The following is a 70245-nucleotide window of genomic DNA, read 5'->3' on the forward strand; positions in this document are numbered from 1 at the left end:
GCCACCCTGGGTGAAGGGCTTTCACTGCCTTTCTGACCTCATCAGGGCCAGGCGCTTACCTCTCCCTAGCCACTCCAGACCCAGGAGTCTCTGCAGTTTCTTCAGTGGCCAGGCTCTTCCACAAGGCCTTTGCTTATTTATGTGTTGGTGCAGCCTGAACCATGTCCTCCAGGTGTCCCCACAGCCCTGCACAGGAGCCTTGCTTGAGCTCCCTGTTTTAAAACACACACTTCCAGTGCACCCTCTCTGCCAGCTCTTGCTTTTCTGCATCATCATGGGGCAGACCATGTCTAAAGTACTCCACGGTGTTTATGTCTGACTAGCTGGACGGTGCCTTACCCAAGGTGTGGCTGACACACAGTGGCCAGTCTCTGGCGAATGCAGCAGGTCTCTCTACCCCTGGGGTTCTCTCCCGGAGTCTCCCCAGAAGCCCACAGGATTGTCTTCTGAGAAAAGCCATGACAGGACACTTAGCAGAAGGTGCGGTTCCCAAAGAGAACAGCAGGAGGGAACGGCTCACGGGACTTTCAGGCAGCTAAGCTGCTTGGTATTGGACAGAACTGTCTTCTTGTGAAGTGAATCACCAAAACACCCAGCTCTGACCTACAGCACCCCCTCCCAGCTGGGACCTCCGGCACCCCCTCACCCAGCTCTGACCTTTGGTAGCCCCTCACCCAGCTCTGACCTACAGCACCCCCTCCCAGCTGGGACCTCCGGCACCCCCTCACCCAGCTCTGACCTTTGGTAGCCCCTCACCCAGCTCTGACCTACGCACCCCCTCCCAGCTCTGACCTACAGCACCCTCACCCCTAGGGACGGAATAGGGGTCACCTTAACATAACTAGGATGCGGACACATTATGCGTGTGTCTTCCCAGTTCAAGGAAAAAAATACATTTTTTAAAACAGATATTTGAGGCATTTATTTGCTTTTCCTCCTTCTCTCCTATTTATTTGTTTGTTTGTTTGTTTATTTTTTAGGTTTTTTGAGATGGGGTCTGTCTATTTTGTAGCCCTGGCTGTCCTTGAACTCACTATGTAGACCAGGCTGTGCTACCACACCCAGATTTTTTTTTTTTTTTAGGGTCTCACTAGGTAGCTCTGACTGGCCTGGAACTTGATGTATATTATAGGTCTGGTCAGAAAAGGGTTGGCATTCTGGCAAATGGGCTTAGCACTATAATAGGATTATGAGAATAAATAAATAGATATAATGCCGGGCAGTGGTGGCACAGGCCTTTAATCCCAGCACTCAGGAGGCAGAGGCAGGCGGATCTCTGTGAGTTCGAGGCCAGCCTGGTCTACAAAGAGCGCTCACATCAGTAGACTCTCCGGTTACAAGCCCCAGGCTCTGTGAGGAGCACCCCCAGAGGACTTAGAATGTGGTGTAGCTTAGCAAGAACGGGAAAGGGGCCATGGCTAGAATGAAGGCCTGGGGGGGGGGGGGCGGGCAACATGTCCAGGAATTTCCCCCATTTTTAAACGTGTGAGAATGAAGCTTCTGAAAGTTACGACCATTTGCCCAAAAAATTGCTTATTTTACTAGTCTTTTGCTGTTGTTTTGAGATTTGGTCTTGATATGTATCGTTAGCTAGCCTAAAGTTTAGCCCAGGCTAGCTTTGAACTCACAGACACCCTGCCTCTTGAGCCACCAACACTCAATAGAGTCACTTTACATTTTCAGGGACCTGGGCTGCCCCTTACACAAAGCGCGGGATGTTGTGTGGTGTACTCCTCTTGTATACCGTGTGAGATGTAACAGTCTCTGTGTGTCTCTCTGTCTCTGTCTCCCCCCCAGCCCCCAAACACAATGTTGTTGATGGAAGGGGGTCAAAGCCAAAATCTTGGCAGGACACCCAGCACGAGTGTGGCTCTGCTGGTCAGGTGAGGCACGTGGACACTATCCACCCTCCGACCTACTAACTCATCTCTCGTGCCCGAAGCCAGGCAGCCAGGTTCGAGCGAGCTCCTCTTATATCCTGGCAGAGACCCATGCACACTGGGTTGGGACTCAGAATAGGCCACCTACCCTACTGCCCAGAAATCAGAAGGCCAAAATGAACACCCTAGGAAGGCCCCTCTTGTCTGGTTCCCACCCACCACCAGCTCGTGGTTAGCTTTCCTCCCCTAGGCGCAGACCACAAACCTGCAACCGCTAGGGGTTTTTTGTTGTTGTTTGTTTTATTTGTTTTTCTTTGCTGGGCACAATCATCTTGACTTCGCAGTTTTAAAACTGGCAGGCAGGTGAAGGGGGATGCGCTATGCCTCTGTACCTGGTCTGGTATGAACATATCAACCATGTAGCTTAGTCCTTTGCTAGGTGCCTCCTTAATGAAGAAGCAATAGTAGCTGGTCCATGAAACCTCAGTATGGTCTGCCCAGATCCCCGAATGAGCGAGGAGAGCCGTCTAGCATGGCAGATACATTCTTGGGACTTCTTTCATTGGTTTTGGCTCACGACCTCCTCTTCCCCCTCCCCACCCCCCATGAGAATTCACCTTCCGAGTCACCCCGCCCCGAGTCACCCCGCCCCCTCCCTCCTAGTGGACGGGACGAGGCAGCGAGGCTGCGGTAGAGAAGCTCTAGGGCGCCCGTTGCCCGGGTATTGCGGAGGGAGTGAGAGCCGTCCAGGTGCCGCGTCGCCCGGAAGAAAGTCCCCCATCGCCGGTGACCCGCGCTGGGACAGGGAAGCCACTCACTCGTGCTTCTCTCCCAAACTCCCCGAGAGCGGCCGGAGGACTCCCGGGGCTGTGCCTCGCCAGCCCCCCGTCCCCACCCACCCGGCGTCCGCTCCCTTGGGTGGGCTTAGGAGCTGCCACGTGATTTCCAAGAAGCGCGGGGGCCCCCAGCGGAAAACAGCAACTTGGGTGGGATCCTGGACCCCGAGGTGCGGCGAGGGGGCGGGGAGAGGAGGAAACGGGGGCGGGGTAGGAGCAGGGGGCGGAGACGGGACAGGACGGGACGCGCGGGGTGGGGAGGCGGGCGCGGCGGAGCCCGGAGAGCGGGAAGCGGCGGGGCGGGGCGGCAGGTGCGGGGATGCGGGCGAAGCGCGGGTAGCAGAGCCCCGCGTTCAGGGCGCCCCGTGTGGTGAGCGCGCGGCATGTCGCAAGGGCCCCCGGCGGGCAGCGTCCTGCAGAGGAGTGTGGCAGCTCCTGGGAACCAGCCGCAGGTAGTGGACACGGGGGCCGGGTACGGGGAGGGGAGTGGAGGGTGAGGGTATCCCTTGACGTGCGTCCCCGCCGTGCGCCCCAGGAGCCTGGGAAGACTGAAGTCCCTCTCGACTCGCCGGCGCCAGACGCGTGGGTCCGCGCTGCCAGGGGCCACTGCGTTCCCGCTGCCCGCGCTGGAGGGAGGGGGCCAGAGCTCCGATACTGGGAATTCAGCCCAAAGGGGCGGTTCGTCCCTGTATCCAACCCACCCGCTAAGGTTCGCATGGGGAACGAGGGACCGTGGGACCAGTCAGCCTGCGGGTGTGAGGTTGTGCCTCTAGTGGGCAGACTCCACCCCCAGCACGGGTGGAAACTCCTCGATCTCATTCGGTCAGCCCCCTCCGTTGTCCCCAGCTCTCACAGCTACACCACAAGAAGTTGAGACAGCTATTGGGACATTTCTTAGCCAGCTAGTTGCGTTAGCAACAGTTGGTCTTATGTTTCCTAGTCCCCCGCCTCCCAATTCTATGCTTCACACTTAGTGTCCCAGGGTGACCCTGAAGTCTGAGCCACCTAGGTGGAGTCGCCTTGTACCATTTGCTTCGCCTCTCCGAGCCTCAGTTTCCCTATCTATAAGTTGAACCCTATAGCATCAACTCCTGAGGGTGTTTGCACAGATTAGGTGAGCCAAGGAGGATTTGTGTCTCCATTCAAGATTTCTGCTGAGTGGGCAGGTGTGGTCACCTGGGAGAGGTGATATGTCCCGTTTGCAATGACAGATCCTGAGGACAGAAGGCAGGCTGTCCCCTGCCCCGAGACCTGTTGGCTTTGGAGAATAACGAGGTATTATTTCCTGTCAAGCACGAGTGAGGTCAGTGTATCTCAGGCCAGCCTCACCCGCCACTGTTGTCCCCGGGGCCTAGCAGGGTTCTGAGTATGTGGCAGATTCCTAGTTAATACATTGGAAGAATGGGTGAGTTGGGTTTATGGTAGGATCTGCGAGGGCTCAGAGCTGAAGCTCTGTTGTTTATGCAGCCTGTCCCCCTTGATGGATTGCTGGATGCAGAGATGCAGGCCTATGATCCCAGAGCTAGAGAGGCATAGGGAAGATGGGGTGTTAAGGGCCAATCTGGGCTATATGAAATTCTGTTAAAAAAAAGAAAAAGAAAAAAAGAGACTACTTCTAGAAGACAAAATTCAAGACCCTTCCGTGTTCTGAACAGTATCTCCATGCGGCCACTCCCCTTGTGTGTATGCTTTCTTCTTACCGGTGCCGGGGATTACACCCTGGGCTTCACACAGGTTGGACGTGAGCCCTATCACCGAGTTCCCTTCCCCTCTAGACACCTTTTGGACCCAGTCTTGAAGGATATTTTTTCTCTCCCCTGATGGTTCCAAGGCAGTTCTGGAAGGCAAACCCTTTCCACTGAATAAGCTCTCACTGTGGTAGGTGCATTTTCCTGCCTGCACCATTTCATACCACCTCATGAAGAATTTTTGGATCTTTGGTAAAAACTTTCAAGATACATCACAAATTTGCATTTGGAATAACCCTGACCTCTGAAAGAAAATGTCAGCTATTGTTCAAGGCAGCATATCGTCCTTGGTGGTCCAGATACTCTGAGCCCTGGTAGGGTTGAGTGGTCGCAGTTAGTAATAAATGCATGGTTCTGCTCTGCACAGTTTCAAAAGGACTTGCCGGTGTATGGCAGTATAAAAGCTGTGCAGAATGTTCCAGAGAGCAGGCACCCCGGTCTTTCCCACTCTCAGATGAGCAGTGCCTCTACAGCTCTTCCAGGCAAACGCCCTGTGGGGTAGAGGTTTGTGAACGTTGGTTTGGAGACCAGCAGACCTGAGTTCCACTTCCCACTCACCGCCATGCTGGCCATGATACCTGGAGAACTTCCCTAACCTGAGTTTCTTATTCCTCATCTCTTCGTTTGTTTTTTTTTTTTTTTTTTTTTTTTTGGTCCTGGGTATAGAACACAGGGCCTCACAGTACGAATCCTGCACGAACGTGGTGGTACCTTTTTTAAAATGACAGTCTCATTGTACTTGTCTTGGGATGGGGGCTGAGCCTGACATACAGCAAAGCCCCAGAACTGCCAGCACTGAGTGGGTGGCCCCTTGACGAGGGGCCGCAGGGGTACTGTCCTCAGCAGCAGGTGAAAAGGCAGAGCCCAGGGAGCAAAGCCGAGCGGACTGAGCATGTCTCTTTGCTACGTGTCCTCCCCAGAGCCCTGAGGACGATGACAGGAAGGTTCGAAGGAGAGAGAAAAACCGGGTTGCTGCTCAGAGAAGCCGGAAGAAGCAGACCCAGAAAGCTGACAAGCTCCATGAGGTGAGGCTGTGATCAGGGCAGGTCCACAGGGACAGCCATCCTATGCCCTGGGGAGGGTGCCAGGGATGGCATCACAGTGTCCATCACGGGTTCTGCACATCTGATTGTGCTAGTTCTTTCCAGCCCACTGTCTTGCTTCTTTATTCCCGGGCCTCCTCCCTTCAATCCCAGGCTCTGGGTGTTTCCCACACTCCTTTTTCTCTAACTATAGAACCAAACAGAAGCCGAGTATGGTGGCACGTGCCTATACTTGGTACTGAGGGAGGAGGTAGAGGCAGGAGGATACCCAGTTTGAACTACAGAAACACTGTGACAATAACAATAGTTAAGTGCTGGGGAAGCAGTTCCATGGAGCGCTGGCCTAGTCTGCACAAGGATGCCCTGGGTCTGAGTCTCCACATCACATAAGTCAGACATGGTGGTGCATGCCTGGAATCTCAGCACTCAGGTGTAGAGGCAGAGAGCCACAAGTTCAAGGTCAGCCTTGGCTTTATAGTGATTTTGACAAAAGAAAAAGAAGAGAAAGAAAGAAAGAAAAAGAAAGGAAGGAAGAAAGGAAAAATTATTGGGGGCAGTGATGATACAGGCTTTACAGGCCTTTAATCCCAGTACTTTGGAGGCGGAGGCAAGTAGATTTCTATGAGTCTGAGGCCACTTGGCTCTACATAGTGAGTTCTAGCCATCAGAACTTTATAATGAAACCCTGTCTTGAAAAAGAAAAAAAAATAAAAGAAGCAGGTGAGGTGACACTTGCTTGGATCAGGAGTTCAAGGCCATTTTTTTTTTTTTTGGCTACATAGCAAATTTGAAGCCAACCTAGGCTACATGGGACCCTTTCCCAATCAAAAATAAAAATTGAAAAGCTAAACAAAATGGCTCTTGGTGCTTTTAATTTTCAGATTCTTGCTTCATCCTGTGTGTATGGTTTGAATGAAAATGGCCCCTATAAGCTCGCACATTAGAGTGCCCAGTGGTTGGAACTATTTGGGAAGGATTAGGAGGTTAGGGGGTGTGGCCTCGTTGGAGGAGCTGTGTCACTGGCTCTTTCCCATCTAGCTCTCCCCTGCTGCCTGTTACCTGTGGATCAGATATAAACTCTCAGCTACTGCTCCACGTGCCTGCCTGTCTGGTGCCAAGCTTTTCTACCTCTGGTTTTTGATTTTATTTGTTTGGTAAAGTTTTTTTTTTTTTGAGGCAGTCTCACTATGTAGCCCAGCCTTTAGAGACTCAGTCCTGCTGCAGCCTGCTGACTGTTATGACGGCAGCTTGTGCCACCACTCTTCCTCCTCCCCGCCTTTCTTCTCCTCCTCCTCCTCCTCCTTCCTCCCCCCCCCTTTGGTTTTTCAAGACAGAATTTCTCTGAATAGCCCTGGCTCTCCTGAAACTTGCTCTGTTGACCAGGCTGGCCTTGAATTCACAGAGATCCACCTGCCTCTGCCTCCGAGTGCTGGGATTAAAGGCGTGCGCCACCACCGCCCAACTCTCTTTCTTAAATGTTAGTGTTGACTAAGGTTGTTACTCCACTGCTTTCTCACCTTGCAGGGGATGTTTCTCTACGAACTGGTCCCACCATCACTCAGCCAGGGCTTCACTTTTACTTAGGCGTCCCCTGGGCTCTGCTGCAAGCTCCTCACATGCGCTTCCGAGGCAGAATGTGGTCTCTTCACCCTGAGACTTTCTCTTCTCACTACCTCCACACGGTAGCTAGTGGAACTTAACCACCTTCCTTATCTCTCACATCAGGAGCCTCTATCTGAGTCTGTTTTCTCTATTACTGAATACCACAGATTAGGTCATCGATAAAGAGAGACTATTGGCCCAGCGTTCTGGAGGCTCAAAGTCTCAAAGCACAGTGCCACATCTACTTGGTGTCTGCACGGCACCTAGTGAGGGCTTTGTGCTATGTGGTCATATGGTGGAGGCAGGAAAGCCAGACAGCAAACACTTCGTTTGTAGCTCAACTGTCCACTAGTGACTTAATCTATTCGTCAGAGCAGAACATTCGTGACTGATCTCCCCAAGGTTCTCCCTCCTAGCACTGCTGTTTGGGGACCAAGTTTTCAGGGCAGCCAGAGCACTGCCATTTATCCTCATGATTCTGCTTTCCTTGACCCGCGTGTGTGAACCTACACAATCCCATGCCAGGACTGGCGAGGGGTGGGTGGTGTTCCTACCCTTTGCTGTGCGCCATTGGCGTGAGGGTTAAGATGTGGTCTAGCTCTCTCCTGCGGGGCGTCGCTGCCCTGCTCTCAAAGCTGGCCAAGGCTTTGACGGCTCAGGAATTCAGTCCTTAGAGAGGAGAGAATATCTGAAAACTCCCTCACCACAACCAAACATGCTTAGAATGTACGCATCCCAGGGAGCTGAGACTCACTGACAGAAACCATAGCCTGGCATAACTTCAAAGTGTCAGAGTCTTTGCCGGATGCAGGAAGACTGGGGCCTAGAAGCCAGGATCTCCCGATGGGCTTCCCCATCTTCATGGGATCTTAAACCTTCCACAGAAGCATGGCAATACCCTTCGCCTCCTTCTTCCCCCTTGTTTCTAAGGTCGTGATTCTTAGGTTCTCAGGTCCTAAGGCTTTGTGTTGCCAAGTCAGGTGTATTGCCATCTCTAAGTTCAGAGTGTTCGTGTGTGCAGACATGACCAAGTGTCTTAGACAAGGTTTTTCATGCAACAAAGCACAGTTAATCCAAAACACTAAGTACTTCCTTGGGCGCAGCCCTGCTGTGCAGTCACAGGGAGAAGAGACCTCGTGTGTGTCTTTGGGAAGCATGGGCTTCGTTTCCTGTGATGAATTTCAGCAAATTCATGACCCTCTAGTGTTGACAGTGAGCTGTCCAAACTGCGTTCCACCATGCTACCGTGGAGATGTAGACAGAGCTGCATTCCTGCTGCAGGCTCCGGAGGAGATCCATGTCCCTGCTTTTGTCAACTCCTAGGGAGTTCCTAGTTTGTTCCTTGGTTTGTGCTCTTCCATCTTCAAAGCACTGTGGCATCTGCTCCTCTCCCTCCTGACTTAGGACTTCCCCACTTCCACTGGACCCACTTGGATGATCTCCCTCCCATTTCATGCTCCGGACTCTCATCCGCAAAGTCCCTTTGGTTAAATAAGGTTCCTGTTCACAAGTCTCAGATAGTAGGATGGAAGCATCTTTAGGGGCCAGTGTCTTTCCTGCCACAGAAGGTAACAGATGACCTATAGCCTTATGAGTGCCAAGAAAGGGCATGAAAAGGGCACATTCGTTCTCTCCCAGTGTCTCGTAGCTGACTGTGATAACCAAGCAGACCAGGAATTTAGGAGAACTGCCTTTCCACACGCCCCTTGGAAAGCCAGGGGTAGCCTGCCCTTGCACAGGGCCCTGAGATGTCCTTCTGCCCAACATCTGTGTGTCCTGGCAGCTGTGCCCTTCCAGAAGAGGGCCAATTGGTCTGAAGCCAGTCTCCTCAGGAGAGAATTAGTCACTCCCTGCCTCCCGGGGACTGACACACAGCTGAGAAAACCACCTGTGCGCCTCACCTCTGCAGGGCCAACGTTGTTGAGAAACATTGTCAAGTCGGTCAGAGCAATGGCTGTGTTGGCTGCATGTGTCCATGAACCAAAGCCATCAGCTGTGGTCCCAAAGACACCCCGTGGGGAGTCCCTTCATGGTCACCTCCCAGCCTCCTTCCATAGGATGCCATAGCTACGGGGAATCTGTGTTTTATGTTGAGTAGGGCACTGATTGACTAACTGCATCCTGGAGGTGAGGCGCGGATGGGAAGTGGGGTAAATGGTATTGTCGCTGAGACCCAGTGACTGGAATGCAGGACACTTGCCACACGGCTGTAGATTATGGTGGAAAGCCCAGGGAACCTGTGGGGCTCCCAGGTCACACCTAGGTTGAGGAAAGGACACCATGTATGGAAACTTCACACCTGGTGAAGGCCAGCTGGTAGCTGAGACTACCCGATTCTGTGTGGGGAGTGAGCCATGAATTAGGCACTTCCTTATCTTCTCCTCTCCCAGTCCTGAAGCACAGAGCCCTGCAGGGCACAGTAGCTGTGAGCTTCTCTTCTATGAATGCCACGACAGGGGGTGTTGGGGTGTTTGGAGCAAGACTGTTCACAACGGCCACTTCTCTCTTCTGTGCTCCTCACTCAACCCAGTTGTCCTGAGCCCAATACCTGGGCCTCCCACTTTTTTGAGTTTCTTGGCTCCTTCCCTCGCTTTCTGGAGACACCTAGGAATTTCCCCCAAGGCCATGGTTGCTGATGGTTGTGACCCTCGGTGTTTGGCGTTCATACCTCTTCTGGGGCCTGGATCTGCACCTCTCTCTGGACAGTTAGGCTGAGTCAGCATTCCCTGCTGGAAACCAAGATGAAGCCACAGAGAGGCTGTGCCACACTGAACGTTGACTTAGAAGTGGGCCGGATTTGACCGGGCACCCAAAGACGTCAGACTGAGAAAGAATTTTGAGTCAGACGAGGGTGGGAACAGTGCCAGCCTCGGGAGCCTTAAATGTCAACCTGACAGATGGCTTGGGCAATGTGATGTGGTGAGTGTTGCCATGGGGTTGCCAACTGTTGCGTGTTTGGAGAGAATTCTGGTGACAGCGCACACAGGTTTAGAAACTGAATCTGCACAGCTCTTGCTGATAGCCCTGCTTTTCAGGCGGAAACGCTCTTCAGGACTTAGGACAGACCAACTGTAGAGTCCTGTGAACTCAGTTCTGGTAACTACTGTGGGGAACTCTGGGTCCACACTGCCAAAAGAAGGCAAAGTTGGTGATTTGAGTTGGGGTTGACCTTGACACTGGGGATGGGATCTCCGGGCCCGCTCAGAGCTTAGCTGTCTCACTTGTGAAATGGGTTCTCTATGTGGCCATGTCCTCCTGGTGCCTCTGCTTACTACTGTCCGTCATGTCATCCCCATTTGTGTCCCCTGCCTTAAATGACCCTGACCCTAGAGATCCCAGACTTCCCAACCTCAACCTCAGCACTATTGGCATTGAGCCTCCTTGCTCTATGTGTTGGGTAGGGGTTGGGCTGGGCCCCGAAGGATGTTGAACAGGATCCCTGGCTCTGTCCACTGGATACAAGATCACTTACAACTCGTCAGCAATACATCCGCAGATGGCTGGCTGAAGACCACAGCTTTATTATATGTTATTGTGTGCATTTGAGTGCGTATGTGCCAGTGCATGTGTGTGTAGGTCAGAGGGCACCTGGAGGTCAGAGAGCACCTGCAGGAGCCAGTTCTCTCCTGCCTTGCACCTGTTACCCACCAGGTTTTTCTGAGACAGGGTCTTGTGTAACCCAGACTGGCATCAGACTCAGTATGTAGCCGAGGTTGACCTTGAACTTCTGATCCTCCTGCCTCTACCTCTCGAGTGTTAGGATTACAGGAACTGTGCTATCAAGTCCACACATATATATGTTGTGTGTTTGATGCTGGGGACCGAACCCAGGGCTTCGTGCACGATAGGAGAGCGTTCTACCAACTGAGCCGCATCCCAGCTCAAGCAACCTGAGTTTTGAGGCATGCCTGGCATCTGTAGTCAGTCCACCACCCTTGTTTTTGAGGGCTCTGCTTTGAGAGTGTGACTTAGATAATTGGGGGAGGGGCTGTGGGTAGCACAGTGTCCTGCACGGTGCCCTCTGATGCTCCCTTAGCCAAGGAGCCTCAAACTCCCCGGGCAGTAAACTGACTTTGAACTATTTGAACTAGAAAGCTTGTCACAGAGGGTATCTGGTTCTGAACCGGTGACTTCTTGATCTGCAGTCAAACGCTCCACACTGAGCTGTAGTCCCACGCTCCTCCCTGAGAGATGGTTACGTTCTTTGCTTCTTTCTCCCACTTGAGGGTTCTCTGACCTCCTCCGCCCCTCCCAGGGCCTCTTATTTATTAGTCCCGCCAGGATGTTTTTAGTCCCGCCTGGATGTTTTTAGCACTTCTCTTTTTATTTTTGCCTCCTATTCCACCAGATCAGTAAAAGTCCCTCAGCTGACTTAAGAATAAAACTTAAATCCCAGGAAAGAAAGTCCCTGCGGGTAACAGGAAGGGACCAGCGGCAAGGCATGGGGTTGAGGAGGATGGGGGTGGAACACAGATATGAACAAGGTACCTGGCGCACATCGTGATGAAATCCATCGTTTTTCACAATGCACATATGTGGAAAGAGACTAGAGAGGAGGTACTGAGCTACTGAGACCACACACACACACACACACACACCCAGAGGTGGCAGTTCCCTGTGCCTGAGTCCCTCTGGCAACTTTTGGAACAGTGGTCTGGGGAAGTGGTGACACCTTAGAGTGGAGTCAGGCTTAGGCTCCCTTCTGAGTCTAGAGACACAGCTCAGAAGCTCCGGGCAATCTTGCTGCAGACTCAGGAACTATAGAAAGGTGGTTTAGAGTATGGAACCCAGTGTTAACAGAGAAACCATCGAAATGGCTCACTGGAACTAACTATTCGGTTCTGCTGTCTGCCTCATGCAGAGGTGCAGGGCACAGGATGTAGATGCCAGGAATCCAGCTGGTTAGAGGTCACAGGAACTAGAGGTGGCCACAAGGAGGGTCATCACATTGGTGAAGCCATACTGGACCAGGACAGCCTACAGGAAGGAGGATGCAGAGGTTGCTGCCCTGGAGAGATTTCCTGGAGAGGCCTTAATATAAGTGAGATCCGTCAGTGTACTTCTGAACGGAATTCAGAATGGGAAATGAATGTGAGGCCTATATGTGCTGTGATCAGGGAAGCCCTCCTGGAGGTGGTGAGCTCGTGCGAGGCTCAGAGAGAAAACGAAAGCAGTGTGGTTGAGGGGAGCCGTACAGGCAAACCAAGGATGCTCGTGTGTCTTAGGGGCTCTAACTTCTTAACTGATGTTTACTAAAGATGATTAGTAATTGAGAAGATATGGTGGGGTCCTCAGCACAGTAGGTGTCCCGAATGCTTGCGTCACAGTTTAACCAAACAAACTGAGCTAAGCAGGAATGAGAATGATGGCTGAGCAATATCTAAAGACATCTCAGCCCAGAGAGGGCCACTGATGGTGATGGATAGAGCGCCATGGGCTGAGTCCCACAGACTTTATCAATGGCCTGGATTAAGAGACGAGCGCTACCCAAATTCCTGGATGGTACAGGTTGTGACCACATGTGTCCATGAGATGACACCATGGAGACTCAAGATGAACGGAGTGGGACTCAGTGGTCGGGGAAGCCCTGTCCTCAGTCTATCAGTCACTCACGAGGCGACAGCAGCTCCTGCACGTGGAGCTCGGCTTTCTGCAGACTCAGGGACGTATCCGGGGGCTGAGGTCCAGCATGAGGAAGGCGATCAGCCCCCTGCATGCTCCCTTGCGTGTTCACTGCGTCCTGAGTCTGGTAACTTGGAGCGTATGCCGGGGATGGTGGTCAGGAGGGCAGAGGGGCTGGGAGTCCCACACAAGGAACTCAGAGAAGTTGAGAGAACAATTTAGGTTCAGAGAACACCTAAAGGGGAGGGACGAGTCTGTCGCTTATCATTTCAAGAACTGAGGTTGCGAGGTTGGATTCATTCTGTGTGGCCCCGTTAGGCAGCTCAATGGGCGGATGTGGAGGAGTTTTCAGTCACTACAAAGAGGACAGAGTATCGCAGAAATGACAGGGACTGTCCCTTGAAGGGGAGGTGCCCAGCCCAAGATGGATGTGTGAACTAGCCCGGCACGGTTTGGGGGAGATGTTAAGGAGCTCTTTGATCCCCTCCAGTTCTGAACCTCTACACCCTGATGCAGTAGGAAACAGCAGGAAAGTGTTGTAAGGGACAGCATGCGTCCATGCACTTCGTACAGCCAAAGACATGCGTCCATGCATTTATTAGTGCAGCCAATGGCATGCTGTTCCAGGTACTGTTATGGGTAGTAAGGTGGCCAAGAACCCACCAGACACCTTCAAAAAGCAGGTAGTGTTGGGGATGAGGACTGATGGAAATGGGTAGAAGGGACCACTTTGGGGTGATGGAGATGGTCTGTATATTAACACAGGGGTATAGATACTTCTGTCACTGCTCCTTGAATTGCAGGTACTTAATATAGTAAATTATATTCCAGTAGTGTTGATTCAAAAGTGAAAGCCGTACTACTGGGACCATTTTATTCTTGTGGAGAGACAGAGATCTGAAGCCAGTAAACATGAGGGTGACTTAACATCACGGTACACATCTGAAACCCTAGTAACCTGAGAGGTGGGCAGGAAGATGACAGGCTTGAAGGAGCCTGAGACACACAGCAAGCACCAGGCTAGCCCGGGATACAGAGTGAGACCCTGTCTCAGAATAAAAGGGAAGAGTCTTCTGTAGCCCATGCTGGCCTTGAATTCTCGACCCTCCCGCCTCTCCCTCCCAAGTGCTGGGACCGCTGTCTTGCACCTCCACACCCGTCTCTATCTGCCCACAGGAGTATGAGTGCTTGGAGCAGGAGAACGCCGTCCTGCGCAGGGAGATTTCGAAGCTGAAGGAGGAGCTGCGACACCTGAACGAGGCGCTGAAGGAGCATGAGAAGATGTGCCCGCTGCTGTGCCCTATGAACTTTGTGCAGGTTCGGCCAGACCCTGTGGCCAGCTGTCTGCCACGATGACACCCCAGCTCGCTCCTCTTTTGTCCAGCTCAGAACCTGGGTTTGCACACCCAAGAGTTTCCCTCCGCACACGCGTCCAGGGGGTACCTGTGCCTGTGCCCCTCCTAGGAAGGAGCTCTGGGGCCAGCCTGGGCTCAGCATGCATGTGGAGGGAGCCTGTCTTTAAGCTCTAGAGCGGTGGACCCAGAAGGCGGCCCACAGGAATCACTCCTCACCCACTTTGGCAGCTAGCCGGTCCTGTTCTTAGGCAGGCTCTTTCGTCTAGGATTTGGATAATAAAGATAGTTACCGTGTTTCCTTTGTCCAACTCCTTGGGCTGGAGAGCACATAGAATTCCTTCTCTGGGAACGTCACACTGTGCAGGCAGGTCCCTCTGCTGTTCGTTCCCCTGACAGCCACATACATGACAGATGGGAAAGTACCTTGGCTATGGCAGAGCATAAGACTGGGATTTCCTTTGCCACCGAGGCTTCCAATAAGTCTTTGACCCAGTTTGGTCCCAGTGGGCGAGCTGGCTGTGACTCACGCTTGTCTCACTTATTATCCGGCCTTCTTTCTGGTCCACCTTATCTTACTTCAGCTGTAGAATTCTATTTTTGTTTTCACTTATTTTTTTGAAGCAAGATCTTACTCTATCCCAGGCTGGCTTGGAATTCATAGAAATCCCTCTGCTGTAGGTTTTTAAGCTCCGGAATTACACCACACTGGTGGTATGTTTTTTTTCTTTTCTTCTTTTCAAAAAATAATTATTTTTATTCTCTGTATGTGCCTGAGTGGATGTCTGCTCACATCCAGAAACTAACACTGCAGTGTTAATAGCAGGAGTCCCCAGAGGTCAGAAGAAGCTGTTGGATCCCCTGGAACTGGAGTTATAGGCAGTTGTGAGCCACCATGTGAGTTCTGGGGACCAAATTTGGGTCCTCTGCAAGAGTAGCCAGTGCTTTTTACTTCTGAGCCATCTCTCCAGCCCTGAGAATTTTCTGTTCCTGGTTGGGGCTCCCAACTGCTCAGCTTGGGCATTCTGTAAGTCAGAACAGGGTCAGTAGACAGACTGCCCACCCCCGAAGTGCTTACGAAAGAGTCTTTCTGCAGAAATGCCCGAACAAGCCAAGGAAAGCCGTGAGAAAAAGGCCCTGGGAAAGCCGTCTCTGCATCCTCACCTTTTCCTTGGACCTTAAATGTTGTCTTTTTGTTTGTTTGTTTTTTGAGACAGCATTTCTCTGTGTAGCCTTGGCTCTCCTGTGTAGACCAGGCTGACCTCGAACTCACAGAGATCCACCTGCTTCTGCCTCCCAGTGCTGAGATTAAAGTCCTGCACCACCACTGCCCGGCTAGGTGGAGCCGTCTTATAAAGGGAACAGGAAGTGGGGCCAGAAAGGAAAGGACTTTGGTGTAGATGCTAAAGAAGAAAAACGAAAGAAGAAAAAAGGGAAGAGAGGCAATGCGGGCAAGGTCACGCAACCAGGGAAGGACTTGCCGTGCGAGCCCGAGGACCTGTGTTCCACCCTCAGCATCTGTGTAAGTGGGAAAGCCAGCTGCCTGAGGAGCACACCTGTGACCTCAGCTGAGGAGAGACAGCTGGGTCCCTGGACCTCAGAGCACACCTGTGACCTCAGCTGAGGAGAGACAGCTGGGTCCCTGGACCTCAGTGGCTCAATCCGTGAGTCCGGGGTTTGGTGGAAAACACTGTCTGAGGGGCAGGGAAGAAAGGGAAAGAAGAAACAATGGGGGCGAGGGCGTGACCTTTGCCCTCTACATGCATGAAAGCACATGTGCTGGTACACATGAAAACGCACACATGTACCACCAATATGCACACTAAAAAATAAAAAATACAGGGAGAGAAAGAAAAAAAAAGAGGAAAGAGACTAGATTGTGACCTTCCTAGGCAAAGGACTTGAGATTGGCCACTCCTGAGATCCTCCCTGTCCTGGACGGCAGCCCCCAGTGGCCAATGACAGGCAAAGGCTAAAATTGCGTGATTCCTTTATGAGCCTAAGAAGACTAGTGTTAGAAGACGAGGTTTATGTCTGCTGGGAGAACCACGAAATTGTGGACTTTTGTTTGTTTGTTTGTTTTCATTGAGCTATATATATTTTTCTGCTCCCTTCCCTTCTTTTCCCCTTCCCATCTAACCTCTCCCATGGTCCCCATGCTCCCAATTTACTCAGGAGATCTTGTCTTTATCTACTTCCCATGTAGATTAGATCCATGTAAGTCTCTCTTAGGGTTCTCTTTGTTATCTAGATTCTCTGGGATTGTGAATTGTAGGCTGGTTTTCTTTGCTTTATGTCTAAAAGACACTTATGAGTGAGTACATATTATATTTATCTTTCTGGGTCTGGGTTACCTCACTTAGAATGTTTTTTACTAGATCCATCCATTTGCCTGCAAATTCAAGATGTCATTATTTTTTGTGCTGTGTAGTACTCCATTGTGTAAATGTGCCACATTTTTCTTATCCATTCTTTGGTTGAGGGGCATTTAGGTTGTTTTTAGGTTCTGGTTATTACAAATAATGCTGCTATGAACATAGTTGAGCACATGTCCTTGTGGTATGATTGAGCATCCTTTGGATATAGACCCAAAAGTGGTATTTTTGGGTCTTGAGGTAGGTTGTTTCCTGATTTTCTGAGAAATTGCCACACTGATATCCAAAGGGGTTGCATCAGTTTGCACTCCCCCCAGCAATGGAGGAGTGTTCCCTTTTCCCCACATCCTCTCCAGCATAAGTTGTCATCAGTGTTTTTGATCTTGGCCATTCTTACAGGTGTAAGATGGAATCTCAGAGTTGTTTTGATTTGCATTTCTCTGATGGCTAAGAATGCTGAGCATTTCCTTAAGTGTCTTTCAGCCATTTGAGATTTGTCTGTTGAGAGTTCTGTGTTTAGGTCTGTGCCCTATTTTTTAAATTGGATTATTTGTTCTTTTGATGACCACTTTCTTGAGTTCTTTGTATATTTTGGAGATTAGCTCTCTGTCCAATGTGGGTGGTGAAATCTTTTCCCACAGAATGGTGTGTTTGAAAGTACAAGAGATGTCTACCCTTCACTTTACAAATGAGGGTCTCAGGCCCAAGAAGAGGAAAGAGTGCTCCCTGTTGGGTGCCTAGAGTTAGGCCAAGGTCCCTGCCCAGCAGCTGGTCAGGGCAGGCTCCTATTATAGGAGTCTGAGTATGACATGTTCTTCTGACGGCAGAATGCTGACAGGAGCTGTGGTTGAGGATAGCCCATCTGTGAGGGATTGAGGATAGCCCATCTGTGATGGGCAGTCTACACATTCTGCTGCTTGTTTCCTAAGGCTCCCAGATCCACCCACCGAGTTCTAATGTGTAAACTGCTCTGTCTACTACGGTATTCAAATTATCCTCTGAACTCTTGAGACTTCCTCCCCAGCTGCAGAGTATTCATTGAGGTTGAGCGTGAGTTTGAGGAGGCCCAGATGGCCTCTGCCTGTTCCCTAAGCAGTGCTGTGGTAGGCAGGGAACCCAGACAAGGATAGCCCAGGGTGCGGGGGGGATTGAATCCTCTCTGAGAAAGCAGGAGAGGACAGACATCCTGAAAACCAAACCCTTGCCAAGCTACCTACACTCTGAAGAAGTGAAAGTCCTGTTTGGTGTCAGAAGCGATCCTGTGTCTAGGGGAGATGAGGGCCAGCACTAGTGTTAGAAGATGGGACTTGCCCTACTGTCTTCACCGCTGTTGTAACAGGGGCCTCAGGAGGGTCTCCTAGGCTTGGGGGAAGGGCAGTTACTAAGCAAGGTCCCCAAAGCATAGAAAGTGTCAGAGAGGGAGGAAACTGGTCCCTTACACCCACACAGCCACACAGCTTCCTGTCCAAAATCCTGCTACATTTTGCACCAGCTTAGCTGTGAGCAGCCCGGGGTTGCTGAATTAGGACCCAGTTTTGACCTGGAGCCTTGTTAAGAAAATGACTCTATTGGATGGGAAAGTGAAAGATTTGAAACCCCCTTCGCTTTCCCAATGGCGGGGGGGGGGGGTGTCTTTCTCCACATCCCAGGGTGTTGTTTACTGACAGGAGACTATAGGCTTTGTCCCAGATAGAGCTCAGAGACAAGGGGAGCCCCAATACCCACTAATGTGCCTGCTTTCCCCTACACTCAGGAGGTCCTGGTGGGGTCAGCTGTGCCTCACTAGAAGGCATTTAAGGTGGGGGGGGGGGAGAGGGGAAAGGGCAGAGGGAGGGAGATGGTGGCAATTCAAGAGTTTTGGACCTGGGAGGCCCCCTTAGGGCAAAGCTTTCTTGGAAACCCTCAGAACCGCAGCACAACTTGAAGAGTGTGCAGTCAAGTCTCAGGACTGCCCAACCGGAAACCTCACCATGACACTGTCAGTTTGACAGGGTCTAGCATCATCTGGGGGACAAACCTCTGTCCTTGCCAGGGAGGGGCTTTCTAGATTGAGTTAACTGAGGTGGGAGCAGGATTGAGTTAAATGTGGCAGCAAGATCCCATGGGCCAAGATCCTGGCTGAAGAGAAAGGAGAAAGAAGGCTGAGCACCAGCGTTCATCTAGGCTTCCTGACGCAGATGTGACCAGCTACCCACCTTCTGCTGTGTCCCCTCCCCGACATGATGGGCCGGAGCCTTTCTAACTTACAGTTATTTGTTTGTGGAAGGAGGGGCACATACATGCTACTCTGCACAAGTGGAGGTCTCCCCTTCTCCTATGTGGGTGCCAGGGATTGAAGTCAGGTCATCAGACTTGGTCGTAGACACCTTTGCCCATTAAACCATCTGCCAGGTCCCTTGTCCCTTCTTAACCAGAGCCAAAAGCAACCCTTCTTTCTTGAGCTGCTTCTTGCCAGGTATTTGGTCACAGCTATTAGAAAATAGATTAAAATTGCCCCCTCACCCCCGGTCTGTTGGGCCAAGGGAGATGAGTGTGGCTTCCTGCCTCCCTGTTGTCCTCACCACTCTCATTAGAGTTGACCCTTCCCAGAAGTCTGTCTGTAGCCAGCGAGTGGGACTTCCCTGACGGGCTCTTATCCCCAGTCCCGGCTGCCCTCAGCACATACCTGTCCCTTGAGATCGCTCACCTGCACTTTTGGGTGTTCTAGCATGACATTTTCGAGTCCAGCATTCTTAAGAAGACCAGAAATGTCACCACAGATCAGACCGAGGACTACTGGCTCAGAATTCTGACCACAGCCCTGCGGGAAAGCGTGAGGGAGAGTCCAGTGTTTGCATCCTGAAAGGCCAAAGATGTCCTCGGGATGTCCCTGACTCCCTTAACAACCAGCTGCTAGTCTGCCTGTTAGGCAAGACTTCTGGACCAGGTCTGTGCCCAGTGCTCTGCTCTGTGCCCAGCTCTCCGGGTTCTTAGGCAGTGAGGTCTTCTGAGAATCTCCAGATCTCATGGAGCTTACTCCAAATCCTTCCTCTAGACCAGCAGCAGGGCCCAAAAGCCCCTTCCAGAATGTCCCGAACTCACAAACACATGGCAGGCTCAGTTTCCCAGGTGGCCCCTCTTGAAGTTGAGAGAGAAAGCAGTTTGAGATGTGTCAGTGGTAACTTAAAGGACAGATGCAGAACTGGGTGTAGAGGTACACACTTGTAACCCCAGCAGAACCTGGAAACAACCTAAGTGTCTCTCTACTGAAGAATGGATAAGGAAAATGTGGTACATTTGCACAATGGAGGCACAGCAGAAAAAAATGACATCTTGAGATTTACAGGCAAATGGATGGATGGATCTAGAAACATCATTGAGTGAGGTAACCCAGACCCAGAAAGACAATTATCACATGTACTCACTCATAACTCTCTTTTAGACATACAGCAAAGAAAACCAGCCTACAATTCAGAATCCCAGAGAACCTAGACAACAATGAGGACCCTAAGACGGACATACATGGATCTAATGTACATGGGAAGTAGAAAAAGACAATTTTTCCTGAGTAAATTGGGAGCAGGGGGACCATGAGAGAGGGTTGAAGGGGAGGGTTGAAGGGAGGGGAGCAGAGAAAAATGTATAGCTCAATAAAATCAATTAAAAAAGAACGAAAAAAAAAAAAAGAACCTGGCTACAAAGTGAGAACTATCTGAAAATAAAAAGAATGGGAGGTAAGCTCATTTAGCAGATTGCTTGTGTAACACGCACATAGCAATGGGGCCAATCCCCCGTATCACAAACCAGGTGTGGTAGTATTTGTAATCCTCACACTAGGAGGGAAAGGTAGGATGATCAGACATTTAAAGTTAATTCAAAGTTATCCTCAGCTACGTAGATTGAGGCCAGCCTGGGGTACAGGAGGCTCAGTCTCAGACAAAAACATACAATATCTAAAACAAACGAGAAAGTAAGTAAGTGTGCCCTAGAGCAGTGGTTCTCAACCTTCTTATGCTGTGACCTTCAAATACAGTGCCTTGTGCGTGGTGACCCTCGATCCCTCGATTGTAAAGTTAGTCTGTTGCAGCCGGGGCTTTTGACTTTAAGAAACGCTGTGTGATACCAAGGATGAGCGCAGCAGCAGGGAGACAGTGGAAGCTGAGATGCGGCCGTCAGACACAGCACACATCTCTTCTGTGCTGTGCAAGTGCTGTAAATAGTCGTGGTGATTTTATTCCGTTTTTATTTGTTTTACAGCGATGACTGTTTGAGCCCTTATTATTTTCTTAGAGCCTCTTGGTGGTAGGCTTTTTTTTCTTTTGGGCCACCAACCAGCTCCCAAATTATGACACAGAGAGTTATTATTAGTTATAAATGCTCAACCTTAGCTTAGGCTTGTTTCTTGCCAGTCCTGATAACTTAACCTGTTTCTTTCTCTTCAGCTACATTTTGTCCCAGAGCTTTTTGCTTTTATTTCTGGATATCTTACTTTCACTGCTTCCCTTGTCTGACAGGTGGCTGCCTGGCTTGCTGGCCCTGGGCATGTCCCTCTCTTCCTCATTCTCTACTCCTTTTCTCTCTGTTCTGTGGAATCTAGATTTCTCCAAATTATTCTCTCTGCCTGCCAGCCTCACTTACCCTTTTTCTGTTCTCTCTCTAGCTATTGGCCATTCAGCTTTTTATTAGACCAATCAAGTGCCTTAAGTAGGCAAGGTGAGACAGCAAACATCTTTTCATTTGTTTATGCTGCAGACTGTTTAACTGTGGAAAGGTGTGTGACAACTGTAACACATCCTTACATCATTAAACAAATGCAGTGTAAACAAATGTCACACACCTTTACACAGTCTGCAGCATAAACAAATGTCACACACCTTTACACAGTCTGCAGCATAAACAAATGTCACACACCTTTACACAGTCTGCAGCATAAACAAATGTCACACACCTTTACACAGTCTGCAGCATAAACAAATGTCACACACCTTTACACAGTTAAAGTCTGTAGCATAAACAAATGTAATACATCTTTACACAGTTAAAGTAATTTTCACAACACTTCTTGATATATCACCTGTGTATGGAAGAAAATTGATGCACAAATCAGGGGTCCTGGCCAGGGACAAACATTAGCATGTGAAGGGCTGACCTGTGCCCTAGAATCTAGGGAGGACATCTGAGGAAAACAGAAGCAGCATTGCCTAGAGGACACCCCTCAGGCAACCGCACTCTCTCAGTGTCTGTGACCTAGGTGAGAACTGTCAATTGTAGCAGATTTATGGACCAAGAAAAGTCCTTCTTGCCGGCTGCATCCTGCCCTCCATCCTGCCCTCCTCGCTGCTCTCCAGAGCCGGCTCTCCCCATTAGTACTGTCACCTCCACGTGGCGAATCTGTGGACATGCCCTGTAGTTCTGCCAAGCTGCTTCTCTCTGAAGACTCTTTTTGAACTGGCTACCATTTCCTAACTCCCTCACTGCGTAAGGGTTTCTAATCAATACAAATTCATGTCAGAATGAAAAGCCAGGATTTGTTTGCCCTTTAAGTATTAGTTAATTGATGCACTGCATGTGAGCGGTGTATGGCATCAAATAAAAATAAATTTTCGTACATAATTTGTTTTTATCTTATGTTTTTATGTCCACTGGTGTTTTGCCTGCATGTATATCTGTGTGAGGGTGTCAGGCCCCTGGAACTGGAGTTACAGACAGGTGTGAACTACCATGTGGGTCCTGGGAATTAAACCCTTGGCCACTGAGTCATCTCTCCAGCCCCTAAATAAATCCTTTTTAATTAAAGAAGAAAATAATATTGCTTTTAAAAAAGAAAATAATCTTGAACTTCCCATCCTTATGCCTCCACCTCCCAAATGCTGGAATTGTGCTGGGGACAGAACCCTGGTCTTAAAGCATGCTAGGCAAGCACTCTACACACTGAGTATATCTGCAGACTGAAATGTATTGTTATTAATTAGTGTGTATGCGTGTGTGTGTGCATGTATGTGTGTAATGCATGTGCAAGGGAGTGTATCGAGCGAGTGAGTGCCCATGTGTGTAAGCCAGAGGTCAACCTTGGATACCCTCAAAAGCCCTTCCCCTTGTGTTATATGACAGGGTCTCTCGTTGCTTCTGGAATTAGGCTGGTTGGTCAGGTTAAGCTATTGCTTTCTTCAGAGCCTTCCATGATTCTGACAGACCTGTGGGGCAGACACAGCTTGTCTGCCTCCTGTTGTCATTGCTCACTGAGATAAACAAATGCACACATGTCAGGGTCCTGATGTGTAAGACTCCACCGCTCTAAGATTCCTCTGCCAGGGTCTTCCCAAAGGAAGGCCCTCTTGGGCCTCATGGAAATATTTGAAGAGACGCTTCCTCTCTTCCTTCTCAGTGGGCCTTATTCCTTTCATCTTTTTTCGTTCTTCGTGCACACTGGTGTGTGCATATGTGTGAGCTTCTGCATGGTTGTGCACAGACCCGTGGCAGCCCAGGGTTGATGCCTGGAGCTATCCTCCACTGCTCTTCCGCCTCATTCACTGAGACAGTCTCTCAGTCGATCCTGGAACTCACGGATATAGAGAGTTGCATGAGCCCCACTGGCTCTGTAAAGCCATTTCCAGCTTCGGGGCTGGAATTATAGGTGAGCCACCGAGCCCAGTTGGCATTTTCCATGAGTGTCTGGGATCTCACCCTTGGCCTTCATGTTTGTGTGACAGGTATCTTCCCATGCTTGGGCCCCTTGCTTCTCCTAGCCCATCACCCCCACTTATTTTTTGCTTCATCTTCTGGTTTTGCTCTGTCCTAGCCCAACCACAGAAGCCAAGACAGCAAGACAGAATCTGTATTTGTGAACAAATGCTTTGAAGGTTGCAGGACCCCTGGCAGTTTCTCTCAGGATCCACGGGTGCTTTGGAGACGCTATGATGAGGCTGGCCTCGCTCTGAGATCACCCTGCAAAGTGACCCTAAGGGTGTGTGCTTGGGCCTTCACATGTCCAATGAGAGCCATTGTTTAGGTTCTCTGGAAGAACCCTGTAACGGATTAGGAAAGGAAAATCAGGAGAGGGCTAATAGAGCCCTGAGCCCACCGTGCAAAGCTGCGTTTGTCAGACCAAGTCTTCACATTAAGAAGATGAAATGTTTCACAGCCAGAGGGACCCTTTCAGACCCGGACTCCAGGCAGCCTCTGCAGTGTCTCCCCTCTGGGCCATGCTGATGTGGTTGGCAGTCACTACAGACTGTCTCCTGCTCGTTAGGTGAGAAAATGTGGAATCCTGTGTCTTTAAGAACTGAAACCATCTAGAAACAGGATTTGATGCCCCGTAGGAGCGTGGAGACTTCCTTTTTGCTGTTCAAGTTTCAGCTCTGGTTATCAGGAACTAAGTGGGGGTGGGGTGGGGGGCAAGGCAGCGAGCTGCAGCCGCACAGCTCTGTGAAGACATTGCACTCTGGAGATGAATAGTCTTCTTTCTTTTTGAATGTGCTTCGCTGTGGTGTACAGAACGTTTGAGAAAGTCCCTGACTGACTCTACGCATCCTATGGGTTCACTGGAAGAGGGGAGCACCAGGGCTAACTCCCAGATGCTGGTCAGTCCCAGGAACCCTTCAGATTGGCCTTGTCCCACGCACCCCTGGCTGCATGGGTGGATCCCAGTGTGGACCCAGTGAGGGTGAACTCCAGTACCTGAAGCCATGGCATCCTCTGCAGGAAAGGCACCCCGGGTTCCCTGGTCTAACTTACTTAGCATACACACACAAGAGGACTTGGGACCAGGACCTCTGACTTGACGTTTTCACGATCCCAGTTACCCATGCTCGGCACAGGCACTGACTGATCTCACTTGCCCCTAAGTCCACACTGACCAGATCTACTTCCCACACTTCTCTGCCCACACTTCTAAGGATTGGCTTTGTGGGAGGCATCACTGTGAGCCTGGAGGGTGAAGGGAGAATGGAGTCTGGGCATTGTTTTTGCTTTTCTGTCCCAAGTCCTTGGTGTGACAACGGCTGAGTTCTTCCAGGACCATGAGCTTTTTCCTGGTGCTCAGATGGGCTCCACGGGCCCTGGTCGCGCAGCCTCTCCTCTTCTTTCAGGCCTACAGCTTCCGTATGGTAATAGCTCCTCCCGGTTGCTGGCTGCTCCTCATCCCTCCGCTTATTAGCGTGTCTGTTCTGCGCATGCTCCTCAGCTCCTGCTTGTGACCTGCACGGCAAACGCAGAAGACCTCTGTCCTCCGCTGTTCCCTCCATCCGCTTTCAGAACCATCTGCTTAGAAGCCCAATCAGATTATCACTTTCTCCCATCCCTAGACACTTTCGGTTCTTAAAACCCAGGTTTCTCTATTTTCTCACCCAATGAGCTGCAGGCCGTCCGTGACCACCAACCTTGGCTGGACAGCCCAGGAAGGAGATAGAGGCTAACTGCAGAGACGAAGTTCAGGTTTGAAGGAGTTCCTCTGCCTGTGAAATGCCTCCTTTTAACTTTTAAAAACTTTCTAAAAGCAGGTGAAGAGACGCACACCTTTAACCCCAGCCCTTGGGAGCCAGCACAAGCGGATCTTTGTGAGCTGGAGATCAGCCCGTTCTACACAGTGAGTTCCAGGGCAGCAGGCAAGAGCTGCATAGTGAGACCCTGTCTCAAAAAGTAGACAAACAAAACAATCAAACAAAAATATTTTTAATATGTCTGTGTATGAGGGTTTTGTTGCATGCAGGTGAAGACATTGCAATGCCTGGTATCCATGGAAGCCAGAGAGGGCATCAGTTCCCCTGAAACTGAAGGTACAGAGGAGTGTGAGCTGCCAAGTGGGTGCTGGGAACTGAACCTGGGTCCTCTACAAGAGCACCCAGTGCTCTTAATCACTGAGCCATCTCTCCAGCCCCTCCACAGTCTTCTTACTAATGACGACAGTCATAAAAGGCAACGGGCCTGGCCGAGCAAAGCTCCTCTGGTCCGGTTTGATTCCAACGTCTCTTCCAAGTGCACATCTGGCCGTCTGCAGTCCCCATCTGTCTAGTCCAACACCTTGTTTTTACAAATCTCTATTATATTGTTTATTCATTTATTTGTTTGTTTATCGGCAGGAGCACACATTTGCGCCACAGTGTGCATGTGCAGACAGAGGAGAACTTGCAGGATTGGTTCTCTCTTCTCACCGTGCAGGTCCTGGGCAGTTGGAATTTCTGAATAAGTGAACCACTGTGCATCTTTCTAGCTCTCCTTCAGCCTGTTCTCGTGTACTTATCTATGAACCCGAGCAAGCGACAGTTCCTCTGCTCAGACGCCAGCCAGCTCCCTCTTTGTCACGTCTAGACTAATGACATTTTCCCCCAGTCCTAAAGCCAAGCCCAGAGTCACACCTTCCAAGGCAACACACATCGGGTGTGCCCCAGGGTGGGCGTGATTTTTGGGCAGGGCTGAGCAGTCAGTCTCAGTCCCCTGAGGGCTCCTGGTATACCAGGGCCTGTTTTTGGCCACTGCTCCTGGACCTGGGAAGGGAACAGGCGCAGGCACCTTGGCGGGTAAAGGAAGAGACTTCTTTGAAGGCTGCTAAGTAAATAGCTTTGTGGTTTCCTGGGTCATCAGGGCAGGCGTGAGGTTGGAGCAAGGGGTTTTCCTGCCTGTGTTTGGGTATGAGAGAATACAAATGTCCCTTTCTTTGCATGAGGAGGTGCTTGGTCTGGCTCTCTGGAGAGATTTATCTCAGGGGTCTATGGGAAGGTCCTACTTGGTGCTTGCAGAGAGTCTGTGGCTGTTAGCAGAGGGGAGTATTTGGTTTCCTCTGTGACTGTGATAAAACATTCTAAAAGCGGGGCTGGAGAGCATTGCCTGCTCTTCCAAAGGTTCTGAGTTCAACTCCCAGCAACCACATGGTGGCTCACAACCATCTGTAATGAGGTCTGGTGCTTTCTTCTGGCCTGCAGACATATACACAGACAGAATAATGTATACATAATAAATAAATATTTAAAAAAACATTCTAAAAGCAACTTAGGGAGGAAAGGGTTGATTTAGTTGACACTTCCTAGCTAGGGTCAAGGCAGAAGCTCCAGGCAGTAGCATGGAGGAACTGCTGGCTGGCTAGCTGGCTAGTTCGCTCCCAGGCTCACACTGTACCAGCGCGTACACAGCCCAAGTCTACCTGCTTAGGCTGGGCTCTCTCACGTCATTCTACAGCCCAAGCTGACCCGGGCAATCCCTCACCTGAGACTCCCCCAGATGACTCTAGGCTGTGACAAGTTGACTCTGAAGCTCACCAGGCCAAACAGGGACTTTCTTTTTGATTGGTTCCTCATTTCTACCTTTCCAGCGAAGAGGCCTGTCACACCAGTGCATGCCTAGCTGTGAGGTCAGAGAGAACTAGGGTCCAGCTTACAGAGAAACCCATAGAAAGCCATTGGAGGAGAGAGGGAGGAAGGCAGCTAGGAAACAGCCATCCTTGGCTTAGGAAAGACCTAGAGACCACTTGCCAAGAAACTTCTGTGCAGAGGGGCCAGACCAAACCGAAGCAGAGGTGAGTTAGTAATAGCTGGGCACTCAGGGCCTCAACTTCCCCTAGGACAGTGAGGCCCATAAGAGCTTCCTTGCTTGGTCATGGTCAGGGTTAGATAGGACAATACCCACAAATGTTGCCTGTCTTCAGATGATCATCGTTGGGAATAGCTGAATTCTGATCCAACCAGATCCAGCCGACCCATTCTGCTTCCTGGATGCACGCTCCCAGGGAGGCATTGGAGGTCTCCCCGTAGGAGAAACCTCGCTGTGGCTATGTGAGTGCTTCTAAAATCCTTTCTCTCCCCTCCTAAGGTCCTGACGATACCTTGAGATACGATTCCACAAAGTTCACTGTGGAATCAATGAGTTTATTAGGCTCCCTTACGGAGCAGTGATGAGGGGGATGGGCAGGTGTATAGATGACCTTAAAGCAGCCACAGGGCAAAGTCCACGCCGACAGAGATCCCCATGGTGACACAGATGGAACTCCCCTCTCATCTTCCCCACCTGTAGCTCTGCTCCTCCCTCAAGACCATGTGCAATTCAGGCAGACCTGCTTTCAACTGGGTGGCTGACCACTCAGGTGAGGGTCCCCTGACCTGTCTCCTTCAATGAGAGAAGGTAGTCAAGAGGCCAAACCGAGATGATCCTTTTCAGACAGGCTTAGCAGGATAACGGTAGTTTGTCTGGAAGGATATTCCCTTATAACAAAGGGGCTTTGGCTTCGGAATGGTGAGAGTTCCCAGCCTTGGTCAGAAGTTGTCACATGTTGGCAACTGAGAGGCTGCCCTGGAGGGCAGACAGAGTATGGAGCCAAACTGTGCTCAGTTCTCAGCTCCATACAGCTTGAGTGATTGGCTTAACTTCCGTATGCATCCGTGTCTTGATCTATTAAGTCCAAGTACTAAGCCAGGCGTGATGGTGCAGATCTTCAAGGCCAGCCTTCGGGAGGCAGAGGTGGGTGAATCTCTGTGAGTTCCAGGAGAGATTCTATCTCAAAAAACAAAGCAAGACAAAAACAACTAACGAAATAAAATAAATAAATCAGTATTAGCATCACATAGTTGTCATGATGCGGTGTTGCGGCCACTGTCTACTCCTGTGAAGAAACAGCAACACCAAGGCAACTCTTGTAAAAGAAAGCATTTGAGCGGAGGCTAGTCCATTGTGATCCCAGTGAGAGCACAGGGGCAGGAATGACACAGGGGCCTTGGCTGAGAGCTGCATCCTGACCAATAGGCCAAGAGAGAAACAAAGGGCCTGGCATAGGCTTTGGAGACCTCAAAGCCCACCCCAGTGACACGCCTCCTCCAACAAGGCCACATCTCCTGATCCTTCTCAAATAGTGCCATGCTCTGGCGACTGTTCAAATGTGTGAGCCTATGGGGGACATTCTTACACCAGCACAGTGGTAAGAGGAGTCTGTGTGTAAAGAACTGGAAAGGAGCCAGCTCAGCGGGTAGACAACATGCCTAGCATGCACTAAGTGCATGGTTCAGTCCTCAGCACTGCATAAACAGGTGTGGTGGCACACGCCTATAATCCCAGCACTTGGGAGGTAGAGGCAGAAGGAGCAGAAGTTCAAGGTTATATGCTGATACATAGGAAATTTGAGGCCTTAAGATGCAGAAGACTGCCAAGCAGAGGTAGTGCACACCTTTAATCTCAGCACTCAGGAAGCAGGGGCAGGAACATCTATGTGATTTCAAGGCCAACCTGGTCTACAGAGCATATGACAGGACAGCCACTGCTACACAGAAAAACCCTGTCTCAAAAAAACCACACAAAATATAAATAAAATACAGAAGACCTGGTTTCAAATATGTGCATGTCTGAGAGTGTGTGCACTCAGATACACGTGCACACGCATGCACGCATGCACATATCACACATACATGCACATGTATTACACATATATGGCACATAAGCACATGCAACACGCATGCATGTATACACTTGCCACACAAACACACGTGTGTAGAAGAGGTCAGCATGTTCAGACAACATGGTTTATCCAGAATCAATAATCAAAAATATAGCTGACAATGAACATAGGGGGTCTATGAGTCAGCACCAAATGACTGACACCAGTTGTCTGGGGACCCCAAAAGTAAATAGTGATGCAATCTGTAATATAACTGCTTTTCTGCAGAATGCCACTTTTATTGATTCTATACAAATATAGCTTTGACAAGAGAAAAAACACTGATGACAACTTATACTGGAGAGGATGTGGGGTAAAGGGAACACTCCTCCGTTGCTGGTGAGAATGCAAACTGGTATACCCACTTTGGATATCAGTTTGGCGATTTCTCAGAAAATTAAAAAACAACCTACCTCGGGGGACTGGAGAGATGGCTCAGAGGTTAAGAGCACTGACTGCTCTTCCAAAGGTCCTGAGTTCAATTCCCAGCAACCACATGGTGGCTCACAACCATCTGTAATGAGGTCTGGTGCCCTCTTCTGGCTTGCAGGCATACACACAGACAGAATATTGTATACATAATAAATAAACAAACAAACAAAAAACAACCTACCTCAAAACCCAGCAATACCACTTTTGGGTATATACCCAAAGGATGCTCAATTGTACCACAAGGACATGTGCTCAACTATGTTCATAGCAGCATTATTTGTCAAGCCAGAACCTGGAAACAACCTAAATGTCCCTCAACCAAAGAACAGATAAGGAAAATGTGGAACATTTACACAATGGAGTACTACACAGTGGAAAAAAATGATATCTTGAAATTTGCAGGCAAATGGATGGATCTAGGAAAAAAACATCTTGAGTGAGGTAACCCAAAAAGACAAATATAATATGTACTCACTCATAAGTGGCTTTTAGATATAAAACAAAGAAAAACCAGCCTATAATTCACAATTCCTGAGAACCTAGACAACAAAGAAGACCGTAAGAGAGGCATACATGGGTCTAATCTACATGAGAAGTAGAAAAAGACAAGCTCTCCTGAGTAAATTGGGAGCATGGGGACCATGGGAGAGGGTAGAAGGGGAGGGAGGAGGAAGGAAGGGAAGTGGATAAAAATATATAGTTCAATAAAACAATTTAAAAAAACAAAAACACAAAAATGGCTTTGAGGTCAGGAACATCTGTAGGACTGTGTGTCTTCCTTCACAGGGCCTGTGTAGTGGTCTGCATGTATGTTGTACCTGACTGTGTAGCCTGTCTATACTGACTTGTATCTGGGTCCCAGCAGTCTGCTGCCTGCCTAGTGGCCTCCCTGCTGGCAAATAAAGTATTTCTTATCTTCGAAATCTTTTCCACTCCACAGCCTCCCTTGCCCATCCTCCTCCCTGGAATCAAAGCAGGGACCTCACTAGTGTCTGTTGTGGTGTTTGCTTGATGCGCATGTTAGACATGAGCCGTTCTAAAGGGCAGAGATCCTTGAGCATGAAATTTCGTGTTTGTCATTCATCCATCTCTCTCTTATCTCTCTCTATCTCTGTCTCTATCTACACCACACACACACACACACACACACACACACACACACACACTAAATCTTTTGCAGTGTTCAGGGCCCTAACCATACCAAGTAAGTATTCTACCATTAGGTTACATTGAATCACACTTTTTGGTATTTTTTGGGGGGGGTTATTAAGATTTATTAATCTTATTTTACATGTATGAATATTTTGTTCAAACATACATCTATCATGTGACTTTTGAAGCTGGGATTATGGAAGGTTGTGACCTGCCATGCGGGTGCTGGGAATTGAACTCAGGTCCTCTGCAAGAGCAAGTGCTCCTAATCTCTGAGCCATTTCTTCAGCCCCATCTTTAATCTTTTTGGGTAGGGGTGGACACATTAGTTACTCTTGCCATTGCTATGAGCAGGATACCCAAGAGGCAAACTGAAAGGAAGAAAGAGGTGCTTGGCTCCATTTGGAAGGCCTGGTTATATGACTGGGCCCAAAAACTTAGGCAAAACATCACAGCAGTGAGGACTTGTGCAAAGAAAAGTTCATGCAGTGTGTAAAAAGTTCACATCATGTGTAAAAAGTTCACACCGTGTGTAAAAAGTTCACACCGTGTGTAAAAAGTTCATGCCATGCATGTGCTTTGAGTGAGAATTTGGATTCTTTATCCCTAGTTGACAAGATGCCCTTTGGAGAAGTTTAGGCAGTATGACCTTGCTGTGGAAAGTGTGTCATTAGAGGTGGGGCTTTGACAGAGTGTCACTGGAGGTGGCCTTGGTGGAGTGTCACTGGAGGTGGCCTTGGCGGAGTGTCACTGGAGGTGGCTTTGATGGAGTGTCACTGGAGGTGGCTTTGGTGGAGTGTCACTGGAGGTGGCTTTGGTGGAGTGTCACTGGAGGTGGGGCTTTGGTGGAGTGTCACTGGAGGTGGCTTTGATGGAGTGTCACTGGAGGTGGCTTTGATGGAGTGTCACTGGAGGTGGCTTTGGTGGAGTGTCACTGGAGGTGGCTTTGGTGGAGTGTCACTGGAGGTGGGGCTTTGGTGGAGTGTCACTGGAGGTGGCTTTGATGGAGTGTCACTGGAGGTGGCTTTGATGGAGTGTCACTGGAGGTGGCTTTGGTGGAGTGTCACTGGAGGTGGCTTTGGTGGAGTGTCACTGGAGGTGGCTTTGGTGGAGTGTCACTGGAGGTGGCTTTGATGGAGTGTCACTGGAGGTGGCTTTGATGGAGTGTCACTGGAGGTGGCTTTGGTGGAGTGTCACTGGAGGTGGGGCTTTGATGGAGTGTCACTGGAGGTGGCTTTGATGGAGTGTCACTGGAGGTGGGGCTTTGATGGAGTGTCACTGGAGGTGGGGCTTTGATGGAGTGTCACTGGAGGTGGCTTTGGTGGAGTGTCACTGGAGGTGGCTTTGGTGGAGTGTCACTGGAGGTGGCTTTGGTTGAGTGTCACTGGAGGTGGCTTTGGTGGAGTGTCACTGGAGGTGGCTTTGATGGAGTGTCACTGGAGGTGGGGCTTTGACGGAGTGTCACTGGAGGTGGCTTTGGTGGAGTGTCACTGGAGGTGGCTTTGATGGAGTGTCACTGGAGGTGGGGCTTTGACAGAGTGTCACTGGAGGTGGCTTTGGTGGAGTGTCACTGGAGGTGGCTTTGATGGAGTGTCACTGGAGGTGGGGCTTTGACAGAGTGTCACTGGAGGTGGCTTTGATGGAGTGTCACTGGAGGTGGGGCTTTGACATAGTGTCAATGAAAGTAACTTTGACAGCTCAAAGCCTACAGCCATGACCAGCTAGGCTGGTTCTCTCTCTTCCATTTGCAGTTAGAGATGTGAGCTCTCAAGCTGTTGCTGCCAGCATCCCTGCCAGCTGCTCTGCTTCCCTGCCGTGATGGTTCAGACTCTTATCTCTCTAGACCCATGAGTCCAAATAAGGTGCTTTGGTCATGGTGTTTTAAAACATAACAGAAAAGCAACGAGACATTATTGAAGACAAGAAGCAAAGGAAAGGGTTACCAGAAGGGGCCAAGGCGAGATACATCCCCAAAGACACACTCCCAGTGACCTTGTTTCAGTAAGCCACACCTCCTACTCTGTGTCACCTCCAGTAAGGTCCCTGAATATTGAAGCCACCTGAGGTTAATCCTTTCATTAGCTCAGCACCTCACGACCTCTGAAAACCCACCACAGGTAGCACTGTGCTTCACTGATCTCCTAGGCAGGTCTCAGTCTAGTCAAGTTGACCAGATTACTCCCAGAGGATGGAGGGAGCAAGACTGCTCGCGTGAGAGGGAGGTGTGGCCCAAGAATGAGGATGGCCACATGCAGCCCAGACTCTACTTGCTAAGTCCCTCAGGACAGTGGTGGTGGCAGGACGGAGAGCGTGCTTGCTCCAAGTAAAATAATTCTTCTAGGAGACTCATGAGGCGCCTACAAAGATTCCTTTCCAGGACGTGAGTACATTCTAAAAGAAACAATGTGTCCTCTTGACCCTTCGGTGAACTTTGCCTGCCAGCTGCAATCGGGCTGGTGAATCTTACCGAGGACCTCTGAATTTCCCAACCACTGTTTTACATTCTGTTATCAGTTGCTTTGCTCATCGTGGCAAACACCTGACCAGGGAGGCGCTTCCCTCCCCAGTTAAAGCATGCTGGAAAGCTCTCTTAGACGAGGCCAGAGGCGATTTCAAATCCAGTGAGGCTGACGAAGAAGGTTAATCATAGCCCATTCTCTCCGTTTTCCACCTTACTTTTGTGTGTGTGTCAGCGTCTCAGTATGCAGCTCAGGCTGGTGATCTGCCTGACACCAGTTACTTTTTCTTAAAACAAGAGTCTTGCTGCCTTATGCGTGTTGTATGGAAACCTTTAGAGATTTCTGGAATAGGCAGAGAGTAAATAAATAAGCTTGTCCTTCAAGTTCGTGTTTACTTTTCTGGGTGCTTTCAGAACCAAAAATATGTGTGCTCCCTCCCCCAGAAGAATCCCTGCCCTGCTCATCTCTTTGTACATCTTTCCCCAGCCCCGGCTCTGATCTGTTTGTAAACCACTGGTCAGCTCCATGGAAACCATGCTGCAATGCCTGATGTTGTTTAAATGCAAATTAAGGAAGTGAGATGGCTTCTTGTGGCCTTTGGACAGATAACTTATTGTTGGCAAACATGAACTCCCCAGGAATGAAGATTAGATAATCACTGATGGGGCGGAACAATAAACACACTCCTGCTAACCTGGTGATGCAAGGTACTCAAGTGTTTGCATGATCAGGGTGGTGGTGGCGCACACCTTTCATCCCAGCACCAGGGAGGCAGAGGCAGGCAGATCTCTGAGTTCGAGGCCACGCTGGTCTACAGAGTGAGTTCCAGGACAGCCAGGGCTACACAGAGAAACCCTGTTTTGAAAAACCAACCAAAGAGTTTACATGACTTCAGCTGACAGTGGTGGAATGAACCAGGTGCTAGATGTGAGTCTCCAGTGTGAAATATTCAAAAAAAACCCCTTAAGATAGGGTTTTGTTGTTTGCACAGGGGCTTGTTATTTAATTTTGGCTGGCCTGGAACATTCTGTGTAGGACAAGCTGGCTTCAAACTCAGAGATTCACCTGCCTCTGCCTAGGTGCTGTGATTAGGTGTATGCCACCACACCCTGCCTAAAGGTAATTTTGAAATTGGTTCCACCCTCTCCCCACCAAGCTGTGAATTTGTTTAATCCTCTTGCCTCAAATCCTGGTGGATAACATGGCAGGGGAGACGGCTCAGTTGGGAAGGTGTCTCCTGAACAAGTCTGAACTTGAGTTTGAACCCCCAGAACCCAGGCTTAAAAAAAAAAGCCAGGTGCACCAGTACCGCTAACACTCGATAGACAGAGGCAGGATCCCTGTGCCTGCAGTCAGTTAGTCTAGCAGAATAGCTGAGCTCAGAGTTCAGTGAGAGACCTTGTCTTAAAAGAATAACAGCCATAAGATAGTAAGTGACTGAGAGAGAGAGACCCAGCATCCACCTCTGGCCAACACACACACAAACACACTACACTAATGAACACACACATGCACACAGGTGAACATGGACACACACATACACACATGCACTCACAAACACAAGCATGCACATCCCCCAAAGTGGGAAACAAAGGACAAATTCTTAGTTTCTTCCACTCTGACCCAACAATACTATGTAGTGCCTCCACTACGGGAAGGTACGCCAGCCAGGAACTAGGCTGGAGACTTAAAAACATGCACACAGACAGACAGAGACATGGGGACTCTGGTCATCCTTGATACAATTGTGCTCAGGGAAGCTTATATAGGGATCCTTAACTGATAGCCACGCTCCAGCTCTTGGGATCTTTCAGCTGCAGACTCTGCAGAACCCACTCCCCTGCCATCAGGGTCTCGTGCTCAGAGCAGCTGCAGGCACAGGTAAGCAAGCTGTTTTGCTCAGTTCACTCCAGCAGGCAAAGAGAGTCAAGGGGCCAGGGGTCTGCAGCCCCCAGCAACTCTGGTCTTTCCATCTGCTTTTGGTAAAACCAGACTTTCTGTTTCAAGAGAAAAACACTACAAGAAGAAATGAAGGCAAACTAAGAATTCTCCCAAGATGCCCACCGACCTCTTGCCAAACCTCATCTTGATGAGTTCACAGTAAACGAGTCAGAGAGCTCATGGCTTCAGCGCCCCTCTCCAGGTGCCTGGAAGGAAGCAGAAAGACTAAGGACTTGGAAATTGTTGGCTTAGCCAGCAAGAGGCCAGGACTCCTACTGCCTTTCTGCCCTTCCCTGCGATCAATTCATTTCTCATTTGACTGTGGCTCCCCAGGGAGCAGAGTTATCTAGGGACCTTTCTAAAAGGCAGACAGAAGCCAGGTTTCTCCAGACCCCAGTGGATGACCCCTTGACCTCTGCCATTCATCCCGCTGCTGGCAGGTAGGGTTCTAAGAAAGATGTGTGGGGTGACACTTGCTCTCTGTGGACACTTCCAGGAACTGAGCTTATTTCCTGAGAGATGTCACACTCTGGAATGTTTCCGGCGGCTGTCAGGGGAACTCTGGGATGACTCAAGTGGAGACTTGAACCAGTAAAGGGTGGACTATGGCCTGAAACCACACTCTCCCCCCACTTCATTGAAAGGCAGGGCTTTGGTGAAGGCTTGAGCCGCTCACCCGACCACCAGGAAGTGTTACTAGACAAATCAGGGTACCTTCTACCCTAAGGGGGCCTCACCCCTCCAGCACTGCATTTGCATATGTGGTTAGCTTTTTAATGAGAGTAGCTTCAGCGTGGCCCTCTGACAGAACCCAGAATGATAGACAACAGCTTCATTTATGAACTGACTGAGAGCTGGGCATGGTGGCACATGCCTTTGAACCTAGCACTCCAGAGGCAGAAGCAGGAGGACCTCTGGAGTTTGAGGCCAGCCTGATCTACAAAGAGAGTTCCAGGACAACCAACATAGAAACCGTCTCAAAAAACAGAAAAGCAACCCCCCTATCAAAACAAGAACTGATTGAGGTTTAACTCGATAAGGCCTGAAAGCCAGTGTGTCAGCTGACCCGTCAACACACACAACATGATTGTACGCCGCAAGCTGTCTGGCTGGGCACAGGCCGTGCGAGCTGTCCTGCTGGGCATGGGGCAGTGCAAGCCGCAGGGTTGTTGAGGAAAGACTTGATCTCAAGGTGGAAAAGGCACTGGTGCTGTGGTGAGATTGTAATCCTAGTTCAGTGGACGTGGGGGCAGGTGGGGCCCAGAGCTAGCTAGCCAGGCAAGCCAGTCAGACCCTGTCTTAAAAAAAAAAAAAAGTTGAACGGGATCTCAGAAATGACAACCGAGGTTGATCTCTGATCTCCACACACATCCACACCCACACCCACGTGTATCTGTGTTCACATAGCACACACGCACCCGCTACACACACACACACACACACACACACACAGAGAGAAAAAACGGGAGGCAAAAATAAAATCCCTAGAACATTCCAGATGGCGACCCCTGCATGTTGACTTGTTTCCCTGTGGGGTCCTACACAGCAGCCGCCAAAGTTCCACACTACTAGGTAAGCTGGGTTCCACTCCAACTCTGTGCCAACTGCTTTTACAGGGGCGCAGTCTCTCCTGTGCTGAGTGGGAACCCAACCTGATGCTTTAGTCTCCTCCTCGGGCACAGGGGCCCTAGAGGAACAAAATGTTGCAGCATCTATTCAGAACTGCGGTCAGCAGGGAAACAGGGAGGGTAGCACCAAGCCCTTGCGCTCACAGGTTTATGCAAGAAGAAACGGAATTGCTGGAGAGCTTTTTGGGCAGTCACTCTGGCCCACACTAAGGATCCAAGCGCCAGGAAGGGAAACCACTATTGGAGACAAGACAGCAGGCTCAAAACTTTACTCCTATTTACTTCTTTGTTTGGGGTACAGGAGTGGAAACCCAGGGCTCCTTGCATGCTAGTGCCCTAGCCTCTGCCTGTTCGCTTCTAACTTATCCTATCTGAACGTGGACAGCTGAGTTTCCAATAGGAACGGGCAGAGTTTTTTCTTCCGTGTAGTTGTGCAACGTTTAAAGCCCGCAGAGATGCGAGCGAGCTCACACGCGGAGACTGCGGCTGGGAAAGAGGAAGGAGGTCCACCAGGGGCGCAGCCCCCCAGGCGTCCGCGAAGCCTGCCGGGGCCAAGGCTTGAGCTGCGGCTGAGGTCTACACCGATCCAGGCCAAGGGAGCGGGGCCGCAGGGAATGGGACAGCGGCCCCCACCGCTCGCCAAGCCCCTGCTCGGTCCACCTGGAGCTGCGGAGTCCTCGAGGTCCGAGGCTTAGGTCCCCGAAAGAGGCGTTAACTGCCCCCGGGAGTCTCCGGCATCGCAGCTCCACCTGGTGGCCATCGGCGGGCACACCAGGCCCACCCAGGGGCCCAGAGGCTGTGTGGCTTCGGTGCTAGGCTCCAGCCCCAGGCTATGTGGGTTGTCTTTGAGAATTCCGCTTCTCCACGCCCTCCAGCCTCGCACAGGTATTGAGCTGCGAACCAGAATCCAGACCGGTGTGTGAGTCACGACCTGCCTAGGTCTCAGGGTGCTCATCCATGAAGAGTAAGATCCTGTGGCAGGTTTACTGCAAAGCCCAGTCTAAAAAAATGCCTCAGGTCTTAGGAAGGCTACGTCCTTGGTGACATCATCTGCCAGTAATTACCTCAGGTCCCAAGCTGCTGGAACTCGTGCTCCCAGCAGGTGACAGAGACCTCGAGACTTCTGCAAAGAAGCAAAGAGGCCTTCTTAGTTTCTAGTTTAACAGCGAGGCGGTGGCAGAACTAAATATTTGCCATGTCTAAATAGCTGGTTGTTCCTGGGTGTTGTGTATTCTCAACACTTCAGAGACTGAGGCAGGGGGATCATACCAGGTTCCAGACCTTCCCAGCTACATAGAGAGACCCTATCTCTAAACACAAACCAGGGACTGGTTAAGCTCAGTGGTTAAGAGCACTGGTCTCTGGAGGACCCGGGTTCAATTCTCAGCACTCACACTGTGGCTCACAACCATCTCTGGGAATCCAAAGCTGCCTTCTGGCCTCTGCAGGCACCAGGCATACACGGGCACACAGATACACATTCAGGCAAACACTCAGACACATAAAATAATAATAAATCTCTAAAAACCCATAAAACCCGGTACAGGAGGCACAGGAGGGGATAAAAGGACGAAGAGGCTGGCCTGGTGCACGTGTTAACCCAAGCACAGGGCGGTGCAGACAGGTGGATCTCTGAGTTCCAGATCACGTGGTCTACATAGTGGGTCTCAGGCCAGTGAGAGCTACATAACGCTCTCTGCCTCAAAAGGGGAGGGTAATGAAGGGGTAAGTATGGTCAAAATATATATTCCATACATGTATGAACATGCCAAAGAATAATTTCCAGTTTAGATTTATTTTATGTGCACGAGTGTTCTGCCTACACACACGTCTGTGTACCATGTGCATACCTAGTTCCTGAGAATGTCGGAATGAAGCTTGCATCCTCTGAAAGAAAATTATGGATGGTTGTAGGCTGCCATGTGGGTCCTGGGTATCAAACCTGGGTCCTCTGCAAGAGCAACGAGTGCTCTTAACCACTGAGTCATTTCCCCTGCCCCCCAATCAAATATTTAAAACAATAATAAAGTAATGAAAACGAAACAAACAAAAGGCTGGCTTCCATATCCATTGACCCAGGAGAAAACCAGGGCCTCACAGTGACCCTTGCTGACCCATTTCTGCCTATCCAGCTGTTCCTCATTTTGGTAGTCATTGCAGGGGTGAGGGGTGAGGGCAATGAGGGGTGAGGGGTGAGGGCAGTGAGGGGTGAGGGCCGCAGTGATGGGTTGCACAGACCCCAGGGTTCCTTCCCAGGCCAGTCTCTGACTTCTCCACACCATGTGTTTTCATCTGTAATTTGGGACACTATTTCCCACCTGCTTAGGCCTTCGTGGAATTTGTGTGACTTCTTCCCCTCTGTTTTAACATTTTATTCATTTTTATTGTGCACGCACACGCATGTGCTCGTCCATGACATGATGGACATACAGACGTCAGAGGACAACTAGCAAGGGTCCGTCTCCTCCTCCTACCATGGAAGCCCTGGTGTCGGACTTTCTTCGTCTGGCTTAGTAGCAGGGGCCTTTACCAGCTGAACCATCTCACCAGTCCAAGCTCATGATATTTCTTAGGTGAAGCCCTTATCACAGAGGTTTGACTGTGTCGCTGATTAAACCCCTCTGGGCTCCTTCTCAATCAGGATGTCTGTAGTGGAGCTGAGGTGATGACTAATCTGCACCTCGGGAGATTTGGAAGAGATCTGCTCAGGGACCAAACTTTGGAAAGAAACCCAGCACATGCTCCATCTTCCAACAGTGTTCATTGTCACCCCAACCAAATCCAAGTCTCCAAAGGGGACAGGAGGAGAGAGAGGGGGCTGCTCACCCAATCCGGTCACATGAAGACAGAACACTTTACCAGAGGCCCTGCTTGCCCTCATTCCATTTGTCCAGGTGCTGTGCTGAGCTGCCTTGACCATGGGAGTCAGGGCTGGAAACCCTCCTGAAATATATACACAGGTCCCCAGGCCTTCAGAGAAGTGAGTAGTTCTCTAGCGGCACAGGGCACAGTTTCTGCTGGAATTAATTTGAAGCAGCATCAAAAAGACAGGGGAGCTACAGGGCGTGGGTAGGAGGAGTCCCTGACCCCAGAGCCTGGCTGAAGCCTCTGGTTGGCTGAGAAACCAGAACACATACATGATCATGGTCAGCTAAAAGCATTTGCTCTGATGGTTGCCACCGACACACAGATAATATCCTTCCATGTGTAGATATTTTATGTTAAAATATCGCTGAGCAAGTTTTAAGACCTGAATGTATATGAACTTAGGTAAGGCTTCATCTTTCTCCTAGACATTTTCTTTCTTTTTAAAAATAATGTATTTGTATTTTATGTACATTGGTGTTTTGCCTGCATGTATGTCTTGTGTGAGGGTGTTGGATCCCCTGGTACAGGAGTTATAGACAGCTGTGAGCTGCCATGTGGCTGCTAGGAATTGAACCCAGGTCCTCTGGAAGAGCAGTCAGTGCTCTGAACCCCCGAGCCATCTCTCCAGCCCCAGACATTGAGTCTCCAGTGGTTCATTGACTTTGTTTAGGGGGGGAAATACTTTACTGTGTGGCTTCCCTCTGATTTAGCCTTTTACTTTATCCGCTGCAAACCTGTCTGCTGCCCTCAGGATCCATCCTGTGGTCTCCTGTACACTTTTTAACAACTCTGGAGAGAACAGCTTCAAACCCCACCAGAAGGGTGTAGGTGGCTGTGAAGACCGTGAGTTGGGACCACTTCATGCTCCTGGTTGTGTCTTACCCTCTTCCCGGCACCTTCTTGCTCTTAACTGTCCCGCTTGACATCTGTGGTAAAGTGTCCCTTAATTGCAGCTGTGTTCCTCACTGACTGGCCTTGAAATTCTTCCCTGTGTCCAAGCCAAGAATCCTGAGTTTCCCTTGTGTGGCTGTAGCTGCAGGCGATGTTTGGTGGGAGTGAGGGGCCTTGGAGGGGAGGGCTGAAGGCCCGTGTCCCACTCCCACTCCCACGCTAGCCCTGCCTGCGTGTCCCCCTACCCTACCCCGTCTCCTTGCCAGGCTCCATCTACAGGGGCATGGGAAGTTAAAGTTCTTGTGTGAGCCTCCTTGGGTGGTGTGAAAGGCTGACAAGGGAAGTGCTTGAACCTGGCTGGGCTCAGGAGCTCCTGAGGGGTGTGGATGGAGGAGGAGGTGCCAGCCTGGGTTATCAGAGGGGACCAGTCAGAGCTCACCTGGAGAGGCAAGACACCACACCCTGTTGGAGTTTCTTTTTATATCTGTGTGTGTCTATGTGTGTGTGTGTGTGTACAAAAATACATTTAAAAAGTGTAAAGAAGGGGCCACATGTGGTACAAGAGCAATAAAGGCCATCTCTTCTACAATCCAATGCCTGCCTCATGCTTTTTTTACGTCTAAGGGGGAGGCTGAGGACTCAGAGTGCTTACCCAGCATGCACGGAGCCCTGGGTTTATGATTTACATGGGTAAAGTGATCGTGGCGGCTCATAACTGCAATCTCAGCTCTTAGGAGGTGGAGGCAGAAGGATCAGAAGTTCAAGATTACCCCTGGGCTGGGACGGGAGTCAGGTGGCAGGGCATGTGCGTACAAGCACGTACACAGTTAGAACACCAGCAGCTCTGACAGAAGGTACTGGGGACACGCCTTGCCTGTCTTCTGCTCTTGGTAGCTCTGTCATTTCTGGCCACAGCCCTGACCAAGCCTGGCTGAGGCTTCTGTGCCCCCTTTCGTTCTTTGATCCTCAGTCTGAGAAGCCAGGATCCAGGCCAGGCTCTACCCATGGCTTCCCTTTTCTGCTGCCCCCACTATGAGGCGAGCCTGGCTGGGAAACACTCAGGAGGTCCAGGGCCTCTCTGCTTCTGCCCCAGTCTCTGGGATCCTCCAGGTCTCTTGCAGAACCCACAAGGTGGGTTAATTTGTGAAAACCCCGCAGTTTGGGGATCAGTTTATCAGGGTGTTTCAGCTGCAAATGACAAAATAGTGGGACATGATGAAGATGATGAGGGTGATTTGCACAGGAACCGCAGGTCGGAGGGAGGGGGTCTGGGATGGGTGCGGTGTTCTGAGGGCCCAGGTTTGTCCACTGCTTTTCTGGACTTCCTCCAAAGCTCTGCTGCTTTCCTTTTGGAAACAATATGCCTGCTGTGGCACCAAGCTCCCCCTGAAGCAAGACGAAAGGGGACAGAGCCTTACCAGAAGCTTCGAACAGTCTCCCCACCAATATCTGTAACCACAGTAGGTCACAACACCAACCTTGGAGCAATTATGAGACGGGGATGGGACTCACCAGTCAGTATGCACAGGGAAAGTGTGTGAATGAATGAAAAATTAGGGATCTGTTAGCAAGAGAAGAAAAGGGGGCCACTGGCAGGTGGGTCACCCACAGTCCCACTTGGTCACAAATGCCTTCAGAACAAGAAAGCCAGTGTGCATGGCAATAACCAGGGAAGGAGTGTCCTGAAAGGAAGGAACAGGGTGAGACTGGGAGAAATGGCAGGAAAGAGACAGGAAGTTCAATAAACACCTTGTAGCCAGGCTTAGCTTCCTCATCCGGAAGAATGCTCATGCCTCTGGACATCGCTCAGTACTTCCACAATCAAAGTCTGGCACGAACGCGGTCCTTGTCCATTCTAGGGCTTGGAACTGGGTCAGACTGAAGGAGGACCTGGCCTTGCTGACATGCAATGAGCCATCCACTAATGTCTCACAGAATGGGAGTGGCCTGGTTAACCTGCAATGGGCCGCCCACTAATATCGCACAGAATGGGAGCTTCCCCTCCAACAGGAAGCAGTGGTCGGTTGCTGTAGACAGATAAGCCAAGCAGCTGGGCTCATCTGCAGGACTTGGGAAGCCTGAGCTGATTCAGGACCTGATGGTATGAGCCTGTCCTCACAGCCATCCAGAGGCTAAGGCAGGAGGATCACAAGTCCAGCAACAAAACGTGTACCAGATCTGAGACCATAGGTCCACGGCAGGCAGCTTATCCGGCACAGGCAAAGCACTCCATTCAATTCCCGGTACTGCCAACAGTAAAAAAGGCCCGAGAAATGACCCAGAGATCAAGGCACTTGTAGTCCTGATGATCCATGTTCAGTCCTGGGACCTACGTGGTGGGAAGAGAGAAACAACTCCTGAAGTTGATCTCGGACATCCAAAGGCTCTGTCCCCTGCTAAATAAATAAGTAAAGAATAAATCTAATAAATATTTTTTAGGGCTGGAGAGATGACTCAGAAGTTAAGAGCACTGGCTGCTCTTCCAGAGGACCTGGGTTCAATTCCCAGCACCAACATGGCAGCTCACAACTGTAACTCCAGCTCCAGGGGATCTGACACTCTCCCGTGGACAATCAAGCAGACAAAACATCAATGCACATAAAACAAAAAAAAAATCTTAACTTTTAATTTTAAAAATAATTTTTTTTAGAGGAGAGAGCCTGTGGAGTGTGCAGCATTGCTTGGGAAGACGGCAATCAAGTTTATCTGTAACCACGATTAATTACCGGGTGACAAAAGCTAAAAGCAATGACTGTGTGCTTCCTGTCACTTTGCCGTGGAGTCTCAATGAGCACGGCAGAGAATGTGGGAATGCAAGCATCTCATTTGCCACTGTGGTTGGCTGCCTACAGCTTCCAGAAAATTTGAGTATCTTTTAAAAAACAAAAGTAAATCAAATGAGAAGACACAGACGGAAGCATTGCCTGGGGAGGCTGTGCCGAAGTGAGGGGCTTCCAAACCTCCCTGGTGTGGGTGCAGTTCCGGGGGGTGGGGGTGGACTCTGGAGCCCGAGGAGGACCGCGGGAAATGTCTTCCTGTCTCATTCAAGAGCACTTGGGAAACTGCTACTGCCCTCCCGGGTACATGGGTGGCCCTGCCCATGCTGGACAGCCCTCAAAGGGAGCCTGGAAGAGAGAGTTTTCAGCTGGCCTTTCCCTTCTCATGCCTTGCAGGGCTGTCCGGTCCTGTAGCGCCTGTACTACGTGTACTACGATACTACACCTGCGTTCGCGAGAAGGGCAAGGGCCTGGAGATTTAAACACACGAAGAGACAGACATGGGTCATCCTTGAACTCCCCAAGAATGCCCCCTTTATTATGTTCGGGGGCAGCTTATATAGTGCTCTGGCCATGCCCCAGCTCTCGGGATCTTTCAGCTGCAGATCATCAGAACCCACTCCCCTGCCAACAGGGTCTCGTGCTCAGAGAGCAGCTGCAGGCCGCTCAGAGAAGAAGAAAATAAGTTGTTTACAGGAGATTCAGGGTCTGGTGGTCTGCAGTCCCAAAAATGTCAGAACCTCTAAAACCTGTATATGGTGCTGGGGTGACCACAGTAATGGGAGTCAGGCAAGGAATGATTGTCTTATTATCACCTGCTTGATAGTGCCCTCAGGGAGGGACTGGGATTTCAAGCCATAGCCTGGAAGCTGTGGTCCAGACTGATGCTGAGGAAGTGGGCAAGGCCTTATGTCATGATTAATCTTGGTGGTCAATTTAATTGGACCGAGGGACATCTAGATTAGTAAAGTACACTTCCAGATGTGTCCGCAAGAGCATCTCCGGTGGTTAGGATGGAGTCAAACTTGAGACCATTGGACAGTGGTGAGCTACAGAAGTGCCTGGTTAGAGAAAACAGATCAGTGGGAAAGCATCCCCGAGTGGGGGAGCAGTGTCTTGCCCTGGATCTTCTGACACCACAGCTTTTGTGGCCTCTGGTGTGAGCTATTCTGTTCTGTCATGCCTGCTCTGCTGTGAAGGCTTGAGGCCTGTGGAAGTGTGAGAGAACACATCCTAAGTAGCTGGTTACAGCATTGGGAGTTAATCCATATGCTCATGGAACTCCGACGTTGAGTGTGTCGGTACCGTGTGTCATCATGAATGGGTGTGTCTTTGTCTCTCTTCCTGCTGCTGTGACAGAATGTCCTGCAAAGGGAACTTAAGAGAGAAAGCATCTATTCTGACTCAGATCGAAGTTGCAGTCCATCCTGGTGGGGAAGTCACAGCAGTGGGGACTTGAGACAGCTGGCTACATTGCATCAACAGTCAAGAGGAGCTTCAGTGCCAGGCAAGATAGGTGCTGTGCCAGCCACTAGCTGAGAAAATGTATCAACACTATCTCTCAGCCTTGCCTGGCAAGATGTGACCATTGACACATAGTAGCTTGAAGATTATAGATGCATGCTGGGAGCGCAGCTGTCCTTATACCCACAGATCTCCTGGGAACCTGGGACTGCTAAGCACACAGAATTGTCTTTTCTTTTCTTTTTCGTTTTCTTTTCTTTTTTTTCTTTTTCTTTTTTTTTCTTTTTGGTTTTTGGTTTTTCGAGACAGGGTTTCTCTGTGGCTTTGGAGCCTGTCCTGGAACTAGCTCTTGTAGACCAGGCTGGTCTCAAACTCACAGAGATCCGCCTGCCTCTGCCTCCCGAGTGCTCAGAATTGTCTTTTCAATAGCAAAGATGTAAAACCTACTTTCTTTTTTTATTTTAAATTTTTTTTTGTGCTATACATTTTTCTCCCCTCCCCTCCCTTCCGCCCCTCTTCCTTTCTACCCTTTCCTGTGATCTCTACATTCCCAATTTGCTCAGGAGAGCTTATCTTTTTTCTTCTTCCATTTAGACCCATGTATGTCTCTCTTAGCGTCCTCTTTGTTGTCTAGGTTCTCTGAGGTTGTGGATTGTAGGCTGGTTTTTCTTTGTTTTATGTCTAAAAGCCACTTATGAGTGAGTACATTTGTCTTTCTGGGTCTGGGTTACCTCACTCAATATTTTTTTTTTTCTAGATCCGTTCATTTGCCTGCAAATTTCAAGATGTCATTATTTTTTTCCACTGTGTAGTACTCCACTGTGTAAATGTTCCACATTTTCCTTATCCTTTCTTCGGTCAAGGGGCATTTAGGTTGTTTCCAGGTTCTTGCTTGACAAATAATGCTGCCATGAACACAGTTCAGCACATGTCCTTGTGGTACAATTGAGCATCCTTTGGGTATATACACAAAAATGGTATCGCTGGGTTTTGAGGTAGATTGTTTCCTAATTTTTGAGAAATCACCAAACTGATTTCCAAAGCAGTTATGCCAGTTTGCACTCTCCCCAGCAATGCAGGAGTGTTCCCTTTCTCCACATCCTCTCCAGCGGAAGTTGTCATCAGTGTTTTTGATCTTGGCCATTCTGACAGGTGTAAGATGGAATCTCAGAGTTGTTTTGATTTGCATTTCTCTGATGACTAAGGATACCGAGCATTTTCTTAAGTGTCTTTCAGCCATTTTAGATTCCTCTTTTGAGAGTTCTCTGTTTAGGTCTTTACTCCATTTTTTTTTATTGGATTATGTGATTTTTTTGGTGTCCAATTTCTTGAGTTCTTTGTATATTTGGAGATCAGACCTCTGTCTGATGTGGGGTTGGTGAAGATCTTTTCCCTTCTGTAGGCTGTCATTTGTCTTGTTGACCATGTCCTTTGCTTTATAGAAGCTTCTCAGTTTCAGGAGGTCCCATTTATTAATTGTTGCTCTCAGTGTCTGAGTTACTGGAAAACCTGTTCTTTCAACCAGTAATCTGGGAATTGGAGGCGATTATTGGCCTGGTGGTATTCAATATCTGTGGAGTCAGGCCATAGCAAGCTTCCATAACCAGGACTGGAGGTGGCTATTAATCTAAATGACCCTTTCATTATCTGCATAGCCAGGGGCTCCTCCACGCTCCCACAACCAGGACCAGGGATACCTAATAGCTCAAATGACCTCTACACTATATATCTGTATGACAGAGACCATGCCAGATCCTTCCTTAGTTAATGCAGGCAGCCTATCTCCAGAACCTGAGCGGAGTAGCTGAATGTTGTCATGGAAACAGGATCTCAATGAAAAGCTCCTGTTTCTACAGAAGCAGTAACTCTGGGTGGGGGATACTCAGCTCTGAGGTGAATGGTTCTTGACAGGCCTTGGAGCTGATTCCTAATTCAGAGAAAAGAGAGAAGGCGGGAGGGAGGCGTGGTGACTTGGTATTTTTACTTCCTCTGCTGTTGGGTGGTTTGGAGCCCAACAGGGAAGCTACACTCTGCACCTTCCTCCAGTAACTTCCAACCACACCCCTCACCCCTAGCTGAAGGCTACTCTATTTTTATATTTCTCTTGGGAAGTAGATTCCAAAATTTCCCTAAGACTTCCTGGCAGAAGAGCCTGATTTCCAGTAAATCCAAGGTCATGCTGATTTTCATCTAGTTTGCATAAATTAGCATGCCCCAGTTTTGGCCTCTATGTCTAAGGAAGTCAAGGAATCAGTGTAAATGGGCTCCAGATTTTGTGCCTCTTGGAAGTAGCAGAGGAAGATAGCCATGGTCTTCCCTTGTCAACAAGAGCTTTCATTATCAGGGAACCAATCCTCTTCCTGGATCCTCTCGGAAGGCAGCCAGAGGGGATTTAAAGCTTTAGTCTTGACCTGGAGGAGCCTAGGAGAAGGATCAGGGTCACGTGATGGACATAGAAGTTGAATTTTAGTGAGACAGGAGTTGAACTAAAGGGCGATCTTCAGATTTGAGTAGATGATTGGAGGGAGCAAGGGAAGAGAAAACTGGAATAGAGTCTGAGGAAGAGAGGGAAAGCTGGGGGCAGGAGTGGAGGCCCATGTGGAAGGAGGAAGAAAGGCAGCTCACAGGGAGAGGAAGGGAAAGAGAGAAACGCTGGAGAGCTATGGAGGAACAGAGCTGGTGGGCAAGTGTGGCGTGGCGCTTGAGAGTGAGGAGGTGAGATTTTTTTAAGGAGTTCAGAATTAAAGTGAGAGGGTCTGGTCTGCCGATTTCCCAAGAGCCCTTCCTATGTTCTTTTGCTGAGCAGGCATTAGACTCTGTCCTAGTGATGACTGAGGTGGGCCTGCCATTTCAGCTCTGCATGGCTGCCTGTAGCATCCCGCCCCCTCGCTCTCTGACTCTCTCTACTGGGATGGTTCCACTCCCTTTGTGTAGCGGTTCTAGGCAGGTTTCTCATGACTCTGGCATCCCCACCATCTTGAGGTCTCCATCGCAATCCTACACTCATCATCTGTTCTCAGGACCTCCTACCCTCTTGGGGTTTCTTGCAGAGACTCCCCTGCTACAGTTCCTGGTCTTGGAGTCTTTCTAAAACCATAGTCCATGTCCCTGCTGCCCCCTCGCGTGTGTTTGTGTGTGGTGTGTGTGTGTGTGTCCAAGATCAGTACCAAGTGAGCAGCACTGACCCTGGTACCAGCTTCTGTGTTAGTTACTTTACTGTTGCCGGGAGAACACAACATGACCAATATGAGTTGTTACACTGTACTACTTACAATAGTGAGTTCCGGTTACACTGGAACTGTAAGCCCAAGTCGGCTCCAAAGGTCTTATTCCCTCTGCTTTCTTTTTTTTTCCCCTCTGCTTTCTTATCACGGCCATAGAAAAGTAAGGAATCCACCAGTTAACCAATGGCTGTGGCTATTCTGTGCAGCTTCTCCTCCTCTCTGGCTCTGCTTGGTACTGAGTTGCAAGGAGGTGAGGAAAACACTGAGCGACTTTTTAGCAGTTCCTTCTCCCCTGCTTGACTCAGACACCCAGGCAGCGGTCTAACTCCTGCCTCCACTCCACCCTGGCTCTTTCCCTTAAGATCCAACTGCTTGAGCCGGGTGTGCTGACCTATGCCTTTACTCCCAGACTCCAGAGGCACAGACAAGTGGATCTCAGTGAGTTCCAGGACTGCCAGGTCTACCTAACGACACTGTTTCAAAAACAAATCAGTAGCCAGATGTGGTGGTGCACACCTTTAGTCCCAAAGTTTAGGAGGCAGAGGCAGGCAGATCTCTGAGTTCAAGTCTAGCCTGGTCTACAGAGCAAGTTCTAGGATAGCCTGGGCTACACAGAGAAACCCTGTCTAAAAAGATCCAACTGCTCAATGCTCTGAGACATTAGGTGGCCCAGCTTGGGTTCCCGTTGAAGGTTCTAGCTTCATCCTGTTTAGAAGAGTTATCACAAGAAACGGGACTTTATTCTAACAGGTGTTGTCCTGGGCTCAGCCATACCATCAGGCCTGGTCAACTCTATAGTCCTGGAGTTACCCTCAGCGAGACATCATCAGCCAAATGCAGCATTCTTAGATACCTGAAGGTTTCAAGACTGGCTTATGGGGTGCTACTTGATGTTAAAGATGGAAGTCCTTGGACTTAAGGCTCAGGAGTGAGATAGCTGAATTAGGTTAGGGTTAGGGGTGTTTGAACTGTTCCTCGCATGCACCTCCCATAATCCTCCATCTGTCTCTGTAGTCTGGGGCTGGGACAGGTTCCAAGAAGCTAAGGATCCTATAATGGTAAGGTAGCAGATGCAAAACAGAAACCAGTGGCTTTGGTTCCAGGCAGTCAAAACAGAAAGGAAGCTGGGGACCTTCTTGGAGATCCAGCATCTCTGTGCTTTTCTGTGCTTGCCGGAACTCCAAAGCTTACTAAAGGAGAGCCTCGGGGAAAGTCCCCCTGCAGCTTCCTCCTGTGTGAAGCACATCGGGCTTAGTCAAGACCTTTCCAGGACAGAGGTGCTGTGGTCCTGGTGTGCTATTAATTTCTCAACTTCCTAAGAACCAGAGTTTGAAGATATGGAAGGGGTGGGTGGAGATGGGGTGGGCGGAGGGTGAGAAGGTGGGGAGAAAAGTAAGAAAAGTGAAAAGACAGGCGAGTTAAAGAGAGGGGACGTTCAAGACAACCCCCATAATTACCCCAGGGCCCTTCAGCTTCATCCAGGCCAGAGCTCCTGTGTCATCGAGAGGATTGGTACGGAATGAGGCAAATGCTGTTTTCTGAAGTGACTGTCATATAGCCATCCAGAGTGCTCTCTTCCTGTGTTGTCTGTCCATTTCTGTACAAAGACTAGTATAGTCGGTCTCTCCCCTTAAGTCAGAGCGCAGGCCATGTCTGTCGGGAGGCCAGGCTCTCCGTGCAGTGCTTTTCACACGCTTATGAATGGCATAGCCCACAAAATGTGCCGAGAGTTGTTCCTAGGGACTACAGCTTGGTCAGTGTTGCGACCTTTTCTGGGGAACTGTGCCCAGACATCCAGTCACTCCAGATGGGGCACTGAAGACAGGGAAGTTAGTTCACCCAAGCCCAGCTCAGAGAACAAGTGAGCTTATTGGGGCGGCTTACAGGAGAGCAAGCAACTTAAAGCAGCTACATCTCTAAACAGCCCACTCCAGCGTGGGCCATAGCGCTGAGGGCTCAGCACAGCTGTGTCCCTGGAGCTCCCTGCACAACTTGCAGGCAGCTGGTGTGGTCTGAGAGTCTCCAGTTCCCAGCTCAGGTTTCCACATAACCCTGCTTAGGGGCCTTCCGAAATAGCGAGGTTCTTCAAGTAATTCTTGAGCCTTTGAGTTTTGTTTACTTCCTGAGAATTTCTTTCCTTCCTTCTCTTCTTCCTCCCTCCCTCCCTTCCATCTTTCCTTTCTTTTTTCCCCATTTATTGACTTAGGGGAGGAGGCATGCCCTAGCAGTGTGGAGGTCAGAGGGACATCCTGTGGGAGTCAGTTCTTTCCCTCCACCTCATGGGTTCTGGGGATTGAGCTCAGGTCGTCAGGCTTGGCTGTAAGTATCCACTACTGAGCCATCTCACTGCCTGACTTCCTAAGTCTTAATGAGCCTTTCTCCAGGACAGAGTGTTTCAGAAGTAGTCACACATACTCACACACACGCACACAGCTTCTCGGCAACCTTGAAACAGGTTCTCAGGGAAGTCAAGTTAACCACTGTCTGGGAGGCCACATACAAGCGTTCCTGTCAATAACCCTATCTGAGCCCCTTTGTAGCTGTTTTCCTCGAGGCCCCAGATGTGAGTGAAGGTCTCCTGGACTCCTCAGACATGGAATTTCTCACCTGCTGACTGTCGATGATGATGGAGTCACGGTGGGAGCTGAGTGTGGGCTCTGGTGTCAGTCCCCGTGGCATTAATCCTGGCTGCTGCACTGGTGGTCTCTGGATAAGCTCTAACTTCACAGAACCTCCATCTCCTCATCTGTCAGATGGGAATGCTACTGCCTACTTCTCAGGGCTGTGGAGTAGGACATAAGCAGTGTTCTCCACAGTCCTTAGAGCAGGGCCAGGCAGAGGGAGCACTCAGGACTGTTACTGGGAGCCTCCTTGCTGCTCGCCACATGGTCTAGCTGCGCCCCACCCCAATTCCTGGTGTGGAAAAACCCAGGACACACAGATAATTGCTGTTTTAAGTCACACAATTTGGGAGTAGTTTTTTTTTTTTTCTTTTTTGGTTTGCATTTTTGTTTTGTAAAACAAAAGATGCTGGATATGTGGCAGGAGAAGTTTGTTTTTTTTAAAGCCCTCTTGTCTCAATTAGTAACAAAAACAACTTTAGCTGTCCATGATCCTTCTAGGCAGGTTGGTGCTAAGCAGGTCGGTCTTTAGTCTCAGCAGTTCAAGGCTAGCATGTTCTACCAAGCAAGATCCAGGTCAGCCACAGCTACACAGAGAAACCCTGCCTCAAAAAAAAAAAAATAAATAAAAGTGCATGATATTTCCAAATTAATTTGGAAGTCACCTTTTTTTCTGTTATATTTTTAAGACAGGGTTTCGTGTAATCCTGGTGGATCTGGAACTTACTTTACACCCTGCTGATCCTGAACTTAACATCGATCCTTCTGCTTCAGCGCCTGAGTACTAAGGTCAGGAACGGGAGCTGCTCCACCCAGATGGAAGCCAACTTTTCTAAAAGAAAAGTGACTGATTTTTAATTTTTATGTATATGGGTGCTTTTCCTGAATGTGACACACTTTCTGCAGAGGGTCCTCTGGAACTGGGATGACACATGGTTATGAGCTGCCATGCAGGTGCTGGCAATCAAAGCTAGGATTTGCCAAAAGAGCAGCCCATGCTCTGCAGTCCTGAGCCCCATCTTCGGCCCTAGAAGCCAACTTTTAATTTTGCCTGCTAAGGAATTACAACAAAACCACCCTCTTCTATAGGTTATAGGAATTACAACAAAACCACCCTCTTCTATAGGTTATAGGAATTACAACAAAACCACCCTCTTCTATAGGCTGTAGGAATTACAACAAAACCACCCTCTTCTATAGGCTATAGGAAATACAACAAAACCACCCTCTTCTATAGGCTGTAGGAATTACAACAAAACCACCCTCTTCTATAGTTTATAGGAATTACAACAAAACCACCCTCTTCCATAGGTTAAGGTGTTGTACACGTAAGCAATGCATGCCACGCGTGACACCAGTTCAGTTCTCAGGACCCAAGCTGGGCAACTCGCGACCACTTTTTAACTCTAGTTCCAGGGCATCTCCTGTGCTGTGACCTTCACAGTCATCTGCATGCTTGCGGTGCACATAAACTCAGATAGGTGTGTCCTCCATGCTCACACACACATGCACACACACAAACTCACACACGTATGTGTGTGCACATGCGCACATGCATACACAAGCTCACACTCATGCGTGTGTGCACACACATCCCTTTAGTTTTATGAGGCTGGGTATATGACTTCGTTGACTATCATGTGCAAAACCCTGGGTCTGACACAGCACACATAAACCAGTCATGGTGGCACACGCCTGTGACCCCAGGGCTCAGGAGGTGTTTGTTTCTTCCTGAACCATTGTTAACAGCAATTGTTCGTGATCCGGGGCTGTGGTGTCAGTAGGAGAAAGAGTGGGGTGACATGACCATCATTATGCATCTGTATGTCTGTCTGTTCCCAGAGGTGGTTCTGTAGAGCATGCTGGGGAATGACCTTAAACACGTCAGACAAGTGGTCTAGTCAATCATCTTGTTTGTATTAGTGTGTGTATCTCTGTGTGTGTATGTATCTGTGTATACATATGTGTATATCTCTGTGTGTATTTGTGTGTGTATGTATCTATGTGTCTCTATGTCTGAGTGTGTGTTTGGCCATTTTCATGGTTCCTATCTTGCTTATAATTGGTGTTCAGTAACCATTTCTCAAATGACTCCCAGGCTTCAGAGGGAACACCACACTAACCCCTCCACCTATATTTGGTTGAGTTAGATCTCTTAAGAGAAACATCAGGGGGCAAGAGCCCTGCGGCTGCCTGGAAAGACATCCTCTTTGCCAGCTTCCCTGGGGTCACCTCGGCTGCCGCTCTTGATGGACAGGCTCAGTTATCAGTGAATCAGCATTAGGCAAACTGGTGTGGCGGCTCAGAAGCATCCACCCTGGCTCCCCTAGGAAAAGCACCAAGGGACAGTAACAGCATGTGGCCACAAGGGGCTCTCTTGAGCAACTCCACACTCCTAGGGGTTGGAGGAGTTTCTCACCGGTCTCTCTAGTAGTCTCTTGGAGGGAATATAGATTCCAAAGCCCGCCCCCCCCCAACGCGTGCCACACTTCTTATAACACCTGCATGGGTTGTTGTTGTTGCTGTTTACCTCTAAGCTGTTTTACACACTAACACACGTCTTCCCTTCTTGCAGCCCTTTCCACAGACAGACAAACCCCCTAAGGGAGGAAACACCCATTTTTTTTACTCTGCAGACTTTAGACGATTGCAGTGGAGTTCCAAACTGTGGCTTCCTGTCTTCTGAGACAGACAGACGACTGTCCTTCTTCATGTCTTCTCTGTCTCCTGACTCTGTCCCTCTCTTCCCATAGCTGCCTAGGTTGCGGGCTCCTCATTTCCAGCCAGGCTTCCTAGAGGATCCCAGGCCTCCAGATAGCCCCATGCTCCTCAGCTCTCTACCCTGGAGCCAGTGGGAGCTTACTCCCATCAGACACTGCCCTTCAAGTGATTCCCAAAGGCCTGTCCCAGACCCATGCTGACTTCAAGAACCCTCCTACAACAGATGCTGTCCCCCAAAGACCCATCCGTCAGGTAAGCTGCGACACCTTCCTGGGTTGGAAAAGCGTCACACTGCATTGGCCCTCGGCACCTAGAAGGAATTCTCTAAGAAGATGTTCTCAGTGCCCGCTTGCCCACATGCCAGTGGAGGGTGGGAGGGTGGAAGAGAGCCTGAGCGCTAGGGAGCGGTTTAACTGAGTGCTGTGTGAATGCTGTAGTGAGTTTGTTGTTGTTGTTGTTGTTGTTTTGTTGGTCTGGAAGACTCACACGCACCCGTGCAGAAACCCTCAAATTAAAGAGAGGTGGTGCAATCTTTGCAAACCCCCCCCCCCCCTTTCCATCAAAGGGCAGCTGCTGAGGAGTAAACCATTAATTTGGCTCCAGCAGGAGGAGGAGGGGAAGCCCTCCCCCAGTCTCCTCGGCACACCGGGTTAATGATTCTGGGGTTGTTTTCCTCACAGCCAAGGTCCTATCTAATCAGCATGCTGCTCCCTCCTTTCTTAAGAATAACTTGACTCACTCTGGTAGGGCCTCATGCTGGGGTCAAGAGCCTTGTTTGGCAGCAGGAAATGGTTGGTGTGGGCAGGTCTTGAGCTAACTTCCTTTCTCTGTAGCAAGCCCTTGGCGCCCAGGCCCATTCTCTCTCTCTCTCTCTCTCTCTCTCTCTCTCTCTCTCTCTCTCTCTCACTTAAAGCCGAAGTCAGCTGGCCTCAAAGGCAGCTCTAAGGCCCACAGTCTCCCCAAAATGGACTTTGAGAATTTGATTCTTGATTCTTGGAGTTATAGAAAGTTTTGAAGATTGGATATGGAGAAAATAATTCTATTAGCCTTTGAAGAGTTTAATTAGTGACTGGGGAGATGGGAAAGGAGGTCTGGAATTCCAGGAGGGAGGTCTGTGTAGAGCGACAGAGAAGGCAGGGACGGCCGAAGGGGTGGTCTTGACCCTCTTTAGATAGGGTTAGCTAGTGGCTAGGGGTCTACTGTAGTTCAAAAACCAACTCGAAGTTCCCAGCTATACGTAGTCTTCCCAGCCCCCAGTCCCCTTCTCCTCCTCTTAATCAACAGTGCCCATGCCTTTAGAGTTTCCTGTCAGGGTCTGGTAGCCAGCCCAGGCTGAACCTACTCTCTCTTGTTCTTCAAACAGGACTCTGCAGGAGGAAGTGAGCTGGGGTAGTGAGCTGGGGTGACCCTGTCCTGCAAAGGTCCCAACATACTGGATGATGAGGTTACCATCTCTCTCAGACTTCTCTTCCTAATAACCTTTCGTGGCTTCTCGATTCTTAAGATTGCTACATAAGGAAAAAGATTCAAGATATGTTTCAGGAAATATTATTACAATGCAGACATTTGAGACGCTAAAATTAGAAGATCACCAGTGTGCTCTTTCCTTAAATACAGCCACCAGGTGTGATGGCATGGGTTTGATTCCCGGGGACCCACATGGTAGAAAGAGAAAACCAATCTCTAAAAGTTGCCTTCTGACCACCACGTGTTGACCCCCCCCCCCCACACACACAGACAACTAACAGAAGCCCCCGCGTATAGGCATGTGTGTTTCTCTCAGGTAAACAGATATGTGCAGAACGGCTAAGTTCAGACAGTCTTAATAACCAGTGCTGATACTCTTCCCTCATCCCTGACTAGATCCAGGACCCTTATCACTAGACAAGAACACAGCCATAGCCGTGGGGCACCCCACTTCAAAGAGACGGGGGAGTCCTCATCTGGGTGCAGCCAGGAGTCTCGCGATGACATCACAGAATTCACTATGAGGTCACTCCTGAAGTTCTGGGTATGGAAGTGCAGAGAGCCCTGCTCAGAGTGAATGGTTCTTTATTCAAACTGCAATAAGGGAGCTGGAATCGATTCTAGGGGTTCACCCTGGGCCCCGGGACCCTTTGCAGCTTGGGGCTTTGAGTTGTACTTTAAGAAGCCTCAAAGATCACTGTCTCCATGACCTCGGATGTCACAGAACCAATGATGTCCAGGGCCTGACCACTCTCTGTCTCCATGATGGCCTCCACGTTGGTGGTCTCCAGGGTCTTGGCCACGATGTTCACATCCTGCTCACGCTGTGATGCCAGGCCTTTTGCGGCCAGGTTGGCTCTGATGTTCCTCAGGAACAAGCTGATTCTGCCAAGCCTCTTGCTGGTAGACACAGAGCTGGCGCTGGAGAGGGTCCTGCCTGATTTGTGGGAGCTCCGGGACTCCTTCGTGATGGGGACATGGCTGACCCCTTTGTGCGACCTGTTTCGCTTGCTTCCCCTGAGGGTGCCTTTTTCTTTCTTCTCATCGCGAGCGGATCTGTGGCTGGCTGATTTCCGAACCCCCTTGTCCCCTGCTGTCTTGCGGCGACCTTCTCCTGTCCTGTGGTGGTGGGAGCTCCTGCTACCAGCCCTGTCCTTTGCTCTCCGCTCCCGTCTTTCTCTCCTTTCCTTATTGGCTTCAGTGTTGTCCTCAGGGGCTTTCGGCTGTGCAGTCTGTTCAGTTTTCTGGCTTTCTCTTGGCAAGGTCAAGGCAAGAGCTGCTGTGTCTGAATCAGCTGCTGTCTCTCCAACAGACTTGCTAGTAGGTTCTATTCTTGCAATTGCCATAGCCATGTTCTCTTTTTGGGAGATGCTGGTGGAGGCACTGGAAATATACTCCAGAGATCTGCTGGCCGTCCCTGCAAAGGCAACCTTCATGCTTTCTGGGGACATCTTGCCAGAGCTTGTGATGGACAAATGGCTTTTGCTTCCCCTTGCCCCCATGATAGCACCCCCTGCTATGGCCGCATTTATCTGCCCAGAGTCTACAGACCTGGTTGCTGCCAAGCTCAAAGCGCCTGCTAGGCCACCTGCTGCGGCTGCTGCTGCCCCTGTAGCTGACTCTTTGGCAAGGTCTTTTGATTTTGTTTTGGGGATGGATACACCCTGCACAGTGGTGGGTTTGCGAGAGTTGTGACGGAGTCCCTCGCCACCAGCAAAAGCAGCCGAGCTGATCCCAGTCACATCTGTGACCATGGGGAGGCTTCTGATGCTGACCTGGTCTGGGTCTCCTTTTCCTTGGCACTCTGCCACTGCTGCATTTGGCTTGTCTTCCTCATCCAGCAGAGGCATGCACACCATGTCCTCTGCTGGGATGGCGTAGGTGCTGCTGTTACTCTCCACAGGTGGTCTCAGGAGGTAGATCAATTTTTCCCAGTAGGTAAAGAGGTCGTCCCGTCCCTCGAGAGGGGGGCACAGCTGCAGGTAGCAAGAACGGCCAGTGGCAAACTTGAGGCGTAGCTGTTGTTTCTCTCGGTTGTGAACAGAGAGCCTTACGAACCTCAAAGGAAGGAGCCTGGTTAGCTCCAAGGCCTTCGCAGCCTTGCGATTTTTGCCCTTGATGGTTTGGCCACGTCCAGGAAAGTCTTCACAGCCCGGGGCTGGTCGGGCCAGTAGCATGACATCAGGGAGTGGAAGGATGGGGCTGGTACACGCGATGCCCACGGTCACCATTCGGACACGGTTGTGCACGTCAATCACTTCTCCCCGTTTGGTGATCTGGATGAAGTCACTCTCGAATATCGGTGCGTACTTGAATATATCATACTCTCCTTTGTACAGCTGCCGTTGTAGTTTTCCCATGGCAGTGTTGAACATGCCGACGCCGGAGCCGCTCTGGGCTGTGTAATATGGTAACAAAGACTCAGGCTTCGTGGTCATTTTGTGTCAAGAAAGGTGCGCTGGCAAGGTGGGTTCCTGCGTCTGTCTTGGTCTCCGCAGATGAGGGAGCAACGATGCTCCTTGGTCACAGAGCTGGCACCTACAGCAGATCTCTCAACCCCACCCCACAAGCCCCCAGTTTGCCTCAGAGCCTCCCAGAGGCCTGGGCTGGGGGTGGGAGCACAGATGATTGACGAGGGGTGGGCTGTTGGGTGCCTGGACCCCAAGCCCAATCTCTCCAAAGAGGTAGAGATGCAGGGTAGATTCCAGGGAGGTCTTCTTCTGGGTCTAAAAACCCCCCGACCTCCGCCGGGGATTGTTTTGAAAGCCCCCTGAACATCTACCTACTGCAGCCCTAGTGGGAGAAGTGACTACTAGTGCCTGCAGCCCTGCACAGCCATACTTAGCCCCGCTCCCTTTGTGACCTGTCGCTGCCACATCCCCCTTTGTCCCATCCTCCAGCTGCCCCACAAGAGGACAGGGCTTCAGGTGGAGGCCAAAATGGAAAGGTTTCAACATGGAAGAATTGTATAGGAGGACTTCCTTCAAACTGGAAAGATTCAAAGCCTATGGGAATGCAAGGGACAGGTAGATTGGCAACTTTGGAGCTTCTGGTGTCATTTTATTGGATAACCTGGAATACTGGTCTTGATCCTTCCAAGAAACCTCACTACATGTTGCTGGTGATAATCTCTCATGGCAGCTCTGGCCTTTACTAATTAAGATAAAATTAATGCTTAAGCACACTGTCCTACATAGGATATTTCACATGTTACTGGAAGACCCGCCGGCATGTAACCAATGTGGAACACTATTGTTACTATTCTCATTTCACAGGGTAAGAGACTGAGTGTGACTTACCTGCTCCCACAAACTATGCTATTGGAATCCAGGTCTCACTAATTCTAAAACCTTTGCTTTAAACTGCTATAGGGCTTTGTCTCTTTAGGGAAACTTGGGCCACTCAAATGTCTCCAAACTGATCTGTTTTTACTACATCATGTAAAATGTGTGTGTGTGAGAGACGGAAAACCGCTTAAGACGGTGAGTGGGCTGAAGTGGGGTGTTAAATTACCCGGTGGTTTGTCCAGTTTTGTTTTGGTGGGGGACGATTTACTCCCCTAAGGACTCCAGGTTTTGCTTCCCACTCTCCCACACTGTGCCGGTGAAATGCAGAGTATAGGGGTGGGAGCTAGGACACGTCTGTCATCGTGACTCTGCCTATTGCCACACCCCCATAGCCAGCCAGACTCTGGACCTACAAACTGTTGTCACCTGGGCCCTTACTCCAGACTCTCCCAGTTGGTTTGATAAACTCTTCCTCCAGACATTCAAGGCTAGCTATCACCCTGTGGAGGCACACACACCTGTATATTGACTGATCGCTGAACGAGCAAAATACAGATTCACCATACAATACACTCAGCCGTGAACGGGAATGGAATGTTGATTTATGCTTTGACATGGATGGACCTTGACATTTGGCAAAGTGAATGAAGTCAGGCATGAAAGGCTGTAGGACAGGCAAGCCTGAAGCAATGAATGGTTGAGTAGTTTGCCAAGAGCTGGAGGTGGGACCTGGGGATGACAACTCTCCGGGTGCCAGTCAGTGGTGGCTACACAGTGTCATGCATGTGCACAAAGCGTTTGAATGTGAAGTGTTAGGGGTTGTGTTTTTCCGTTCATACACATGACACTTGCACCCTTAGCGCTTTTGTCCGAAATCTGTGGTTTTAAGAGCATAGCCTTCCATCTCGGGTAAACTGAGGGACTCTGAGCAGCTTTGGAGACATGTGCAACGGAGCAATGCCTTTGGGGACCGAATGGAGAGTCTCCCCAAGTCCCTGCACTAAAGGCGCCAGGAGTCCGTGAGCTGTCAGGTGTTAGGGCCCTGCGGGGGGAAGAGGGTCCTCTGTCACTGAGGAAGTGCCTTTAAGGGAGATAAGGGGAACCCACTCTCATCTTCTCTTCCTCTCTTTGCTTTCTGGTGAAGTGATTTTGGTTCGCTGCACACCCCCGCATCTGAAGAACAGGAGGTGGCCAGCGGGTGTCAATTCCTATGGCCCCATCTAAGTCTGTTCTCTCAGACTCCTTGCCTGGCTGCTCCTTCAGAGTGAAGCCAAGACAGCCCAATGCCTTGATGGCAAGCGTCCAGGCAGCTTTTTAAATATCAAAGCAGTAAACTTTCAGACTAGTTTTCCTGCAGGAAGCCTCCCTTTGCCCCGTCTCTAATCCACTGCCTTCCACAGCCTAGATTTCACGGCAGCACGTCTACCCACAACCAAGAGATACAGGCAGTGCTGTTTCTTCTTTCTTCCCCTCATTAAGATACAGGTTCGCTAGAGTGGTAGATGGCTCTTTACTGATTAGAAGCAACCAGAAATACAACCATGCCGGTAACATGAGATAGTCTAAAAGCACTACAGAACAGTTCAAACAAGCAGGTACACAGGGCCGGCTAGCCGGCTGAGCTGGTAATGTTTGCCGCCAAGCTTGACGACCTGAGTTGCTCTCCAGGTCTCATGCGGTGGAAGAAAGAACTGACTCCCAGATCTCCACACAAGCTGTGGTTCACCCTACCCCACAAACCAATTAATTAATAAACCAATTAATTTAATTAATGTAATTAAAAATTACATCCATGGGTCTGAAGAACAGTTCAGGGATGGTAGAGGAGTAGCCAATTGTGATTTCCAGTTTGTTTTGCATGTGCCCATGGAAAGTAAACCTCAGTCTATTGAGACTTAGATTCCCATGCTGGCTTGCAGGCCAGGAGGGCTTTGGTGTAGGTTAGCACATGCAAGGTCTGGGTTCAATCCCCAGCACTGCAAATTGAAGGAGGAATGAGGGGAAAAGGAGATAGGGGAAGGGGGAGAGGGTAAGGGGAAGATGGGGAGGGAGAAATCATTGGGTCAGGAAATTCCAGAAAATTAGGATTACCTTTCTTGAAACAACTTTATCCGGCTTGTCAAAAATTGTCCCATCCTTTCCTGGTATTTGAAATACATACTGTGTGCTGTGTGGCACATGTGGATGCTAACAGGTCTATGGTCCTCGTTTGAGGAGCACTGTGGATGCTAACAGGTCTATGGTCCTCGTTTGAGGAGCACTGTGGATGCTAACAGGTCTATGGTCCTCGTTTGAGGAGCACTGTGGATGCTAACAGGTCTATGGTCCTCGTTTGAGGAGCACTGTGGCAGAAGGTGGATGCTAACAGGTCTATGGTCCTCGTTTGAGGAGCACTGTGGATGCTAACAGGTCTATGGTCCTCGTTTGAGGAGCACTGTGGCAGAAGGCAAGTTCAAGAGTGTCAAGCTGAGCCAGAGAGACGGCTTCAGCTGGTGAGTTCAGTTCCCAAGCCCCGCAGGGCGGAAGGAGGAAACTGACTCCCACAACGTGTCTCACCCCCACACACATAGTGCACGCATGTGCCAGCCCCTCTGAGACAATGTAATTTGTAAAAAGGCTCAAGCTGAAAACGTGTATGTTTTAGGTGTATTTGTATGTTCGAGAAACTGAGGACTGAAATATTTAGCTATTTGAATTTTACATAAAAATATCTATCATAAGCCAGGCAGGGTGAAGTGGGCCTTTAAACCTAGCCTTCTGGAGGCAGAGGTAGCCCTCTGGGAGTTCAAGGCCACCTCGGGCTACATAGTAAGTACCAGGCCACCTAAGGCTATTTACTAAGCTCCAGGCTACCCAGGGCTACAGTAGTGAGACTCTCTCTCAAAAACAATGTCAGTGCCAAGCAGTTGGTGTGCAGGACACATGCAGTGTTGTTTCAGGGTCTGTTGATGAGAAACTGAGCATCAGGCAACAGCCTGAGGCACAGGGTGAGAAGTCACCCCCTGGGCAACTGCACACATGAACACAGCCCCTCACAAACATACCTGCATACACATACTTAAAAATAAATTGAACTGGAGAGATGGCTCAGCAGTTAACAACATTCAGTGCTCTTGGAAAGGACCTGGGTTCCATTCCCAGCACCCACATGGTGGCTCACAACTCTCTGCAATGCCCTCTTCTGGCCTTCTCAGGCACTGCAAGCAGGTGGTACACAGACATACATGCAGACAAACCACCCACAGACTTAAAAAAAAAAGCCCAACTGCCCTACCTGTGTTCTCCCCATGAATGAAGTTGTCCGCAAGTGTTTAATGCTAAGCACCCCACAGTAGAATCGCTATTTCAACAGTCTTAGTGGAAACCAGCACAACACTTAAGTTTACCATGTCTTATTCTGATATTTATTATGTTGACAGGCTAGGAATACTGGGATAAATAAGTAATATTTTCTCTCACAGAAAAGTTGTAATGATACTATTAAGTAGGATTAAATACTCTGAGGATTTCACAGAAACGTCAGAATTTTAACAGTAGCCAGAGTCCTGGTGGCCAGAGGGAGGGGCCTCCCAGCTGAAACGCTCTGGGCCGCATCTCAAAAACAAAAACAGTGCCATTGACATCCACCACGTACAAGCCTGGCCCTCCACCTGGCTTCCAACATGCTCCTCCACAGGCTGTGAAAGGAAAATGGAGAATCTCTGGCTCTTCTAGTCCCAAATTCACACCTGTCCTGTCACTGAATGGGAAGGAGAGTCCTACCCTTTGGAAGCTGGACTTTCTTCGTGCCCTCTTTCTGTGACGTCATAACAGTCGGCAGCCAAGGACCTGCTGTCGTGGCCAGGTTCTTCCTCAGCAGTGGGTACAGGGAAAGGGGGCGTCCTCTGTCAGCACAAAGTGGCACAGCTGGCCTTCGGGCCAGTCTCACTCCTCTGGGGCAAGCGAGCTCACGTGGTCACCTGAATGCTTTTGAGGGATACTGTCCGTGATGGCAGACCCCCAAACTCTCAGAAGTCGGTTCTGATGAAACTCCCGGAAAAATCATGACAAGGTTGTACAAGACAAACACCCAAACAGCACAACACCTGGTTCTGAAAAGAATGCCCTGTACACAGTTGTTCCAGACGCAACAGCGTTATTTTCTAGAAGCACACCCTGGCCATTGGACAACCTCGATAATGAGCCTTCTCGTTCCACATTCCCCAGGAGGGACGGTGTCAGCTACAGTGGACACGTGGTCCCACCCCACCTACTTCTGCATGAATCCCACTAGTGGGCATCCTGCATGGTATGGGACCCCAGCCAGGGGTCAAGCTAGATCATCTGAGAACGGCCAGGATGGTAAGGCCTAAAGCCTGGAGTTAGTGAGCCAAGGGATGCTCTTGCCCTGTGCCACAGTTCACTCTGGGACAGAGTGGGGCAAGGCAGTGGTCACCTCAGGCCCTCCTGCCCCAACGGCTCTCGGCTGCTGAGATTCTAGAAGTGCATAGGAAGCCAGTTTTCCAATGGCTTCAGGGTTTGGGGTGGAAAAGGAGGATTCGGTAAGGACTCCCCAGTTGCCCCCATGATGCTGCTGTTTAGCTCTGCAATGTCCCTTCTTTTATCTGCTGGATAAAGAGGTTCCTCTCGTCTTCCGGAGTCCGCCCATTCTGAGCCCGGACAATACACGTGGGCCGATGCAGGTTGAGCATGTATATCAAGTGCTGTTTCTCATTTTTCAGCTCCTCAATCTGGGCCTTCAGCTCGGCGTTGACACTCTCCAGTTTCTCTGACTCCTGAGGGACAATCAACACAGGTGTTATGGAAAGAGCTGAGGGTCGGGGAGGTAAGGGGGACCACCTGGAAACCATGGGCCTCATCAAGATGGGAGAGGCCTGCTGGGGGAATCACCCTAGTCAGAACCAGGCATGGGGGGGGGGTGTTGGTGTAGACCCTGGAGAGACCTCTGAAATTAGGGGGCATGTCAGAAGAGGCTTGGGGATACCAGTGAGCAAGGCTGCCATGCTTGCTGAAGCTGCCTTAGCATCAAAGGCTTAGAGAGGCCTGTGCTCCAGTCCTCTGCCAAGAGTATCTAGTCCACAAAGAATCTGGAAAACTGGGGAGAAATCCAAACTGGTGGTGCAGCATTTCTGGTCTCACCAAGACTCTCATATCCACAGAAACACTTGTGTACTCAGAAACACAAAGTTTCCCAGGTTCTCACTGACCCTAAAGCAACAAGCAGAGATCCCAGGACTACTGAGGTTGGCTTGTCTCCGCCAGAAGCTGACCTGCACACACTTGGGGGAGCAAACTGGCCACTGCAAAGACTTCCAGGCTCTGGGGCCTGCCTTGCCTGTGAACCCGTGCTGTACCCCCGGTGTTTCTAGTGGGGTGACAGTCTGCTGGGGTGTTCAAAGTGCTAGACAGGCAGAGAGAAGGGAAGCAGGGTTCAGACCCAGGCCAAAACACAGTGTAAGTCCTGCTTCCAGATTACCAGAGCAAGCTGGGGAGTAATAAGTGTTTCTTGAGAGGCAATGACTAGAACAGGGTTTTATTGTTTTATTTGGCAAAACTGGTGAATAAAGTCTTTTTAACCTGAAAGTCTAGAAACTGCTGGGGGTATATAGACCAGTTTATGCCACAGCAGGCCTGTGGAGATCAGAGGACAGCTTTCAGAAATCAGTCCTCTCCTTCTGCAGTGGGTTCTGGGTATCAAACCCAGGCTGCCAGACTTGCATGGTGCAGTGTTTAAGCCCACAAATCTTCACTCTATATATCCAAAGTCCTTTCCATCATGCTAACAGCGTTGCTCCTCCCCTACCTACAGCTGGCATTTCTGCACCACCCACAAGTCCCCGCTGCCAATGACACAGGCTGGTGAGGACAGGTTTGGGCACCGAGCAGGGGAAACTTGGCCATACTCACTTTCTGCAGGCACTCCGTCTTCTCTTTTTTCTTGTTTCGACACTTGGCAGCTGCAATCTTATTTCTTTCCCGCCGCCTCCTTTTCCGCTCATCTTCTTCAGGGGCCACCTATGAAACCCAAAAGGCACACATGGAAGCCACTGTGAAGCCAAAATATCAAGGTGGTGTTTTTTTTTTGGGGGGGGACTTTTTGTTTGTTTTTAATCACTTATGTGAATGTATATCTATGTTTGTCTGTGTGTACATCAACCACATGCGTGTATTCATGGTGTCTTCAGAGGCCAGAAGAGAGCACAAGTTCTCTGCCATGCATGGAACTCCCCAGTGAGGCTCTGGGGAATGGGGTGCTGGGAACATCAGTCCTCTGGAAGAGCAGCAAGTGCTCTTAACTACTGAGCCATTTCTACAGCCTCATGGCCTAGATTTCTGTGTGAACTCCCTACACACACGTGTGCACACACACTTGAGAATAACAAAATCTAAAATCAAAACTCTATCCATTAAAAGAGAATTACATTTAAAATTAGCAAAATCTAACCTACTTTATGAATGCATTTGGATTTTAAAATAAAAATTTTAATTTTAAATTGATAACTTGATACTAATTATAAGTGTGTCCTTTCCCCTAGGGCCAGAAATGACCTCCAGATCATCCCCCCCTGTAGTGCTTGCTGATAAGGGAATTTGTGGAACTTTTGGGATAGGAGTCATGGCTACAAGGGTGGGAGGTAGAGCTGGAGGAGGTGGGAGACACGGCTGGCGGAGGTGGGAGACACGGCTGGAGGAGGTGGGAGACACGGCTGGAGGAGGTGGGAGACACGGCTGGCGGAGGTGGGAGGTAGAGCTGGAGGAGGTGGGAGACACGGCTGGCGGAGGTGGGAGGTAGAGCTGGAGGAGGTGGGAGACACGGCTGGAGGAGGTGGGAGACACGGCTGGCGGAGGTGGGAGACGCGGCTGGCGGAGGTGGGAGACGCGGCTGGCGGAGGTGGGAGACGCGGCTGGAGGAGGTGGGAGGTAGAGCTGGAGGAGGTGGGTCACGGCACAAGGAGGGGAGGGTTGGAGTCCTACTACTCCACTTCTATCTGAGCTTTGCTTCTCGAGCCACGGAAATGTTCACACGCTCTCCACTATGCATGGAACTTCCCCAGCCGCCACGTCTTGCCTGTGTGATGGACTGTGTCTGTCCCCTGAACTGTGAGCCCAACACACTTCTCCAAAAGACATCTGTCAGTCATTCAGTCACAATGACAGGAAATAACTGACATTACTGTCTGTACCAGGAGCATCAAGGCACACCCTTCGCATGAAGCCTCTGAGCTCCTGGAGAAGACTGGAGGACATTACTGGTACTAAAATGGTATGAATAAGCCCACAGCTGGGGCGGGCGGGCGGGGGGGGGGGGTAGAGCACCCAACCACCTGTTGATTCAGCCAGCAAATCATACTATTTCCTGTGCCTCATTCTGAGTCAACACTGGGGCTTTCAGAGAACAGAGCCCTGTCCATTCTTAGGGAGCATGGTCCAGTCCCTTCATGGATGTCCATCCAGACCCAATTAAGTCTATGGGCTGATGAGCAGGGACCACTTCCAAGCTCTGAACTCTGCTTAAGGCCAAAGCCCAGCAAGGATGAACTTTCATGGTAGCCTGGTCAATGTCAGACCCTGTTAGCTTCAGGAGGCCATGACTGACCCCACTCTAGACTTTTTCCTATTCTTTTGGATCAGAAGATACTGACTGTGGACGGAGATGAAGATCTCACAACCTAGAGAAGCAAAGCTCAAGGGAGAACAATGGAAGAGGAATTTCTTTCATGTCTCAGGGCCACAGACCCAGTAAATATAAAAACCATGTACACACGTACATGCACACGCATGCACGCACTGGTGGGTGTGCAGGGAGACAGCTCAGTGGTTAAGAGTACTTGCTGCTCTCACAGAGAATTTGGGTGTGGTTCTCAGCACTTATATGGTGGCTCACAACAATAATTCTGGTTCCAGGGAACCCAAAACCCTCTTCTGGCCTCCGTGGGAACCAGGCATGTACACAGTGCAATACGTTCTTGCAGACAACACACACACATGAAATATGAATAAAAATTTAAAACCAAGAATGAATCATGGAAATCAAAAAACCCATAGAAAACAATTTTACTGGAAATATGGTAAAGTTGAGACTACTTTAAAAATTATTTGGATTTTGAAGTAAGATTTTGATATTTAAATTGATCGCTGTAATTCAGAACTGGGGAAAAAAGAATATTTTATAAATATGCCCTTTCCCCTAGAGTCTGGAGTGGCCTGGGAGCATCAATCACTTCTTCCTCACTCTTCCTCCTCCTCAGTCCGTCCAACTGTATGTCTTGCCTCCCTTCTCCATTTTTTCCTATGACTGTATGTTATTATTTCAAACTATATCATTAGAAGAAAAAAAACCCTCACAGAATGTCTCAGGCTCTAACCTGCACTATCCAAGACTGGACTGGATACCTGCAGCTATTTTGTGGTGCCCTCTCTGACCTCCTGAGTTAGCTGGGAGCACAGTTAATACCCACAATGGCATCCATGGCAACAGCATCATAAATAACGCCTGTTCCCATTCGTTGGATGCTGTGAGCCAGGTTCCCCTCAGACCTTCCACAAATGTCAGTCCTTGGCAGGAAAACCCAGTCTTTTGCCCCCAGCGCGAGGGATCAAACCCAAACCCAAGGTCTTACGGTCACGGTTGAGCTATGATCCCTGACTTAGCCTCCATTCGAAACGCACAGCTTTTGAGCCAGTTTCTGCCCTTTGACCCACAGATTAAGTAAGCCTGAAATATTCCCAACCGAGAAAGGCTAACGAAGTCACCAGAGTTCATCTCTGACGTTCTTGACGCGGCAGAGTCACCAGCAACCACGGTTCAATAGCCACGTCTATTATCCCAGGTGGGACGGTTTCTCAACACAGAACAGTTCATGTGTGTGAGTGGGTGTGAATCCAGGGCAAACATCTGGTATGCCGTCTGTGAGTGGTGCTGCCAGGAAGGGCGGGGCTAACCTCCTGGTCCCTGGGTCCTGCCCACTTCTCCAGGAAGTCTCCACACAGAAAGTGGCCTCAGTAAAGTCCCAGCTTCAAGGGCCGTCCACAGCTTGACGATTCCCAGTTCTGTGTCTCTGGCCCAGAGTTCCCAGCTCATATCTGCACTTCCTGGTGGATATCTTCCGAAGATACAGCTTCTATTCTTGCCCCACCTGGCCTCCCACAGTCCAAGTCCTGACCCACGTTAGATCCAGAAGCCACCCCATTTCAGCACTGGCCTAGCCTGGACCTTCACCTGCCTGCAGGGAGGGCCCCTTAGGGAGTACCCTTCCCACGGGACTCCCTCTCCTCAAGTCCTAGCTCAAAGGCCAAGACTAGTGATGCTTTCCCTGGTCTCCTAATTTAAAATGACATCGTCACCTCTACTTATTCTCTGAACCCCTTTCTTTATTGTATGTGTTTGAGCCTTTGCCTGCATGTGTGCTCACATTTGTGCGGTTGCTTGCTTCTCTGTCCCCCGCTTCAGGTGTTTTTGTTTTTTAAAAAGAATTAATTTTTTATTATGCACGTATTAGTGTTTGTGTGCATTTATGTATGTGTGACATACATAATTGTTGTGCAGTTGCCTGCAGAGGCCAGAAGAGGATATTGGAGCCCCTGAAACTGGAGTTACATACAACAGTGAGCCACCATGTATGTGGTTCCTGGGAATTGAACTCGTGTCCTCTGCAGGAGCAGCAAATGCTCTTAACTGCTGAGTCATCCCTTTGTGCAGCGCCTCTCCAGCTATTTGCTTACCAATTCTCTCTCTCTCTCTCAAGAGAGTCTTGATGTGTCTCAGAGTGACCTCAAGCTCACTGCTCTCTTGATCCTCCTGTTCTGTCTGGATCACTCACACACACACACACACACACACACACACACCACTCTATCTGCTCATTCATGTATTCTAGTCATTATTCCATTATCTTTAGACATTAGAATTTAGGCTCCCCTGGGGCAGTGCCTTTGTTGATTTTTACCCCTGGCTCTGGCCTCATGCATGTGCTCACACGTGGGGTGTGTGTGTGTGATAAATGCGCGCTGAAAGGAAGGACATGAGTTGGCAGAACGCACCTCAGCTTTGGTGACTGCAAGCTCCAGGGGTCTGTTGTTGATGGTCACTGACTCCAGCGCAGAGGACATCCGGTGGCAGAGGTGCTTATTCTGGATGGCGAACCTCAGCTCTTCCTTGACAAAGGGTGTCAGGTTAGCAAAATCCTCAAATACCAGCGACCCAGGAGGTGAGAGGCAGGGGACCATGGCAGATGCACTGACTTCTGAGGCAGAGACCTGGCCTGGATGTTGAAGCATCATTTTGCTGAAAGAAAAAATTAAGCCCAAACTACTTTAGGGGTCCTGGGGCATGGGATCCAACCACGCCGAAGAACAGCCCACCCCAGAACAAAGTCCTATCAGCCTTTGGGCTTTTGGCTTGTTTTCATTTCATGCTCATCTCTTGCCTGTGGCTGGAGAAAAGACAGGAACATATTTACCACTGTTTTGCTACATTACATGCTGTCAAACTGCCTCTTAAGTGTTTATGCTCATACCAAGGGACCAGTGCTGTCCTCAGCTTCTTTTGTCAGCAGGCAGCAGTTTCTGCAGAGAGTCATAACTGGGCAAAAGTGCTGTTCTAAACAGATGCGCTCTCTCTCTTTCTCTCTCTCCCTCGTGCGCGCACACACACACACCCGTGTTCACGGCTCAGGGGGCTAAAAGGATGTAGAAGCAGGAAGATGGGGAGAGAGCTGTGGACAGGACATGGCTGCTCCGCTCAGCCTGCAGAGGACCCTGTAAAATGGAGCCTATCAACATCCCAGCATGGATTAGGGAGGGCAGCTTGAGGTCCCAACGCTAATCTAGGAGCCACAGCAGTGAACCCCTGCAGGTGAAAGGGGCCACTTTATTCAGTGGTGTAGCCACAGCTCAGTTGTCCTTGTTCCGTAACTAACCCAACACCCACACTCACGCAAGCAATGCTAACTAAAGCCAACAGAACACCAAAAAGTTGTTTGTTTGTTTGTTTTTACATGCTGTCCTCATTGTGAGTAAAATATTCTTAAAACGCGCAGCTGAAAGATGACTAAGGTCTAACGGGATGACTTTTCAGACTCTTCTATTAGTTTGTCTTGTATGTGGATTATGCAAATATGATATCAGTCCCCCCCACCAAAGAGAAAAAACATTAGAAAACAAAAACCAGTGCCATCTGGAATCCCGTTTTCAGTCTCCTTTTCAAAAAGAAACTGGGAAGACTTGTGAAATCAAGGCGAATCTGCCAGGGAGCTGAGATAAAAGCGGGAAGTAGGGGCCTTAAATTCCACAACTCTGTGTCGGAAGTTTCTCCCGCAGGAAGCTGGGTGTGTTTCTTCACCCCAGTCCTTGGCAGGGGGTGGTAACAGCGGGGGACTCAGGTCCTTTGGGAACAAGGACCCCCTTCTCAATGAGAAGGCTGGCAAAGCAGAGGACTTCAGGGTAAGCCAAGCAAGCAAGAGGGGGAAGACCGTGCTTATGGGGGTGCTGTTAGCTCTAAGGTACGAGGAGAGAGGCTTGCAGTAGCGGCAGAGAGGGCCTGGGATGGGCCTGGTCACAAAGGAGCAGGCCATTCAGCTCTGTGGGACTCAGTCTTCATCTGGAAACTGGCTGAGGACTCTCCTGAGCCAGCAAACCACTGATGCTCTGCCCCACAGCCAGGCTCCGCAGAGGCCACAGCTGCCTGCTGACCAGTTGGACAGCTGCATAAACAAGGTGGGGACGAGGTGGCCGTAACAAATGGCCTTGTCGCCCTATAGGCCACAAGGGCAACACAGGAAAATCAAGGGCAGTGCGATCTAGAAAATTACCCCTAGTCTGCTGCTAGGACTCACGCAGCTGTGACTCCCACCCTTCCCAAAACAGGAGCAGGGATAGAGCGGCTGTGTTCACTACAGTGGTCACCAGTCAAGACCCAGAGCGCAGGAAGCCTTTTGGCAAACCTCTAACATTACAGGAAAAAAACCTATATATCTTGTCTCTTTTGAGCCTTGTGAGAACCCAGTGCTGTAAAACCTGGTCCCATTTTATACATGAGTTAACCGAGATTTAGACATATCACATTAACATGGGATAGTATCAGGCACCGGGATTTGGTTTGCTTGACTTCAGAATTCATGGCCTTAATTTATATGCTACATACCCAAATATTATACTTCATTGAACTAAAACAACAACAAAAACAGAGCAAAAGTTTGTGGGGGAGTGGAAGCAGACGGGAAGGCAGGAACAGAAACGGTGTGTGTGGGTGGGTGGGGGTGGGGGTACGACTAAGCAACAATTTCTACGGAACCCCTTAACTCTGCTCAAGAAGTTGCTGGTCTTTTCCTATCAGGTACAGACTTGGCTACTGCCTACATCCAGGTGTAAGTTTAAATGGGCTGTTTTAGCCATAAAATTCTCAAACTAGGACTTAAAAAAAAAATCAAGATTTAAAGACCACTTAGTTATATATTGTGACTGTA

At 49.8% G+C, this 70245-nt stretch overlaps 3 protein-coding genes across 5 annotated transcripts in view; 1 reads left to right on the forward strand and 2 right to left on the reverse strand.

The window, feature by feature from the left end:
* Positions 1–3007: 3007 nt before the first annotated feature.
* Batf3 (basic leucine zipper ATF-like transcription factor 3) lies at positions 3008–14328 on the forward strand. Its single transcript, XM_041635480.1, has 3 exons — positions 3008–3168; positions 5385–5489; positions 13908–14328. Exons 1-3 carry the CDS (start codon positions 3100–3102, stop codon positions 14085–14087), a joined length of 354 nt encoding a protein of 117 aa, XP_041491414.1. The 5' UTR covers positions 3008–3099; the 3' UTR covers positions 14088–14328.
* Positions 14329–55171: 40843 nt separating this feature from the next.
* On the reverse strand, positions 55172–56932 carry Fam71a (family with sequence similarity 71 member A). The gene has a single exon (XM_041635253.1). The coding sequence runs from the start codon at positions 56930–56932 to the stop codon at positions 55172–55174; it is 1761 nt and encodes a 586-aa protein (XP_041491187.1).
* Positions 56933–61168: 4236 nt separating this feature from the next.
* The window catches only part of Atf3 (activating transcription factor 3), a 12886-nt gene continuing 3809 nt past the window's right edge, over positions 61169–70245 (reverse strand). For 2 of the 3 annotated variants that reach the window (XM_041635375.1, XM_041635376.1), the window contains exons 2-4: positions 67823–68066; positions 63689–63796; positions 61169–62556 (exon numbers count right to left, since the gene is read on the reverse strand). In XM_041635375.1, the coding sequence (XP_041491309.1) occupies positions 62359–62556; positions 63689–63796; positions 67823–68062 (546 nt within the window). In that variant the 5' untranslated portion in view covers positions 68063–68066 and the 3' untranslated portion in view covers positions 61169–62358. The remainder of the gene's footprint in view (positions 62557–63688; positions 63797–67822; positions 68067–70245) is intronic. The other variant, XM_041635373.1, reaches the window with a different exon arrangement.

Source organism: Microtus oregoni, unplaced genomic scaffold, assembly GCF_018167655.1.
Source record: "Microtus oregoni isolate MIOR12 unplaced genomic scaffold, Mior012 000047F_ref0000412, whole genome shotgun sequence".
Lineage (NCBI taxonomy): Eukaryota > Metazoa > Chordata > Mammalia > Rodentia > Cricetidae > Microtus > Microtus oregoni.

Coding starts and splice junctions, on each gene's coding strand:
- Fam71a (XM_041635253.1), bottom strand. CDS start 56,932: ATGACCACGAAGCCTGAGTCTTTGTTACCATATTACACAGCCCAGAGC.
- Batf3 (XM_041635480.1), top strand. CDS start 3,100: ATGTCGCAAGGGCCCCCGGCGGGCAGCGTCCTGCAGAGGAGTGTGGCA. Junction 3,169..5,384: donor CTCCTGGGAACCAGCCGCAG/GTAGTGGACACG, acceptor TGTCCTCCCCAG/AGCCCTGAGGACGATGACAG. Junction 5,490..13,907: donor AAGCTGACAAGCTCCATGAG/GTGAGGCTGTGA, acceptor ATCTGCCCACAG/GAGTATGAGTGCTTGGAGCA.